General features: G+C 37.5%; 1 long non-coding RNA gene across 1 annotated transcript; it reads right to left on the reverse strand.

Annotated features, from left to right (window-relative positions):
* Positions 1 to 9,041: 9,041 nt before the first annotated feature.
* LOC110363342 (uncharacterized) lies at positions 9,042 to 55,250 on the reverse strand. Its single transcript, XR_010471472.1, has 4 exons — positions 55,118 to 55,250; positions 23,050 to 23,118; positions 18,236 to 18,410; positions 9,042 to 13,581 (listed from the first exon to the last, which is right to left on the reverse strand). It is a non-coding gene; the product is annotated as an uncharacterized LOC110363342 (long non-coding RNA).
* Between the last annotated feature and the right edge of the window lie 16,839 nt (positions 55,251 to 72,089).

The following is a 72,089-nucleotide window of genomic DNA, read 5'->3' on the forward strand; positions in this document are numbered from 1 at the left end:
GATAATTTCTGTCTTCATTTGTACTAGTTCAGACCTAAAAGGGAATTATTCACAGAGACAGAGGTTGGCTGTTTTCCCATGGCTGTTTTTTCTCTCACTCTAAGAAAACTTTTATTTTCAGGTCTTCTGTCAGAGTCTAAAGAATAATCAATCAGTGGCCTATGGGGTGTGGATTTTGTAGTCTTAGTTGGTTCCTATATGAAAGGAGTCATGTCACAAAGAAATCCTACCTTTGATATTATTGGCCAAACACAATAACGCCAAATTTTAAGTTGTTAAATGGATATAGAGACATAAGCTCCAATTCATCTCACTGGTTGCCTCATAGAAGGATTAAAGGTGTATTGGGGGAGAAACATGATGAGATTTGCATAGCTGCTGGTCTTCTTCAGTCTTTTCTGGGGCTAGATAATGAATATCAGCTGTAAAGCTGAGATATTTGAGTACTAATTTGACTTTTAAAAAATGCCCCTCTGATTTAATGGAAATTCAGTGGTAGCATTGACCTTAGAATTGACTAAAGACTGAGGCAAGTCAAGCCTTATGAGTAGAGATATTACTTATTAGAAAGGTACTGTGGCTGGAAAATCATGCAAAATTTCAAATGCACAAGGCTTTCTTAGGTCATTTAGTTACTTTCGCAAATATCTTTGTGGTAACAGAACATAATTACACTATTAATTCTGTTTTTCTTCAGATGCCAAGATATTAAAGGAATCACAGTACCAAATTATTTTTTTATTACAAAAGAGAAAACATTCTTGGATATCAAAAGCATTTTCTGCTTGCTTTCCAGAGGTTTGCATAACCCATCAAGATACTTCACAGAAGATCCAAACTTGAATTTTTGTGTCACTACGCATCACCAAGTATGTTAATATTTTTGAAAAGTTTCCTAAAAAATCAGCTGGCAATACAGCTATTTCAAACAAACAAACAAAAATATTGCAGACCTATCCTTATAATAATAATCAGATTATCTAAGAGATATACTGTGAAAAAAAATTGTTGAGGCATGTGTTACAAGCCATAACTGAGCCTCATCATATTCTACTTTCTAGTTTAAAAAATGACAGCAAGTACAATGAGACATCTAAAAAAGCCATGTTTGCCCTAAGTAAAATGCAGTAACTCTTAAGGCCATAAGAACAGTTAGGTATGATCAGAGCTGGGATAAAACTGTGGAAAAAATTGGAAAATTATCCTAAAATGTTTTTTTAAAGTATTTCTTTCAACTTTTTCTTTTTACAGGTGGTGAAAAGATGAAAATTTGCTCCTTGCGTTGGAGTTTAAATTGTGTCACCAGTGATTTCTGGAAAAGACTGATTGGTCAGGCAAAATTTATTATCTGAAAAGATGTATTTAGAGCTACTGAGGTAGTATGGAACTCGTGCTCTCCCTGATTTTCGTCAAACCTGTATAAGGTTTTCAAAGGCAGATGTTTAGTTTTTTAAAAAGGGACTGGTATTGTACCAGAAACATAATACGTGACGTCCTAGAAATGTTTAACTCTTCTTCAATTCAACAGGGGTAATGCCATAGAGTTCAAAGGAGGCTGACTCAGAACTTTTGCAGGATGATGTGTCTAATTGTGTTTGAAGCTGTCCCAACCTCCTAGCAATCAGCCCTGGAGTAAGGAGGGTTTTAATAAAAATATGGTTTTAATAAAAATACAATTTTAATAGCCTCTGCAGTTAGTGGATGTGGGATTTTTTTGCCATACAGCTTTGTCCCACATCAGAAAGATGAAAAGTATCATGCAAAGGTCTAATAGGAGAATCATCTCACAGATGTCAACAGGAACCACTTTACAAGTCTCCATTTGCTCTGATTTTTCAGTAATGAAATGAAGGACAACACTGAAAAAAAATACAAATTATCTTTTGTCTATACAACCAGTGCCAAATGCAAGCATTTTTTTAAGCTGAAGGTATTTATATTTACAGCTCACTTATCTCACCAAAACGTCTTCTAACCTACTTGTAAGAGTACTTGAAGTCTGCTTTTTTTCCCCAAAACTGTATTGAGAAAGTTGTAACTTGACTAAAATCCTAAGTTTTGAGCTGGGCCTCCTTTCATATGATGTTCCGCAATACCTAATCCACTACAATTCCGTGCATAGCTTCTCATCCTTTTTCCACTCAGCACTGTGCTTTCCTCCTTTTTTTCCTGAGCTGTGGAATGTGAGTTATGGGATCCACCCATGATGTAATTTTAGACGTATAAACTGCAGTTTTGAGAAAATCACATGTAGACCAGGGCAAATGGGAAAACAAAATAATAATAATTCTGCAATGGATTAATTGACATAGTAGATATCTCTGTCAAATGAGATGGACTGCATCAAATAAATGCCCCCTTTTCTCCACTGACTGTAGAAGGAATCCCAAAAGCCAGCTCAGATATATGTGTCTATACTGTAGATGTCTGAAATGAGCAACATTATCCTTGGTGTTTCCTGTGTTCCTTTATGGAAGGGACCAAATCATCAGTGTGGTGAAAACAGAGCATCTGGAGACACATGCTTATTGGTCTAGAAACACCTGAGGAAGTAAACAAAGAGAAGAAACATGAAGAAAGAAAAAAAAAATCATCAGAGAAACTGTGAATACATAAGTAACTTTTGCGTATTTCTGAATGACCTGAAACATGAAGTAAAAGCACGTGTGTTTGCATGTTTCTGCCTACAGCAATGGCCCTGGAAAGAGTAGAATAAGTATGGTGAAATCCCTAAATCACTGTGATTGACACCAGTTGTTTCAGTGGATTTGGCAATATTGCTTGGAAATGTATTAAGTGGCACATACTTAGTTTTCCATACTGGTATATTGCCTTAACTAACAAAAGATGTTTAATTGGAAAACAAATATCTCTCTTACTGAAATGGTTTGCCAGGCTTTTTGTGAAAGCACAGGGCAGAAGCTATATGTTTTTAGAACTGTGTACAAGTGGATCAGAGGTAAAAGTATATCCTTTCTGCTGATTCAAAGACTCAAATCTTTCTGGTATTTGAACAGTTTGGCAAGAAAGGGATAGCAACAGAGATCATTGAATCTCTTGGATATTAGGTAAGGGCAACCAGTGACAGGGGAGGTTTCGTGATATGTCTTGCTTGGTGCAATGGCATTTGGGTATTCAATCATTCTTTGCTATCCCTCTCCATTTCACACTGAGACAGCTCTTGAATGGTGACCAAACAAAAGACTGACTGCCAAGAAAACAGGCAGGTTTTCATTTCACAGAGTCACAAAGAAAAGTCCCAGGAAGGCTAGGAGAGAGAAGATAATTTATAGTTAATTGCAGGGAAATTTTTGCAGAGAAGTGACAACAATGTGAACTGAAACATACCTTTATGAATGTGAAACGATATTAACATTATGGTTATTATACAAAATTAATGGAAACAACTTTAAAAAAAAATTGCAAAGTAAAAGTATTTTAATAACAAACCTGTAATTAATACAAAATTAATTGAAAATTATGTGTAAGATGAAACTTTTCCAGGGCAAACCTGCATAACATTTCCCCATAAGAATAACAGGTTGAAGTTTTCCACTGGATTTACGTGTTTTATCCATAGACTTAGGGGACTGTTCATGGGCAGCCATCCTCACTATCTAAATATTTCTACTCAAATGGTTTTGATTTCATATAAGACTAGGAAGAAGCACTATTGTAATGAGTAAATTTATTGCAAGTGGTTACACTGCATGTGGCCCATGGTGCTGCCAGTCTGTTTTTAATGGCACTTTACCTGAATGTTTTGATTTAAGGAATTAAAATCAGTGGAACAAACTCAGTATTTGTCCTTGAAAGGGAAATCATCTTCACTTTACTTAAATGGTTTTGGATTTAAATATCTCCTTGAAAAATTTGCCTGAAAATTACATGAGAAAGAAGCGTGTCACTCGGAATGAGCACGCTGATCTAAATCCCTTCTTCAGGGGAGGCTTGATCTGAGCTGAGTTGTTTCATTCATCCATGAAATACTGGGCTTTATGCTGTCCATAGACTTTAGGCTTCTGGTGATCTTAGCAGCCGGTGGTTGCTGGACCTGGTACTGCTCTTAGCACTGTACAATGCACAGTGTCTAGCATCATTTCTGAATAAGATTTGTGTGATTATGTTGCAGGTTTGTTGGCATGTGTCTACTCATCCCAATACATTTTGAATCTGTTGGCTAATCTGAAGATGTCTTGGGGAAAAAAGACTCTTGAAGATTTAACATTCCAAAGTATTTTGTGCAGCTGGTGGCAGGGGAGGGGAGAAAATCCTCTTAAGAGTAAGATTTCATCATCAGTTCTACTCTAGAATTGACAAAGAAGAGGGTTCTTAAGAATGTCCTGCTAACTTCAAACTCTTCAGGCAGAATTACACAGTATCACAGTATCACAGTATGTTTGGGATTGGAAGGGACCTCAAAAGATCATCTAGTCCAATCCCCCTGCTGGAGCAGGAACGCCTAGGTGAGGTCGCACAGGAACATGTCCAGGCGGGTTTTGAATGTCTCCAGAGAAGGAGACTCCACAACCTCCCTGGGCAGCCTGTTCCAGCGCTCTGTCACCCTTACTGAGAAAAAGTTTTTTCTCAAATTTAAGTGGAACCTCTTGTGTTCCAGCTTGATCCCATTACCCCTTGTCCTATCATTGTTTGCCACCGAGAAGAGCCTGGCTTCATCCTCATGGCACTCACCCTTTATATATTTATAAACATTAATGAGGTCCCCCCTTAGTCTCCTCTTCTCCAAACTAAAGAGACCCATCTTCCTCAGCCTTTCTTCATAAGGGAGGTGCTCCACTCCCTTAATCATCTTCGTTGCCCTACGCTGGACCCTCTCCAGCAGTTCCCTGTCCTTATTGAACTGAGGGGCCCAGAACTGGACACAATATTCCAGATGTGGTCTCACCAGGGTGGAGTAGAGGGGAAGGAGGACCTCTCTCAATCTACTAGCCACCCGCCTTCTAATACACCCCAGGATGCCATTGGCCTTCCTGGCCACAAGGGCACAGTGCTGGCTCATGGTCATCCTGTTGTCCACCAGGACCCCCAGGTCCCTTTCCCCTACACTGCTCTCTAATATGTAATTTCCCAACCTATACTGGAACCTGGGGTTGTTCCTGCCCAGATGCAGGACTCTACACTTTCCCTTGTTAAATTTCATTAGGTTATTCCCTGCCCAACTCTCCAGCCTGTCCAGGTCCCGCTGGATGGCAGCACAGCCTTCTGGCGTGTCAGCCACACCTCCCAGCTTAGTGTCATCAGCAAACTTGCTGATAGTACACTCTATTCCCTCGTCAATTCAGGATCTGTTTGGCAAAAAAGCTGCCAAACATGAGACAACTCCATGGAAATTGGGCTTGATTAGCTCCACTGCTCACAGGATTCCTTGTTGTGCTGACAATGTGGATTCGTGCTCGCTCTCTGAGTAGCAACATATCAAAGAGCAAACCTGGTGGCCCTTGTACAAAACCATGAAACTATTAGGAAATGATAGGGTTTGGTGACCTGAACTCCTGAGAAATGGCAATTGCCAGCATTCATTGGTACCAGACTTCTCTGTAGCTTCCCATCCTTTGCTGAGGATATTAAAAGTAAGTTCTTCTTCAACACTTTGAATTCAAGATAACAAAGATATCATCAGCCAAAAAAAAAATAAAAATTCAGTTTCAATTTCAGGTTTTCCATTCCAGGACATAGGTTGCAGACATTTTATGAGGAGATATGCTTGCTTATACCTTTCACATAAAAAAAGTTTAATTTACATAGAAATAATCGTATTGCCCTCTGACTTCTCAAACCTTTTTGTTTTTGTTTTTGTTTTAATAATAGCTGAACTTGGAGCTGAATTTGCAAATTGTGTCCTTCTCAAGCCTGACTGGAATTTAAAACATGTTTACTAACCATCAGTCTTTATAGATACTGTCTAGTGATGTCTTACCTGTTAATAGCACCTAGCTCAAATTTTAACAATCCAAAGAGTGAAAATTGGTTTCCTCATCATGTACTTCCAGTGGAAATTTCTATGAGCATGTTCATCTTTGACATCTCCTATGCAAATCCTCTACTGAATTGTTACTGCCACAAATACATCTGCTTTATAAAGGCTACCCTAGACTCCCTTATGTCATCCTCTGTTTTTATTGTTCATCTCTCAGTCCATTAAGCATTTACATAATTCTATCTCAGGTAAAATAAAATTTAAAAAGTCAATTGGTCTGGTAAATGTATCACTACCTTTAACATTCACTATGTCTCTTGTGACATCTCTACTGAGTTTCCAATATATTTTTAATAACCTGCAACTGGATCAGCTAGCAACATTCTCCCTGTATTTGCTGTTACAGCTGCATTTAATTTGAGGATTTGGAGACAGCCAGAAATCTCAGTAAACCTTGTACAGACATGCAAATGCATCATCACCCTATGCCATCGATCTTTCAAGCAGAGCTGAATAAATACAGGAGTAATCTTCAACAGCCAACTTCTTCTTCCAATGGAAAAAAAAGATTTTATCAGGAAAACTGATCAAGACAGACCTTTTTTCCCCCTCCAGTGTATATTAGTAATTTTTGTGTTACATTTATGCATTCTTAATATTTGCCCCAAATTACTCTCTATAAGACTATACTGATCTAAGGTGTACAATCAAGGGTGGATATCAGTCTCTATAATACATAGGGGAGACTCACATGGCAAATATTCCCATTCACCCACTTTCTGAACCTGTGGGCCAGCTGACTAGTTGCTTGTTTATTGCTGGGACTACTTCCACTGCAAATCTAAAGTCATACTCCCAACTTTTATGAGCCTTTCCTGTACTTCCAATTATTTGAAGGGAACAGACTTACTTTAAGGAAATGATGTGAATCAGGCCATCGCTTGTGCTCTCTAAAGAGCCTGCTGAGAATACCCAACCCTATACCCTTTCCAGATATAAAGTGTACTGAAAATGCAATGTGGATTTCCATTATAGGAAGTCATTACAGAGTCTCAGTGACTTCTCTTTTCCATAATTATATTCCATCCCTTCAAGTAAGTGGACATTTTCTGTTACAAACCTGCAACAAATGGCTAAAAATAAATATATTCTGGACATGACATTCTCAGCTTTCTCAGCAAACCCCAGTGGTCACCACTGATCCTCGCCATTGTGTTCTAGAGATAATTACGGAAGTTACAGCAATGCTTAAATAAGCAAACAAACAAAAAACAAACAAACAATCAAAAAGAACACCTGAGTTATAAGACATTGAGGAAACTTGTCTCAAAGAACACTGGGGTTTGTATTGAAGTTCTCTGTTCCAAAAAGCTATGGTGATCATAGTAAGTATATTGTAGGCCTTTACATTTCTCTGAAAGTAGCAACTTTTGAAGTAATATAAGAGACTGTGAACCTCTACTAGGAATGAATGAATACAGACATTTCTGGAAGAACTTAAACTTCTGAATATGCCAGGAATTCCAATGTGTCTAATTGAGTTCTCTGTAATGCTGATTGTTAGATTATCACACTACCTTATCTGGGATTCATCTTCCTTAAATATGGCTATCTATTAATAAAAGCACAATGTCAAGCATAAGCTTGTTTCGTAAGACTCCTTTCAGTAGCCAGTGAGGCTTGATGACAGGAGGTAATTCACTCTATATTCAGCACCTATTTTAACCCAGGTTGACTTATCACCTAGAAATGTCTCCCGACTGCTTATAGAGCGATGGATTAACTTAGATGAAACAGCTAACTTTTAGGTAGCTAAATGAGGTAACATCAACCATGCCAAAAGTCTGCATTCTTCTATCTTCTTCCCAAAGGAAGGAATATATAGCATGCCACATGCATTTTGGATGTATATAGTTTTTTGTGAGTGTATTTTGGCTGGGGATTATATTTGCTCAGCTTTGTTTTCATATTTTAATAACAGTAAAGAAGAGAAATTCAAGGTATATCCTTATACCACTGCCACAATAGTATTATTTCTGCTTTTTCGGGCAGCTTAATTTTTAAGTTAATATATGAATATGGACTGAAGATTTTTGAATACTGGAGTTAACTGTAAACAGTCATTCCACCAAATGTGGCTAAAGCACTAATAGACGCTGGATGCCTGATAGAAACAAAGAGTACATTTAAGTTCACTATATTTTTATACTAGTATATTCCATGTACAGGTTGTGCATTTCACTTGCTAATTAATAGGAAGCAGAGAAGTCTTAAAGATGGGAAATGTAAATACTGTCTAGATTTATTTTGCCTGTGAAAAGTGACTCATTATTTGTTAGAACAACGTATCAACTCCAAAGCAAGTCATTCATGTTGCTGTACATTGCCCTAACAAACTTTTTACTAACTTATAAATTTTGCCACAATCGACAGTTGATTTCTGTTTTGGCCATGGTTTTAGATACTTGCTGCCTGCTGCTGCTGCTTATTTCTCAAATAAGTCTGGTATAAGCTTTTAAGTACAAATCTTCGACACAATATAAAATCAGGAGAGATGTTCTCCTCCAGGCTCAGGGGATGAGTATTACGAGCTTTATGTGTTCTGTGTAACCTCAGCCCACACCAAGGCAGATCCTGCTTAGCTGAGTAAAACCCATGTTCTAGCTCTCTTACTGCAGCTCTGCTGCACGGTTGCAAGTGTCTGGCAGCTGTACATTATGTTAACAGCCTTTACCGGATCAGTTCCCATCACCCACACATAACCAGCAGTGAGGATTTCAATAGCCTTGCTGGTCACACAGCTGCCTGTAGTCACAGGCTGGAGAAGGTCACCCAGGAAATATTAAACTAAGATTTGTATACTGTCTTTGGTAGGTTAAGGTTGGTTAGTTTTCTTTTGTGCAGCAGTGTCCAAATAGTTAGTGGAGCTTGACAAAGAATTAAAAAATAAAAAGGAGATGGTGAGGAATTTTTTAATCCTTGTCAGGGAAGACAGTGCCATTCTAATTTCTCGTGGCACTGGTGGGTGTGCACGGAAGCATAACAAGACAGTGAAACAGGTCAAAAGGCATGGCCCCATCTTCCAGCAAGTGGTCTCTTCACTATGTGCAATGGCCATAGTCCTGTCACCTGTCCTTTGTACTTTACTGATGATCCAGGTTAATTAGAATAGGCAAGGAGCCTGACAGGGAAGAAGGTAAAGCTGTCCAGAAATAACTTTCTTTTAGAAAGAACAAAGAAAGCTATCAAATAATGAAGCCCATCTTTTTAGTCAGAGGTTTCCAGAAGGTCTTTCAGAAAAGGTCTAAGCAATACATCCCATTCTTCTCCAGGAATTATGAAGTGTTTGGCTATTTTCAAGTGTTATTAAGCTGTCAGCAGCTGGAAGAAAAAAAAACAGAATCAAAAGCAATATACAAATAACAGTTGTGTGATTTGCATTTGATTTGCAGAAAACAGCTGTGCATTTGGGAGTTTTTCCATGAGAGACAGAGGGGACTTCTTTGTCAGGGGCCAATATTTCCATTGAATGTATCACAGGAGAGACCATGACGTTACCATTTGAATATGTGATTATTTTTGTAGAGCTTAAAGTGTAATTTCATTGCTACATATGTATAGTTTAATTTTAGCTGGGCGATAAGCAGCTATTTCCTCCCATGAATCTGATAAAAATTAAAGTTTATATAAAGTTTATAAAGATAAAGTTTTTAATTTCAATTTGACTTCAATTTTTCTTTTCATTTGACTATTAAGAAAACTGAAAGAGATCTGACTTCTGCAAAGTATTCAGCTCAGCTGCAACTATCATTGAAAAGTTGGTTTTGTTGGAGAAGTTACTGATCTAATTGCCTGGGGACAACTTCATGCTGTGAAGTTTTTAATTGTAACTACCTATTAAGTACAAAACACAGAAAAATAACATAGTTATTAATATTCTTCATGTTATTCAGATATAATGCCTCCAGGTATCGCCTAACTACCTGTTATTTGAACACGAAGAGTGCTCCCTATTCAAATACAAAAGTTATTATCACTGTGTTCTTGGAGGTGAGGAGACCAAAAAAAGTTCTGATAAACAAACACAGTTATTCCTTTGTATGATTTTTTTTTTTTTTTTTTTTGAGATTTGTGTTTAAAAGCTACAAAAGTGATTAAGTGCCCAGGGAACAAACAATTGCTTCCATTTTTCATCTAAGACGAGATCTCTGTCTTTCACAATCGAACAGGACAACAACAGCATTTAAAAGCATATGACATAAAAAGATAATAGATTCCAATAGTCAGTAAAATTTATCACATATTATTATTTTATTACAGTTGTAGCAGAACTTTTTCTGTTTTTAAGACCTTAAACTACATGTGTCATATACTATCCAAGAGAAAAATGAGCTGCCTTCTTTAGGCAATCTAGGCAATTTAGGCAATCTCTTCATACTGCCATACAATCTGGACATTTTCCCCATGAAGCATACAACTTCCTCCATCAGGTCCTTGTGGTCCAGTAATTACTCAGGAAAAAGAATGTCCAAGCTACTTCCCAAAAGCAAAAATTAGATATCCTTGGTCCTACATGTTGGCATAGAACATACAGGCAATTATCGTTAGTGAGAAATCTGGAGAAACGACATTGCTCTTGTTGTCCCAGAATCTGTCTTGATTCTGGAACTAAAGGGTCGATCAGTTGATATAGCTAAATATATCTCATATGTGCTTGCCATATTTCTTAAGGTGTTCTTTTGGTCATATCTGCAAGAACATGTCAGAAGAGAGTTCAGTCTGACACTGCTTGAGAGTTTTTTTTATTTTAATTTTAAATGCACAGGAAAGAAATTGACTCAGATACCTTTTTCATTACCTCAGGAGTACACCTTGCTTAATTTCATGTTTACAAAAGTTTTGCAAACACTACATCTTTTGTGGTTTTTCAATTATCTCCTGCCTTCACTTTGCATATAATGATAAACTTAACTCAAAAAGACATGAATGCAGGTACCATAGGAGCCATAATTAATGACTGCCATTACATTGGCAGCAGCTAACAATTTTACATGTTAGTTTTTCAGTGCATTTCAGGAGTTAGAGACTGTCGGTGCTCATCTTACTAGGATTTATGGAAAACAAGGTATCTTGCTAAACATCAGAGTGCAAGGGAACTTTTAGATATAGATAGAAACTGCAATTCACTTTGGCATCATATCAGTTGGTGAACATTTCTTTAAATGTTGTTGTGATGCTGTGATATAAGTGGCTATTCCAGTTACTGGATATCCCTCTGAAATGTTCTGAGCCCTAACTTTGTCCATACACCTGGAAATGTCTCTCTTCCTTGCCCACTTAAGCACTACATAAATAAATTTGTTTTCTTAATTTACATCTGGAGTGACAATAATTGCTGTGATTGACAGGAACACAAAATCGAAGATGTAAGGTGATTTACCAAACAGTCCACAACCTGTTTTTATAAGGGAGTGGCTTTTAAAGATGATGTGTGGAGGGGTTTTGATAGATAAAGGTTTGTTGCTGAATTAGTCAGGCTCAAAGGAACCTCAAGGCTGCTTCGAGAAGCTGAGAACAGAATCTGCTGTGAGAAAGTGGGGTGTTCCACAATCACCGGGATCCTGGCGTGGCGTGAATCATCAGACGTATCATCAGTGAGACTCCAGCGCATGGACAGCCCATGATACTCATTTAGCGAATCCATGCTTGGAGCGTGGATGTGTGATTAGAATATAGTTGCATATATAAGGAGGCTGGTTTCTGTAATAAATGGCTTTAGAGTGATTCACATTGAATTGACTTGTTTTGCTGAGTCCTTATTTCGCTCTGACAATGATGTAATTATATAAACCTTTACTACTCTTCGTATGGGGCCACTGAGCTCAGACAAGATTGTTTTGCACTGAGTTCTGGCACACATCTCCAGAACTGTCTTTAAGTCAATGTTATTATTTGGTGATTTCAGACAATGCTTTAAGGCTTTAAGGCTACAGGGAACTCTGTATGGAGGTTTCTGCGATCTGTACAGTGTTGTTGGGCAGTCATGGGCTGACGCACACTAATGACTCTGCCTGAAACTGCTAAATCAAAATGGGGTCCCTGAAGAAGAGACAGATGGGTGATGCTACCTCTCCTTACATCCCAGCCACTGCTTCAGTCATCCACATGAATCTCAAAACTTTACCTCATTATGTTTGAAGTGTTCAGAGACTGATTAAAAGCAAAGGAGTGCTTGGTTTCCCAAATGCAGCTTCCCAGTACAACCCATGAAGAGCCTCAAGACTGTATGAATTGATGTCTGAGAACTAAATATTCATGTTGTTGAATTTAAATTAAAATTCCTGTTGATCTTAATGAGATCATAAATGAGCCCTTGGGGCTTTAAAAAAAAAAAAAAGGCAAAAAAAAAAGCGAGCTTAATCTCTCCTCTACTTTGGGAGGCAAGGTTTTTATAGGATTCTCCAAAGCACTGATCTAATGGCAACTTATCCCATAGTAGAGCTTATGTCTGTCAGTGCAGCTGTACAGAGACTGCTTTGAGTCAGATGCCAAAAATTAGCTGGAAATGAAGTGTCAGTCAGTTAACTGTGTCACTTGTTCAGCCCGCAAGCCAAAAAAAATTTCTGATGCTGTTCACAGAAGGGGAATATTTTGCACGCAGTTCACATTTTGTTCTCTTCCTTGTCACAGCAGCTGAATCTGAATGACATCTTGCTTAACTGCTCTGCACAATTTCTGAACATATGAAGTTCTTTAGCTTTTGTCCCTATGCATCGCTTCAGCGAAGTTTAGAAAACAAATATTTGGGTGGGGTATGTACTGATGTAGTGAAATTTCAAGTAAAGAAGGCATGTTTTCAACCACAATCAATTCCTAACCATCCGGCTTCATTCAGCTGTCATCTGTGGTATGCTTTGATATGTTTAACAAGCTGTCTCTGTAACAACCACAATACCTTACCATTTTTGCCTTTATCAACATATTGAACCGATCTCATTTTTTTATTTTAGTGTTTTGTTTTTTTTTTTTCCGTAGGAGCAAGAACAGGCTCACTTTCTCCATGTAACACAAACAGCTGTGGGCTTTCAGAGCTTCAGAACCCTGTGTTTGTTTGTTATAAAAGAAAATGTGTATGTAGAAATTGTGAAAGGGGGCTGAAAGATATGTTTAATTCAAAGCAGATGCTACATAAAATATCATATTTTCTCAAGCAGAAAAACAAGTAAAATCTTTAATCCAATCAACAAAACACAATCCAAAACTGTTTAGTTGCCTCATTTAATAGCTCTGATAATCTTTTTAAGTTCATAGAACAGAATAACATAACAAACACAGCATTTTAGGGACATAACTCTAATCCAGAATTCAATGCTTAGCTGCATCAGACATTTTTCAAAATCTGCGGTTGTTGCTACCTGCCATTTCCAAAGCAATAAATAATTTTTTTAAGTAGTATGAATTTCTAGGTGCCCACACAGAAGGCAATTCATGAGGTTACTCTGAACCCCCAGCAAAACCTCTGCACCACTGGTATGTGCAATCCTTGAGGACAGATGTGACATCAACTATCTTTTGGATTTGACTTATTAGCCACTCTAAAAATACTGACTTGAGTATTTGTCCTCTTCTGTTTGTAGTGGTCCCTGAAATTAAAACAAAACAAAACCAAATTTAAAAAAAACAAAACAAAACAAAAACACAAACATAATCATGTGTTGCCATTCCCTTTGTGCCCTGGATTAATTAACAAGGAAAAAAGGGACACGGGAATGGTCAACAGTTTTTCCCTTATCAATTGAAATAAAAATAATCAGAGGCAGAAATTAAATAGGAAGGAACCACATGATAATGAAATATATTACAGACAAAAATATACACAGTGTAAAACCCCATTGTGTAAGAAAATAAAGAAAAATAAAACATATATAAAAACTAATAATAGGGAAGTAAGAATGAGAACAAAGATAAAAGATTTGAACTAATGTAAAACCTTTTCCACTCATCCAGTTATCCACAGAATAGCATTGTAGTCAACAAGACATCTGAGATCCATTTGCTAATAGCCAGGAAGGAAGGAAGGATATCAGTGGTAATCCTAGTTGTTTGGTAATAAAGCAAGGCTTCAGGATTCATAGCTGATCTTTTAGTTTAAAAAACTTCATAATCCTATTTAGTTTTATTTAGAATCAGATGTATAACATGTAGCAGTAGATGAAAGTGTAAGATATGTAAGACATTTTTAGCAGAAGCCTGTGAATACATAGTCTCATTTATGTGAGTTGCAGCTGACCAAACCATTGACACTGAACCTGGTAGAATTGAGGTTAGGAGTTCAAAACCACTCAGGAATTTCACTGTATGATAATTGTGGACATAAAGAAACCTTTGTGTCTAACTCCTGCTTGCTTAAGTGGAATCTGGATGTGTTAATTTAAACACACCCCTTGAGAATATTCTCCAACATATCAGATTTCCAATTGTTGCAGTTCTCTCCTAGTACTAAATTAACACCTTCCTTCACAGAACAGAAGGGCTGTCAAAGCTGTTTGACTTAAGAATGTGGAGCTTTTTTTCTCATGTGATTAAAAAAATCCAAAACTCAAAAATTATGTGTTTTTTTTTGTTTGTTTGTTTTGTTTCATTTAATTGGTTTGGCTTTGCATTGGTCTGGTCTGGTTTGGTTTGGTTGGTTTGTTTGTTTGTTTGTTTGTTTTTTAACTAAGTGCTGAGAGTTTTAGTTAGCAGCTGTTCATTCTTGCTTTTTAAGTATGACCATATGACACATTTCCTCAAGTCTGGAATGAGATACACTCTCTTGCCTTGGTAATTCCTTTGTGTTCACAGTGGTTTGCACCTGCTGTTCCAAGAACGCTTATCCTAGAAAACCTTAGTCTTCTGTTAGCCCATACGACCATTTAAATTTCATTTTTGGTTAAGTGAATACAGAGCAAACACTGTTTGGCATGGTGTGTTTATTGAGTCAAGCTTTTTTCATCTCTCCTGATTCAGTTTTTCTGGCATGAGAAAAGGCCCGAGGGCATTTCAGATTTAGAAAATAAATAAATAAATAAATAAATCCTTTAACAGTTTCTATACAATAGCAATTGCAAATGAGCCTCTCAGGGCTCACTAAACTGGGACACATTAAAATGGTTTCCAAACAAATGAAATAATCTGAGGCTTGGCCTGCTGGATAGCTATTAATTTTTGAACTTGAATAAAAACTTGAATAAAATAACTTGAATTAAAAAATGAAAATGATCAGGAAAATCTAATTTAGTTTTCCTCAGTCTAATCTCCTTACCAATCTTCTGCATTTTCCAAATGTAAATAGACACTTCACTCTACTTTGTTTTTGATTTTTTGTTTTTTTTTTTCTCTTTCTCTATAACGTACTGCCATGTAGTAACATGTATGCCTATTGAAACATAATTTCTGTGAACAGATTTTAGACAACTGATTCAGAAAATGATGTTTAAGGTGAACAGACTATTAGTATGTAGACATGCAGAGGACTTGGTCCTCAAATGACAAAATTAGCTATGTGCTGGTGCTTGGAAAGTATGCATTCTTGCTGTGTGGGAAGTAGGAAACGCAAAGGTGGAAGGTCCTGGCTCTCAGAAAAAATCATGATGTAACATGAATTACATTATTTGATTTATTTGTCTTTTATTTTGTGTGTGTTCAGTTGTGTTCATGTTATGGTAGATGTAATTCCTGCTATGGAACTTTTACATTATAAAATACTATTAATATCCACATAACATTTTAATGATACATTTCTTTTTTACACTGGGATTAGATAGTCCATGTCATTTTTTTACACTAGAATCAGATAGTCCATGGTCTAGAATATTCAGTTAAAACAACATCTCTTCTGCTGTGGCATTATTCTTTAGCAACAGCACATTGAAGAAATTGTTCACATAGTTTTATCTGAAGTTTATTAATTATGGTCACACATTAATTAATTTAGGGGAATGAGAAGTTGGTTTGAACTAAAAATGGAATCTTTGTATTAAAAAAAAAGTTAAGCTAAATTTTTTTTTGGCAGTGTCAATACTTTTCTTTAAAAAATCAAAAGGTTTTTGAAAGCAACCCATTCTTAAAAAGCCTCTGTTTCAACAGCTTGCCATTTTCCAAAGGAAAGTGTTTCATCCCAGCGTTCTCCAACAGCTCTAAACATTTCTCTAGTGTTAGGCCAGCACACATGGGAAATGTTCATTTCCACTGGCTACATGAAAAATTGGTTTCAGGACACAGATGTTTGCAGTACAATAAAACTACTAATTTGTATTTGAGTATTAACTTCTTTTCAAATCTTCCATTATGGAAATGTATGCTTTCTCCGATTTTCCATCTCCCCTTTTTATAACAACACCAGTTTTCTTTTTGTGCCAGAGTTGTAGGGTCGTTAAGAACCCAAGTTAAACAAATCCTGAGCTTTTCAGAAGTTTTATCAAAAAGCCAACTTTTCTCTATAACCAAAAATGCAGAATTCAGGATTCCATCCATTCAGTAAACTATATTCTGTTTTGTGAGTACCTGTTAAGGAATAAATTGGAAGAAAGAGAAGATGTATCCCAGCAGAAGTCAATTCTGTATCCTGTGTAGTTTGTAATGCTCCTGATCATTTCACATTTCATTCCAGTAATAGCCCACATTGTCAATTACTTAAATAATAATTCCAGCTTCAGTAGCAGTTTCACATTTGTCAAGGAAGATGCTGCAATTTTTTCTTTTTTTTCTGCGTTATGCATGGTGCATGCCCTTAAGACCATGGTTTAACGTTTCCTTCAATTATTTTTGAATGTTTTTGAACTGAGTTTTTTATGTCGTTCCAGGTTGGCATTTGATGCTTAATGATTTGTACTTAGGGTAAAACTTTTGATACACATACACCACTACAAATTTTGCCACAGATTCAGTGAAGCTGAGGTGTCAGTTTCTGGCCAGGCAGACTGCAGTGTGGGAGGAAAAGTTTCTTCATTCTGCACATGGAAGATGTTGTTGGAATATGTAGTTCTACTGGGCTGAGCAGGGCTCTGTATGGAAGTGACCTTTCTTTCTACTTTCCTTTGGCAAAGAGATCCAAAAAAGCGCTCAATAGATTGAAAATGCTTTCCTCCATTTCACTGTTTCTGTAGATGAGAGAACGGCAATTTAACACATGTTGAGGGATTGGCATAAAAATCTTCAAATGGAGAAAATTTCATATTTTCACAACATTAGCATGTGTCTTTCCTAACCTCTAACAGTTAATTTTCCCTGCATGAAGTCTCTTGAAGATATGCAACTGATTTTCATGGAGCTTTTTTCATTCTTCTTCAGGAACTAGTCACATAGAAACATAATATCATTGAGAAGTTTTATTTCTGATATAGGGTGAAATATCTGAGCTTCCAAGTGAGTTCAGAAATCAGGCTTTTTATTTGAGGTCTTTTATACTGAGGTGACACCTTCAACAGCTGTCATTTCTGGGGAAGTTCAATGACTGGGCTAGGATGCCCTGTTTTATTCAGTTGACTTCTGTGGGATAATTTCAGACCTGTTCCTGCAGTGAACAACAGCAACTCTGATCTTTAGGATAATTTTAAATACACGGAAGTACCCTTTGACTTTTCCACAGAACTAGCAGTTTTTAGAAGATGTCTCTCTGCACCATACTCGTAGGACTTTCTCCACCTGTAAGGTGGTTCAAGGCCTCATACAGACACTACATCAACACTCTCACAAAAGTAAATCCTTTATGAGACCTGCAAATTTTTAGAGTTACTGCAGCATTTATCTCTTTTCCTACTAGATCAAATTTCTTCAGGTTTGAGGGATAAACTTCTGTTCCAAGCAAAAACATCATCACTGCCAGTCAAGGTCAGTTAAGTCCTTTTATTAGGGTTAATATGATTTGTCAGGCATTTTACTGCCTGCTTCATAATTAACAAACACTGCAGATAATTCCAAGAGTAGAAAGAAATTTCACTTTATTTGGAATATAATTGATGTTTTTTTCAGCTTTTCATGCAAAAATAATGCAGATGGAGGTTGTATGCTGAGGAGCTGGATTAATTCTCCATTACTTTTAGAGCAAGTTGATGCCAATTTTTAAAAGCATCTCACACTTTCGTTATATCCTAAATAAGCAAGGAGGAGGTCACTGCTGTGCAAGATATTCACATATTAGAATGAGTGAATGATCTGCAAAACTGTTCCCACCATGTTTTAATTACCATACAAGGATTGTTACAAAGTTAATCAGTTTAGCAAAGGTTGATTGCTGGATATAGATCTCTTTCCTACCAGGCAGAACACGATGGGCAAGATCAATGCCTCCCTGTAGAGTGTGTTTTCAAATGAATCACCAACATTGCTTTGGCAGCCTCTGGAAAGAGATAGGAACTTTCAAAGATGATCCTTGACATCTGAGACACTTGTCTTTAGAGGCAGCAATTTGTCTTTTGGAGATGACCATGGACTACAGTCAGGGAAAAAAAAAAAAGAGAGAGAGAGAGAGATAGATATCTAACTCTCATGAAGATCTGATCTGCAAGGTTATTACACACAATCTTACTTTCTTTGCATATGATCCCTCCAAATGATCCCAGAAATATTTCACAGTGACATCAGATGCACTATCACAAGCTACCTCAACCAGTGTACACATTAAGACTTTAACAGACATTTACAAAGTTGTAGCTCTGCTGCATTCAACACAGTGCATCCCTTTTACCATTGACGGAATCTCATCCTCTACACACACATTTTTTTTCCCATTAAAAGCTGTGAGTTTTACAATTAACTACAGAAGAAATCTATTTATTCTTGAAATGAAGACCAGAACATATTCTATCTTGTGTATTTCCATGGGAAAATGATGCTCCAGTTGTAAAGAATAATTCCTGAAAGTTGTGGCCATAATTACTTCAGAATGGTATTTAGAATATACAAAATAATTCTCACATTTAAGCTATAGCAAGAAATCATTAGAACAAATCATTAGAACAAATCAGAAAATTGTTTCCTTCTTAGGTCTTCTACACACTTTCCAATACTGTTGAAGGAAACAATTTCCCCTTACTTTTCAAGGACACAAAGAAATTCCAGATGTCAATAAGCTAATTGTGAATAAAGTCCAAATATAAACCAGTGGGAAAGCTGCAATCACAAAACAATCAGACATGATTCCATTACGATCCTGAAGTTAATGCTTCACTGATTTATCACATCCTGATGAAGGATATTTCCACAGATGTTTTGAGCAAGGACGTAAAATACCCCAGGGGGCTCAGCAGGCACATGGCCAGGCTGAACAGTTGGTGGGCCCTGCAGCAGAACCGTGTGGATGCCTCCAACCAGTAGATGGTTCCTTAGAAGCTTTGTCCCCCTCCTTACTACTCTGGCCACTTCATCTACTCATTTGTGAATCTTCTTTCCTCTCTTATGCCCTACAGTCTTACCATTATTAACAGAATCTTTTTTACCATTTGGAAAAACTTTTGGAGGTTCTGAATTCTTAGGATTTTGGTGAGGATTTTTTCTTTATATGTCTTATCAAATAAGTTCTCACACCATTGCAAAAGATTGGTAAGTCTCTGAGCTCTACTTTTACAAGTGGTAAATTCTGTTGACTGCATTTACAGATTAATTATAATCCCCAAGTCTAATTACATTTGATGTAATCATCATAGATCTAAATAATAGCTAAATGGTTCCATCCAGCTTTTCTAAAGATTGACTTTGATGCATATCCATAATTTTCCAGCTCACACTACTTATGAATCATCTATTACTGTAAAGGAAAAAAAGAAGCAAACACAGAAAAGAATTATTTTATAAACTCTTTTCATAGCTGAATTTCTAGCAAGAAAATTTATTCCCAAAAGTCTTTCACAAGGGCATCTGTAAAAGAAGTAGGAGCCATTTTTATCTCCCTCTCTCTCCTATGTCATCTACCAGATCTTACCATCACCTCTCATATCCTACATAGATCTTTACCTGTTACAAGATTTACTAAACCCAAAATTTCTCTGGAAAATTTTCTGAAGCTTCAATTTTGTTTTAAACTGGCTGTGAACATAAATATACTATTTTACTCCTGTCCTCAGATTTAACTTGAAATGCTTAAACTTCACAATCTTTCATGCTCTGTCACCTATAAAGTAGGACTTTAGTTTCAAAGGAATTCCAGTCATCTTGGTGGAACCCCTCCATTCAATCTCTGATTCTGTTTGATGCATTTTTCTGCTTTAAAATGTTTGATTTTTCCAAGATCATTAGGGTGTGAGAACCAGACAACTGTTCAGAGACATAAAGCCATTATATGTGCTTTCACGCTACACAGTTTACAATAAAAGACAAGAATTTATACATTAAAATACTGCTTATCTCAAAACAAACATACACGAAAGTGACAAGAAAACCACTGACACACCAAAAGAAGTTGTGGCAAATGCAGGTGGGAAAAAAAAAAAAAAAACAAAGACCAAAAAACCAAACCAAACCAAAAAAAAAAAAAAAACACCACACAAAACCAAACCAAACCAAACCAAACCAAACCAAACCAAACCAAACCAAACCAAACCAAAAAAGCAACCCTCAAAATGTTCAAATACCATATTGGGGATTGGTTTTGTTTTTTAAAATCAGTAAAAGAACATTAAAACAAGATACATGAATATGTAAATAAGTTCTAACTACACAGTGTGTTTCATCTGTAGTTTGCCTTCTAATGCAGTGAGGCCTAGATTCACAAAAGCGTTGGACACCTGGGCTCTGCTTTTAGTGAAACAGATACAAAATGCTAACTCCACAGATAACACCCTCCCTATGCTAATTACTTAACTAGCAAAAGGTCTGTAACTACCCAGTGGAGCTCCCATATCCTTCAGTAATATAAATAAACAAATAAGAAATGATGTTGTGTCAATATTTAAATGCAGGTTAGTAACTATACTTTCCAACATATGCAGAAAAGGGAGAGTTAGGTTAGTTTTTATTTTTATTTTCTGATTTTTTAAAATGTATTGACTGTACTGTCTCCATACAGCACCTTCATAAAACTTGTTCTGTTACTGTAAAATATTTGAAAATACAACCCCCAACACACCCCTCCCCCAAAAAAACCCGACACTTACAGCCAGCCACATATGCATTCATTTTCCAGTTTGTTATCCATGGACATTTTTTGTTATTACATAGAAATCTCTAATAGAAAACATATTGCCAAAGCTTTTCTCATGCTAATAAACATAATTCAAGCTGCCATTACATCACTTCCCAACAACATAAACATTTCTTATTTCAAGGACCAGGGTCTGGCACTCTACTTGCACTAAATAGTACCTAGTGTGCAAAGAAGCTCATTCATTTAAAACAGTAAAGCATAAATCAGGATTAGTAGAGTCTGAATCAGTAACTGCATGACACTGACTTAAGGATGATGATGTTGTTTAAAAGGTAAACTCTTCTGCCACACAGTTTTGTGTAACAGATTTACTTCTGGACAACTTCTGAACAACAGTTTTCGTGATACTTGGAAACCATTCCTGAGTCTTTGCAGAACAGGTATATTGGGAAATGACCACCTGACAAGAGAGAAAGTTTTGTGGCCTTGAAACGAACAGAAAACTGAGCTCATTGAGGGCTTGCCTGTACATTAATATCCAAACACAGAGAACAAAATGTGGATCTTGATCATTCATTTACAGTAGCTTTCACCCAACAGCATGGGAACAGCTACCACAGGTTTGACAGAAGGCCAGCCCACACCAAGCCACTGGAGCATGCTCATACCCTGGCAGTCCAGTACTATAATAGGAACCGGGTGAATATTTATTTTCCCCTAGTAGCTTATTCACTGAAATCAGCAATTTGGTCACCACTGAAGCTCTTCACAAATTCGTATCTAATTTTGTAGTAAGATCTGAATGAGGTTAAGAAAGGTTTTAATGTTTGTTTCCAAGTGGTGTATTGAGACCACATGCAGTTATGTTTGATTTTTCAGTGTTTTCAGAAGAAAAAAAAAAATAAAAAGCCAAATGAGCATATTCATTTCAGCCAAAGAGAATGTTTTGTTAAGCTGGAACAAAAGTGTTGAGAGTCTCTGTTTTATAAAGTAATTGGAAACTTTTTCATTCTGGATCAGCAGAAATTACATGTTGAGTGTATTTGGGTTTATATACCTAATCGAAAATTCAGTTGTTTGCACAGCTGTATACTAGGAGGTCTAGAAGAGCTCCTGGAAAATTCAAATAACTTTCTCTACACCTTCATCCTTCATCCTTTCTTAGATCTCAGCCAAACCTCCTCCACTACCCCAAGATATCACCCTTTGCTCAGAATCTGGTCCTTGCTATTATTATAATTTACCACATGTGAGCTATACCTAAACATTGTAAATCCTTTATGCCCAATATGTGACATCCAGACTATTAAAGTAAAAATCTCTCAGAGGCTCTTCTCATCTCTCAGGCATTGTCTGAAATAACCTTTGCTATGGCAAAGTTGTTGCACATGCTGATTTCATCTCAGAGTTCTTCCTCCTCAACTATCAAATACCTTGAGCAAAGCATCAAATATCCAGCATTTGGCTGTACTTTGAAAACTGTTCAGAGCAACAAAACCCATCGCTTACACTTCTTTCCATAACTGCTAGTGGTGGCAGGAGCAAATACTTTTGTGGCTGTTCCCAGTGACCCGTTCCATTAGAGGCTACCTCTACAGCAGTATCTGACCACTGTAAAGACACTCAGTTTTCCTTATGGCAATCTTTATTGTGGTTTTATAAATAAAACAAAACAAAATTAACCCCCAAACAACCCTGCAACCAGTTACATTTTCTGTGAAGTGTTGTCCTCTCATTTTGACCACTTTTTAATTTTTTAAATGTTGCTTGAATCTACCTGTTGTCTCTCACCTCTGGTTTAGGTTTCTTGTACTTGGACTTTTCTGTTTAAGAGTCTCATATATTGCAGTTTTGGGGTATTATGACAGCAGTAAGAGTGATTTTCCTCATTATCATCCAGAGCCCCACTGTTCTAGGTGTCAGTCCTCTACAAAAATAGTCACCAGCTCCTATTCTATATTGCTCTTCCCATACTGTCTCCCTTACTCACCTTTCAACATCTTCATTCCAGCACTGCAAAATTTTAGCAGCAATATCACCCTTATGCACGCACCTTTTTCTGGGGAGGTAGAAAATGAGAGTCAATACACATATATTGTGTAAACACCTGTCTTTTTCAAACATAAAACAGTGTTTGTGTTGTCTGAACTGACTGAACCCTGAGTGCAACGTCTACTTCTAAAGAATGTTTCCCAGAGATATTAGTCTGTCTTAAGAAGGTTGTTTCGTTTTTGTTTTGTTTTGTTTTTTCACAGAAACAGAATAAATTTTCAGTAAACAAGCAGCATAGCTGGAAACCAGACCCTCCTCACCCCCTGCCCTCCAAAAAAGATGTTTTGAGACCTGCCAGCTGTCTCTAGGCAAACATGAGCTTGCCAGTGTACAATTCATTATACTCAAGAGTACTTGCTTTATTCGCTTGAGATTTGACATCCTAACAAACTGTTTTCTCACTTCTACCCTTAAACCATGATAGTTTCAGCAACATTAATTCTCTGGCATACCTGGTGTCGACAAATCAGTTAGATGTGATAAGAATGTTTTGAAGTTCCTTTGAAACTATATAAACCACTCATCAATATTCTTCTGGATGAAGATAAAGAAGAAGTATTTGAAAGGGCCAAGAAAATATAATGCAGACCAGAGCCAAACAATATTTAATGATAAACAAGGAAGAATGAGTTCATATCTGCAATGATCTGATAATTATAATTACCACCCCATGATTAATTTAGACAATAAATCAATTTGCACATCACTATCATATATTTTGGAGATAAACTTGTACTGAGTTGATCCAAATCATGCTTTTCATCTGGGATCAAATAATCAGAACAGCTAAAGCTAAACAAAAGCCTGTGTTGCTACAAGGCAGAGCAAAACATTTGGCCACACTCCAGGGGGCAGAACCAACCAGACCCACTGCAGTGCTTAGCCTAATGCTGAGCATGGTTTCTCCAAACACCTACATGCCCTATGAAGACAGTAAATGACATAAGCCTCCTGGATGATCTGCAATTAATTTGCTTCTGTGAGGTGCTTCCCTACTCTGACCTGACATGTGCAGCTAAAATTATGTGCCCCCAGAGTTTAGTGAGATGTAGATCACTTCCATCTACAGTGTAGGCAATGAGTAGGAAAATCTGGAGATGTGTCTAATGGCTTCCCACAAGCAGTACCTGACCAATCAAGGCATGGTGGCAGTGCTACCAATATTGCCCCTTTTGCAGAAAAGATTCACTCAAGAATTTCCACCAGGAGGAGCCTGGTTCCAGAACCCCACGCTGCCATCACTGCCAGCCAGGGGTGCAGCCCCCACCCTGTGGTCTGCACAGCATGGGGGCACAAACACTCCCCCAGGCCACCAGCACAAACCTCCTGGATGGTCACAGCCCTGCATTACAGTGCCCTCCAGACGCAGGGCCAGAGCATCCAGGAATCTTCCTCTGTCTCCAGTTTTTTTCTCAGGTGCTTGTGTGTTCCAGTCTGTTCTCATTCTTCCTGTTTTTAAGTTCTCCCAGAATCTGTTGGGTTTTTTGGTGGTTTGAGTTTTTTATTATTAAATCCATAGAATTTGGCTTTCACATGTGCTAGTCAGCAAAAGCTGTTTGGAACCAGTGCTTACAGCACCCAAGAGAGCTACACTTTCTCTAATATTTAATATTGTATCTCCCAGCTGAAAGACAGGTATTCCACTAAATAATTTAAATTGAGATAATTTTTTCAGTGTTATTAATGCAAAAAAAAAAAATCAAGAAATTCTTAGTGGGGCAGAAGGCATAGGAAAATTCAGAATTTAATAATGGAAGCCACATTTCCTAAGGATTGTTCTGCCATCAGTGTCTGAAGGATGTTAAATATCAATATAAAGAATACAGAGGCTTTATGTCCATGTTAAAGGAAATTAATATTGAAGTTCTTCTGTACATAGAAATGCCCCTTCTGAGATACTCGTGGTTAGTATGATTTATGAAGCTGCATACCAGAATAATGGCAAAGCTAAACAACCAGGATCAGGTCTGACTGGAAATCAATTTTCAAGTTGTTATTTCTATGTTATAGAGAGATTGATAGACAGAAGCTAAACAGCTGAGTTATCCCTACAGAGAATCCTGTGATAATAAAAATAAGTGGAACAAACAATATTATCCTTATCATGGCAGTCAAAAATTTATTACCAACCTGAACTCCGTATGTGACTAAATCCAGCCCTAGAAATAATAGTAATGTGTACACTGCTCAAATTATATTTTGATAAGGGTTCAGACTACAAATTGCACAATTCAAATACAGGGATGTAGAACAAAGTCTGTAAACAGATTTATTCTGAATTTATTTAACACGACCAAGAAAATAAAATTCATTAACTGTTTACTATAAATCTTCCAACCTTCAGGCCCTAAGGCAGTCATCAGTATGAACTCCTGACATTTAAAGCGTGCATTGACATTGGAGTTATACATATACATTAAATCAGAGAGGATTGCAAAGCTTGGAATTTTTTAGCTATGCTTACATTGTCGTGCAAGTCTGTCATGTTTTGCTTGTAGATTATAAATTTGAGATATACTCAAGCAAGTAAACCGAAAATCTAAATAATAATTCAGGCAATTAAATGGTGTGAACTCACAATTTTTTGTAAGTAAAAAAACACTTAGATTTTTTCTTCCTGGATATCTCTAAAATCAATGTTTTAACGAATAACTACATAGCATAAGAAAAGAAAATAGTAGAAAATATAACATGGTAATATTGTAATCTATCACCTTCATTATTGACAGTGATTTACACTTGAAACTGTTAGATGCAAATATCTAAGGGCAAGAGAAAAAATCCAAATGGATAACAGCCTTTTATTTATTTTACTTCATTTTGTCTATTATATTATATTATATGTTCATTATATATTCATTATATATTCAGTGAGAAGTATGGCTGCCAGCTGACTCTAGAAATATTTCTACAAAGCTTTTTCACTCAGTGAAAATATGTTAGTGTAATAAAGTTAGTGTAATAAAGAAGAAAAATCTCCTTGACCTTTGATCCCAGGAGCTACTGAGATCTTTGCAGTAGAGTAGATATTATTCAGGAGAAGATGCACTTATTTACTTCAACTGACTTTGGATCACACAAGGTCCTGGAACATTTTCTGCCTCTTTCCTCATTGGTCTGGTTAAGAGAATCTCAGGAAGGAAAAGCATTTTGAAATAAAATTTTGCTGGGTTTTATAAAAGTCCTAGTATATGTGGGTTTTTTCCCTGTTATTCCTTCACAGCACTGTTGAGAGAGTATTTTCATGGAAGAAAATGTACTCTACCACGGACAGTCAATAAAATCGTAGTTATTCTCTACTTCAAAAATGCATAATCTTAAAGCACACTTTCTGTGGCTACCAAAGTAGGAGCATGTGTTTGCAAACCTGGTTGGACAGCTGAGTCAGGGCCTTTGGGAGCCCTGCAACATAGTGCAACATGCATGCCTGCAGAAAGCCCATCCTGGCTTATCTGCCTAGTTTCAAGTATCTTCTTTTCTTTTTTTTTTTTTTTTTCCTCCTTTCTATGACAAGATGTTGTTTTGTTGTGGTGCTTGGAAAAGATCGAGTAAGCAAAGACTGATGAAGAAGAGATCAACGTGAAAATGGGAAAAAAAAATAAGTTACACATAAAATGTAAAAGCCAAACTGTTCAACCCACAGAAACTGAATGAAGAACCCCTACTTTTGGGACTACCTGAGCTTCATGGCAATGGTCTGTACAGCGAGTTTCCATCTAGACATTGAAAACTGAATAGCTGCAAATGCTAAAAGGACGATGCAACCGCAGTTATGTGCCTGAGTTTAGGAGTCATTACCCAAATTAAAAATTCAGCTAAGTCTCACATGATTAATCATTTTTTGGAGCCTTGGTGGATAAAATCCCATTTTCTACCATTTTTCATATGGTATGATATATCATATGATGTAAAACAGGTTTTAACAACATGTAACACAACCTTAAAACTCACAAATGTGTCAGAATTTCTGACTTAAACACGTTTTTATTTTTAATTATTTTCATACTGCAGCTTCCTTCAGGGCTACCAGAATGAAGTTTTACGTATGGGCTGTTAGCCCCATTCACCTTTATTTGGCACTTTTTATTGTGTGCATTTTTTTTTTTTTTTAATATGAGCTAGGAAAAGACAAGTTGATATTTCAAATCTGAAGGTTTTGAACGCTTTATTATTTTAAGGTGGTTCTTTTTAATTCTTAAAATCTTGATTAGAATTTCATGTCATAAAGTAATGTGGAGTTCAACCTCAATGGATACCTGATAATTAAAAAAAATAAATAAACAACCAAGTGAAAACACCACACCCCAAAAAAACCCGACTGCATTTAACTTACAACAATAGATGTCCAGGTGAAACTGTGAATTTACATTTTTGTTAAAAATATAATATCACGCAATTCAGATTGTAGTGGTTCCTTTGTGAGAGCATTTGTGAATGGGTAGCTAAGCTTCCATATGCACTTTTACAAGTACCTTAAATATATTACATTTTAGGATTCTGACTATTGACATGAACCTTACTAAAAATATTCAAAAATATATGAAAATATGAGAGGCAATGGCATTGTTTTGAAATATGCTAAATGTGAAATTAATGGTTTTGAAAGGTCATTTGGCTGATATGAAATTCACTGACACAATTAGAGGCTCTATACTTTCTGCTTATTCCTTTGGTGCTAGTGGCAGTATATGGATGAGTGTATATCAGCAATCCATATTCCCTAAGGCAACAACTGAACAGAAAGTGTTCAAATATTAATCTACATTTCTCTAGCTTTGTTAGATACACATATGTACTATGTAATGTAAGCAGATGTAATATTTCCAGTGCACTATGAATCCAAACATATAATCCATTTAATTGTATCCCAACTGTGAACCATAATGAATACTAGGATCCTCCTGTAAAATACCAGTAACCAAGCAAATGTAGCATTATTCTGCTAGCAGTGAGCAAATGTCCTGCCATTTAGAAAAAGCCCTCAAAATTTCATGCAACTAACCAGAAGTCTTATCTCTAGATGAGTTCAGGGAAAATAAATTTTAGAAGTTTCTGAAAACAAGACAAAATTTTTTCCTAATTCTGGAGAATGTGGAGAGAAAAACAAAACAAAACAAGTACAAAAAACAAACAACCAAAACAAAAAACCCCAGGTATTTCAGAAGACAGATAATCTAGGTATTTATCTGCTACTGACTACAAAGAAAAAGGAAAAATACCTAGCAAACATGTGAAAGCATGCCAGAAAATCATAAGAATTCCTCTAATAACTCACTTCATCAAGTATGAAGGAATAAATAGAAACAATTAATGTTGACAGAGGTACAACTATTGATAATAGCTGATATGTATATATGTATATGGAATTTATAATATTTTTTCTCAAAATACTTAAATCATTGAGGGTAGATGAAAGCTACTTGTTTTGGAAGTCATATTCTATTGAAAATTGAAATACATATTATAGAGAAAAAGTGGGCTTAGTTTCTATGGATAGGCTTTGAAAGACAGAAAGTAAAACCAGAAGAGGTAGATATTTATACATTTTGATATATGAACATGCGTAACAACATTATCCTTTGATGAAAAACAGGCTGGAGAGTTGGGAGGGGAATAACTTAATGAAATTTAACAAGGGAAAGTGTAGAGTCCTGCATCCGGGCAGGAACAACCCCAGGTTCCAGTATAGGTTGGGAAATTACGTATTAGAGAGCAGGGTAGGGGAAAGGGACCTGGGGGTCCTGGTGGACAACAGGATGACCATGAGCCAGCACTGTGCCCTTGTGGCCAGGAAGGCCAATGGCATCCTGGGGTGTATTAGAAGGGGGGTGGTTAGTAGATTGAGAGAGGTCCTCCTTCCCCTCTACTCTGCCCTGGTGAGACCACATCTGGAATATTGTGTCCAGTTCTGGGCCCCTCAGTTCCAGAAGGACAGGGAACTGCTGGAGAGGGTCCAGCGTAGGGCAACGAAGATGATTAAGGGAGTGGAGCACCTCCCTTATGAAGAAAGGCTGAGGGAGATGGGTCTCTTTAGTTTGGAGAAGAGGAGACTAAGGGGGGACCTCATTAATGTTTATAAATATATAAAGGGTGAGTGGCATGAGGATGGAGCCAGGCTCTTCTCGGTGGCAAACAATGATAGGACAAGGGGTAATGGGATCAAGCTAGAACACAAGAGGTTCCACTTAAATTTGAGAAAAAACTTCTTCTCAGTAAGGGTGACAGAACACTGGAACAGGCTGCCCAGGGACGTTGTGGAGTCTCCTCTGGAGACATTCAAAACCCGCCTGGACATGTTCCTGTGCAATCTCACTTAGGTGTTCCTGCTCCAGCAGGGGGATTGGACTAGAAGATCTTTTGAGGTCCCTTCCAATCCCAAACATACTGTCATACTGTGATGCTGTGATGTTGCCTTACAAATAAGCAGCAAATGCTGTACACCTTCAACTTCTAAGGTAGCTCAAATGAAACATGCCTGTGACATCTTTCAAAAGTTAAGTTATCAAGTCAACGACAGATTTGAAAACACTGTAAAACCAGATGTTTCAGCACTGTTTTCCATGTCATCTAACCACTGTACTCCTATTAGCCCTACGACATGTGCTCTTGCTGACAGTTAACTCATGTTGTTATTGCTGTTCCTGGACAATCTATTAACCTCATCTACTGAAAACATTAAAATAAATAATTTCCCAGGCATTTCCTGATGAGTCAACTCCTGAAGTTACTAAAAAGACCAGTAAGCTACTTTCCATTCAGTTATCTTCTCAGTAACGCAGTGTACTTATAGATGGTTATTATTAGAAATGTGTTGACAAACATGGTGGATCTTGATTTTTATCAAGTTAAAATTGAATAAAATGTCCTCAAATATCCCTTATCCTACCTGAGAGAGAAACACACAAGGCAATTATGAGCAACTATAATTCTCTGATAGCAAAAATTTATCTATGAAGAGTTGATGTTAGAGAAATTACCAGCCAGTGACTTGTGCATTTTATTCGTGCAACAGTATATAACACCATTGTCCATTGTTCTATACACCAGAATTTGTGGGGCTTTGGTCTGGTTTTGGTTTTCCTAAACATTGTGGCAAATCTGGCTTAAAAGGATAAAAATTTTGCCATACATATGCAGATCCAGAAACTTTCTGAAGTAAGGGAAGGAAATTGCCTACACATGGAACGAAGGCTGAGTGGCTTCCTGGAGATGGTTTTCCACATGAAGATGCAGCATCTCTTAGCTGTGATCGAAGCACCTAGACGACTCCTAAACTGACTTATAAAACTCTCTAAGCTTTGATGCAGTATGTTTTCCATACTCTGTGTTTTAAAGCGTTTATTTCAGTGCCTAGCTCTGAAGTGTGTAAACTAAATATTTCTCCATGTGTTGGGAAATATAAAGTGAAAGAGCATTAAGAATAAATGGATAAGTAAATTATTGGAAGATTGTGAATGTGGAAAAAGAGACAATATGTATATAATTGTTTCAATGTACCATGTAATTCGATTAAACTGAGTATCTGTAATTGCTTGTTAGTGCAAAGCAGAAACATTGGCTATAATGCTGTCTGTTTTCCACAATGAGAACCACATTTCACTAAGAGTGAATTTTCTAAAATGAGGTTTAAAAAAAAAATGAGGTTTAAAAAAAAAACAACAAAAAACAAACAACAAAAAAACAAAACCAAAACAAAACACAAAACAAAAAACAAAACACTTACCTTAAAAAAAATCACCTAGAGAAGTTAAAATGACTTCTCACTAAGAACCAGAAGATATCTATTTCTACTTGTAGAAAATGTGTAAAACGTTTCCTTGTACTTAAAAAACCCTATGTTCCTCAGTCATAAACAGAACATTGTGAGAGTGAACAAGACCCTACAGGACACTGAGTCTAGATCCACATAGCTGGAAGCACTCACAGATTATCCTCATAGATCAATGAGCACAGAAAATCAGTCAAACAAAACCCACCATTCTTCTTGCTAATATCTTGGGCTTGAAGGACTGAAAATTCCCTTAATTATGAAGCAGATAACTTGATATTAGTCTTAAAGTAGATAGAGACTAGGTAAAAGAGAAAACAGAACTGAGACACCATGGAATGAGCTGAAAAAGAAAATGGAAGACAAGTACATTAAACCAGATAGACACAAAGGCTGGGTTTTGGCAAGTTTTTCTTGCATAGGTTGAGTCCAGAGGTGGTTTCATGTGCATCCTTATAGCCACAAGGCACCATTTCCAAAATGGAGTGTTACAAGATGAGACAAACAAGACTACCAGAAGCTGCAAAGGTAGAGACAATGCTCGTGTCTTTGCACACAAAGTTCAGGAACAGTTGAATCTGACCTAAAAACACTGTAATACAGAGAACTTCTGATCCTCTCATTGTTAAAGGTTTACTAATACACAGACGCTAGAACTAATAAAAAAGTGTCTCGATAATTTATTTTTTAACAACAAACATGGCCAGGGTACACAAAGTACCCATAAGTGTAACCTTAAGACCTGTCCCAATGTGCAAGTTTCATTTCAGAGCGCAGATGTGGGATGGGCTGATGTAATAAGACTTCAGCCTGAGGCCTTGACTTGAAAGGAAATATATGATATGGAAAGTCTACTCTGCCAGACTCTACAAAGGGAATGTTCTTAGTTCAGGACTGAAGGATTATCCAATTCTAATAGCTAAAATAAAGTAATTAGAATTTTCTTGCCAACATATTTTCCCTATCATCAGTTTTATCTTACATGAGAAAGAATGCAAATCTTCGGAGAAAATGTAGGAGTCTGAGAATATTTGGACCGTTTGTTTACATTACTCTGTTGGAAGCTATTGGGATATATTTTGCCATTTTTTTATTGCTTCAAGATGGGGTATTATCATATAGTTTGTAAGCAGCAAGCTTTATGCACTTATTGAAAAGGCCTGCGTGTCTGACACTTCATAGTATATCAGGTCTGTAGACAAATTTTCAAGAAATAGTTAAATATAAGGAGACACAAATAGGAATAAAAAAATGACATGTGTTTATCAGAGATGAAATACAGAACACTACATTGATGTCCTTCTTTTGATGAAACAACTTGTCATCTAAACAAAGGCAGTAATATATATCTCATTTATCTGCATTACTGGCATTAGATATTAGTTAATATGGGAAGTCATTAGTTGAAATGCAGATTGGTAGGATCAGTATGAAAAATGGGCTAATGAAGGAAATACGAAAATAGTAGTGCTGAATCCAGCTGGAGGAGTTTACCAGGAAAGCTCTCCCAGGACAGGACTGAAGATTCATCTTGAAACTTTTGCGTTAATGACGTTGCCTCAAAGACAGTAGCAACCAGATCCTGATTTGCAGATAAAGCAGAATCAGAAAGTGTCACCAGTCTAGAGGAGGCATGGGATATCACAAGCTGGAAGAACCTGAGTGTAAGAGTGAGAGAAATGGAATGAAATACCATTGTACACAGGGAAGGTTAATGCAAGAAAGAACAAAGACTTTATCCTGTAAAATGGATGAGCATTGGTTGCAAGTGATTACAGAGAAAAAAGACCTGGCAGTAGGGGCTGGCCATAGAATGAAGACTCTTCAATTCCTGCTATAGTGTAGCCGCAGATGGGAAATCAACATGAGCACAGATTCATTACCCCAGGAACGCATCTCCAAACAGACCTGTTTTCTTATTTTACTGAGAACACATAGCTGTATCACTTCTAATAAGTCAACCAGATACTTCTATCAACATGTCCCTGAATCTGTACAAATGAACAGACTAATTGTTAATACAGAGTTGTCTGTTTCTAGATAAGGAAAATGAATATAACAGTTGTTCAAAATCAAGCTGGTTTTCTGAACTTTGCCTATGGAATATTATCATTCTTCATTGTTGGTTATCTTGTTGCCAAATAAAGATTATATTGTTTAAAATTTTGCTAATTCTTTGATAAGTATGTTGTTATGCTATTTTAAAAGTGTGCTACTGGTTGTGCCTAAGCAAAGTAAATACATAAAAGGTTAGCTGTATGTTCCATGACTGTGATGAAATAAGGAAACTCAAAAAGCACTAGTTTACATAGCCTGTCTGAACAAAGGGTAAGGAGGATATGATTCTATTCTGCAGATTTATGGTGAAAGATGGGAATGGGACATCAGAGGAAAGAAGACCTTGCAAATAGGCCAAGTAGAGCATGTAGGCAGGCATTAACCACAGATGCATTTCCACTACAAATTAGAAGGAAGGGTGTAATTTTTCATAAGTGTAGTTCTGAAACAACTTTCCAGTCACTGTAGTAGAGGAAGGAAACCTAGTTAGTTTTAAAGATGAATCTTGCTACATTTCAGAAAGGAATTACTGGAAATGTTTGTCTGCAAGTAGATAAGATGGAATTTGATATTCCAGGTCTCTGCTAGTTCTGTGTTGCATTTCCAGTTAAAAGTAATTTAAATCCAATCCTTTTGTCTGCTTAGACTTATTGGTGACAGGATTTGCTAAAAAATGATAGGGATCAGAGATCATGTTGAACAGGACTTTGATGAACAGCATGGTTTGAGCGGGTGTGTGTATATGTGTACAGGATCGTATTTAGGTATATCCACAAGTTACCCCATAGGCACCATAGCAGCTTAAATAAAATATTACTAATAGGTACTAATATGAACTTGGCAAATCAGATGATACTAAGAACATGTCTCATTCTTCCACTATGGTATTTCTAGGTAAAACAACTATCGTTATGAAATATACACTGTATTTCTACTATTCACATAGATATCAGGTTTAATGTCTTAAATTCAGTGCAGATGTCAAATCCAGTAGCATGTTTGTCTTGTTACTAAACTACAGGAAACCAGTGGGAACATAAACATGTAATTATAGATGAAAGCTCTCTTAGGTCATCTTGTCCTATTCTGGGCAATGTATTACTCTTCCCTATAATATATGCCTGAATCTTTTAGATGGAGTGATAGTCTACATAATTTAAATGATGGGTCTTCCACCACTTCCCTTAAAATACTGTTCTTCTATCCTCTGTATTTTTATGCCAGTGTGAAGTTTAAATTGTACATTTGAAAGCAAATGTGTATGATACACTTAACTGACCTGCAAGTACTAGAATGTTGGCATTACTTCTTCTATTCATAAATAATATTTCTGTGTGCACAGCCTAAGTAATACTAAACAATAAACAAATGAAAACAGTCATATATTTAGGAATAAATGCTCTGAAGAACCTTGGTTTGTCAAAGGCAAACAGACAGTTCTAGAAAGCCACCCCACAGCTGCTGCACACTTTTCTGCACACCCTAGGACTCAATACATGTCTCAGCAGTCTATAACAAATTCACAATCTGCGATACAAAGGCCTACAACAGGAGATAGAATAGTCAAGGGTATCCTCAGTGGCCTAGGCCCTTGTAGCAAAGTACTTTAAATAAAATTTACTGGTCTCAAGGATCAGGTGTATTCTCATACAACAAGAGGTCAATCTCCACCCCTCTCTTTCAGATCTTCTATTAATATTTCCACATAACTATTCACATCTTCTTTGTTCTATCCTCCCTTAGATCACTCCAGTCCTCATTTTGTTGCCATTTTTGCTCACCAGGATTAGTTGTTGGGGTCTTTTTTATTACTTCCATATAACCCTGTTGAACCTCAGGTCGAGATATACATCTGGTTCCCAGAGATTTTTATAGACCTGTTTCATATTCTTCTTACACCTATACCCTCAGTCTACCAGACCTGTTTCTTATTGGTGAGGATATGTTTTCTGATCTTCTGTTTCACAGCTTATCTTCTGTCTGGACATTATCTTGATATGTCCAAAGGACATAACAACATACCTTGTTTCACTCCATTGTATCTCTCTGCACTGGTTGTTTTCCTCTTTGGGGGATTACCCATCATTTGATGTGGTCTGCTTCAGCCTCTAAGGCAGCCAAAATACAGCATCACTCTTTTACCTTTTTGTTGTTGTTGTGCTCACCCTACAGATTATCTGCCACATAGACCTGTTTCTTTCCAGTTTTGCAATGTATGCTCTACCTCAGAGTTTTTTCCTACATCATCTCCCCAAAGTCCTGTACAGAGATCTTTGTTGCTTTCAGTTTCATTTTCAGTGCTCTGAGATTCCTACATTCATCTTAATTTCCTGCAACAAATCTTATATTCCACATACTGTTGATATGGTTGCCATTTCTGTCTTCTTAACTCTCATCAGAAACAAGGCAAAACAAAACATAGGTCCATGTATTTGTCTGTACAGATTCCCACTTGCTATCTTCCAGTTTCCTTTACTTTCACAGCTCTCTGCCTCAGGCAGTGGTTATCTGTTAAAGCTGGTTTGTTGGCAAGCATGATTTATTTTTCTAATCACATTTAAAGTACAGTTGCACAAAAAGCATTGTCAAAAAGAGAAGGAGCTGAAGGGGTTTTCCAGGATTAGGGGATTTGAGGAAGTTGTTCATCATGAGAACAACATTTTGCTAGACCTTGCTTCTAGCACAAACCTGCAGGAAATTAGCCTGTAGCAGAAGCAAGAACCTGTTGACCTTTACTTTGAAGGACAGGCATCCAAAAGACTGACCAAGCCAAGTCTGGTCTATGCAGGATTAGGGTTTCCATTGTTGAGCGAGGGTTCAATTGCTTTTGGAGTTTGCACATTATGTTCATTGGTTTCTGAAAGTCTAACAAAGCTGACAGAACAAAGTGTCTTTGCTGGTCTCTAGGAAGATCAGCTCTTTGTTACATGTATCAGTCTCCAGAAAGGATAGCTCATGATGGCCCAGGAAGCCTGTAAGAGGCCCTAAATTTTATTTGCCTGCAGATAAGATATACCTTCTCCCATATATCTTCACCCTCACACCAGCCATATGACTCCCTACTTCTCTCTGTTCAACACAGAAGAATTTAAAGTGTCTAGCTTAGGCTTCAGTGTAGAATTTATTTATATGAAAATATGTTGGTATTTTTTTTTCAGGCAAATGAGAAATACAGAGAAATTTATTCATAACAACAATGGCATTTCCTGGAAATGAAGGTTATAGTATCTAGTCAACATGATACATATCTGCCATTCACTGAGTTAAGGCACAGAGCATATGATCTTCCTATACAATGCCTACAAATTCTCTCCCTTTACACTCCCCTACCTCAGTCACCACCTAAGGTTGTTCCCTGACAGCATAATGAGGAACTCTGTCTCTTCCACATAGTATCACAGAATAGAAGCATGGAATCAGACCTTTAAGATCATCGACTCCAACCATGAAACTAACACTGTCAAATCCACCTGTAAACCATGTCCCATCTTTCAAATCATAGCACGATGATCTGTGTGTCTATAATGTACTGTCCTTCTCTTTCTTCCTCCTTTATGAACTCTAAAATTAAGAAGTACAAAAGTAACAAATTGAGCTAATACTCTTTGAGATGGAAAGGGAGATTGTTTATGTTGCAGACATGTCGATTTATGCATTCTGCTGAACCAGAAAGATATTGCTACTAGTTTTTTGCAGATCTTCTCTACAACCATGGCATCTACAGCCTAAGTGTCTGTTTCTCATTTATGCAGAGGTACATTTTTATCACTCTGGTAATTTTGGTCTACTTGTAAAGCTCTTTGTTTTACTTGTTTTTAGTGCAAAGGATTTCATTTTTTTCAAAGCACCAAATCTAGTATCTTTCAGGTGTATTAAAAATCAGTCCAGTTCAGTATGGACTGGCTCATTCACATTGCAATTGCTTGTTAAATAAATACATATTAAGTCTGCAGAATGTGAAATTACGCAGTTGTACAGTATCAGCAGAGTATACTTTAAAAAAAAAATCACTGTTGCAAAGGAACATAACACCGCATTTGTAAAATATGTGTGATTTTCACGGTGAATAATGGCTACAGATGTTACTTGTGTAAGAATTTCACTTCTGTCGTACTATGTAATTACACTCTTGTCAGAAAAGGAAACAGGGTGAGGACTTTTTACCGTGACTCCACCCCACCTCCATATGATTGCTCAACTTTTTTTTTTTTTTTTTCTTTTCTTTTTTACATTTATTGATGTGTGCTTTTTTAGGATAGCAAACATGAATTGGATCTGAATCTGCAAGGAATTTAACCTCTCAACAGATACATTAAGTACAAATCAAGGCTATCTTTTTGGATTCTTTAACTGGTCCTTGAATACTCCTCTTTAATTGCAGTTTGCTAGATTCAGGAATAGATTTTCTCCGTAAATTTAATAACATGGATACCTCAATCTGGAGTGACCCTTTGACAAAATGACCCAAATAACTCACACTGTAATTTGACATACTAACAGAACTCCTAAAACTCCTGAAAAAATACCCAATTGCCACCACTCTATAGCCTCAAAAAAAATAGGACAAGAGACCTAGCAAGGTGGCTTTTGTTAAATAATATTCCCTGGACAATTAACCGGGACACTTGGGTACATTTATAACAACCAGTGTACTTAAAAAAAATAAATCCAAAAAGTGAGAGAAAGGTAATCTGTTAGGAAAGAAACTTCATCTGTACTTAATTACTACAAGAAAGAAAGTGGAAAAAGGTAACCATTTCAGTGCCTCAAAGAAAGAGCCAGCTATGCACATTTTTTAGTCATCTTTATTTTTCATTTCACAGCCACACAGATTCATCAACATCTCACATCTGGTGGATTTCTTAGATTTTTTTCCTCCATGTTTTCACCCATTGAGGTAGCACATTTCCTTCAAGACTTCAGCCTACAGAGACAGGTATATGGACATCGTGGCTTCAAAAATTCAAGGAAATCACTGCTAAAGTGTGGTTGGTTACACCAACTCAAGGACAGCTGGACATACTTAAAAATAGCATGGCTTACCAAAGTTTTTAATACATGTTCAAACCCAAGAACTAGAAGCCATGAAAAGATATTATCTGGAGAACTACTCAGAAGAAAAACAAAAGAGGTTCTTCTTTACATGATGTATAGTTTAAGTATGTGACTTTTTGTCATAGGACATTTAAAATGCTCAATGTTTACATGTGTTCAAAAAGTAAACTAGTAGAAGAAAAACACATCACCTCTAACACAAACTTTTCTAGTTTGAGGAGTCCTGAATAAGACTGCTGTAAGAACAAGCTAAAATCCACAGATACAGGAATTAACTTGAAAAATTGTAACTAGCAAGAGGATTAAACAGCATGTTCATAAAAAAACAACATCTGAACAGACAGGCATACCAATAATTAGTCAGTCAAATTAGTCAAATTCTTCACAATAACAATATTAATTAAATCAGTCCAGGAGAAGAAGTGTCTCAGTACAAGCCAAATCTGTTAGAATGCTCATGATCTACTACAGAAGTGTTGCCAAACAGCAGAAAATTGATGGAAAAAGGAGTTAGTTCCTGATACTCAGAGGAGCTTCACTTCTTTCACTAAAACACACAATAAGAATTGTGTAAAATATAAATAGTATCTTTATCTGTGTGCAGTAAACAGCCATCTTGCCAAATAAGAAGGACCACAATCTTGAATTGTTTACATTGTCTTTATCTAGCAAAATCTAGGTGGAACTGGACATTTTCACTAGCATAAAAATTCCATTTGATTCCACTAACAATTTCCATTAAAATATTCCAAAAAAATTAAAACTTTACCTAAAAGGTGTACTGAGTAAGAAGTAAATGAGAAGATTACCAGCGAGTGGATATTTGACCGTTTAGGACTTCAAGTGTGTCAATGTTTAAATTGTTCATATATGGATCCAGTATGGTTTCTAATCCACTAATAAAAATAATAGATGCACATATTTTTAGAGACTGTCTTACCACACTCCCCTTCTTTCGTCATGGTCACAGTGCCTGCCCCAGCAGTGAGGTAGGATGGCTACACTGGGTGTAATGGGACTTGCTAGCCATTGTCTCCCTGCCTGCTGAGAGCAAGTATTCCTCTCTCTTTTCCTGACACAGACAGCCTTAGTAACCACCTCAAAACTGATTTGACATTTAAGGAGAGGGACTAGCCATCTCCTGGAAAGGAATGGCAATTGTGAACTGGCCATTCTGTGAGGCAGCTAAGCACACATTGGCCAGCAGATACCACATAGAATTAGCCATCATTTACAGTCTGCAGCTAGCTAAGCTCTTGGAGATGTTCCAAACACAACGTGAACAGTAAATTATATCCCAGCACATTTTTGGTAAGAACTGAGTGCACTGGCAGACTGATTTAGAGAGTCTTGTATGACAATCACTATTATTGTAATTTCTAGCATTTCAAAAAATGCTGCTTGGGTACAGTTCTTAAGCCCCACCAGTGCCTTAGCTTTCATAGGAAAGTCAGCAGTTCAATAAAAACTCTTCTTCATAGTTAACGACACTATTTAACACACAGACAATGTTTCATTTTTATAGAGAACATAATCCAAACTGTTTTGATATAAAAGTATTTATTATTATACTACACAAGTCCACAAGTGCACCTTAGTTTCTACTCCTTGAGCTGCAAATTAAAAATTATTTGCTTATAATTTTATTATCAAAATGATGTACTATTAATATATGTTTTAGGTGCTCATTGTGGGCTGAAGTTTAAACACTGTTGTAAAAATATAATAATAACCACATTTCCCAGGAAGTCAAGGGACTTCATTTTTCCCAAGGCAGATCCAAGCTGCAAAGTTCATTAGGCTGGAGCTCAGTAGGGATGTGTGTGTGTGTGTGCGCGCGTGTTGGCCCTGGCAATTCTATCTTGACCTGTTTCAAATTCTGACAGAAGGGTCTCAAGCAGATACATTGGCTTCAGTGTTAATATAGAGTCAAATCCAAACTACTGCAGACTTTGTGGGAGAGATTCAAGCCTAGTATTCCATCACAGGTCTCTCTGCAATCATTCACCCTGAAACTATAAGCTGTCTCAAGAAATTAAAATATCGTTTTCATACCCTCAGTCATTTTGGTCTATGTATTACTAAACTAGGCATGTCCAGCCAGTCCACACTATGATTAGTGGAGATTCTTAAACATCATATATCTCAGACAAAATCAGACAGAAATGTGCTTGTCCTCTTCTCTTCATCCATTCTCTCAGACTTGCTGTGAGTCAGTGAGGCAAAGTGTCCTGCCCCCTGCCCCTCATATCTTTTGGGCCTCAATCCAAAAGAAAAATATCTATCTTGGAACTTAGACCAACAAAAGAGAACCAAACAAACAGTTTGATTCCTTACTGACTGTGCAGGATGTGCTAGATACTGTAGAGAAAAGTACTGAAGCCACAGTTAGATGTGCAAATTATTTCCCTGTTACAAGAGGGATACCTGCTGGGTGCATGCAATGTGAAAACCATGGGTCAGAACTTAAAGCAGGGGTGTCAAACTCATTTTCACTGGGTGCCACATCAGCCTAACTACTCCTACATTTATACAGTCCTAAAATTAAATTTTGCTCTTTGAAGGCAACCGCGAGGCTGATGTGGCACCCGATGAAAATGAGTTAGATGCCCCTGACTTACAGAGTGTTTCAGGAGTGAGTACAGCTGCTCATATCTTTAGTGTAGTGAATTCCTAAAATGAGATTAGCTTCATATAGGTTACTTGGACTGCTATGTGCTACTTCAGTAATAGTACTGAGTGGGCTTAAAGGTGGGATACAGTCAAGTAATCAAGGGATGGGAGGTATGGATGGAATATGGTGTTCATCTTGTTTTATTGCATGAGACAAGATTGGAGATGTGGAAAGGGCTGGTGTTCACATTGTTTAGCTTTAAGTGCCTGGATTAGGATTCAGTCTCCTTAGGTTCTGTATGGTCAATTACAAGTCAGAGATGCACAGTTTCATTGACACTTCCCATGGAAAACCTCCTTCACATGCACAGTACAGGGAGTTTCTGAAGTCTAGCTTCCTATGTTAAGTATTGTAATTACTGAGATGAGTTTGGCCTATGTTTCATACCAGAAGAAAAATGTCATCTCCCAAGTGGATACAGCAGCCCAGACATCCTGGGGTGCAGTCCTGGGTTCAAGGGAGTGTGGAATAGGAGAGGAGGAGCCTCTGTCACAACCCTGAATCTGTACCTGAGATGATGGCTCCTGCAATACTATGTCTACTCTGAAGACCATGGTTCAAGAAGAATGTTGCCAGATAAAATTTTAGAGAAGTGTCATAAGGATTATTAAATTACTGAATAATGTTCCTTCCAGGGAAAGAATAAATTACTGAATACCATGCCTTCTAGTCAAGGACTCTAAGAACTATTTAGCTTGCCATAGAAAATTAAGAGTTGACTTGATCATAGCCTATAAATAAGCACCTCCCTGGCAGCAAAAATTCAGCAATGAGCATACGCTAAGATCCCATAGCTGGAAGCTGATGCGTGACGAATTCAAACAAGAAATAAAGCATAAGTTTTTAACAGTGAAAGAATTTTTCACTGGAACAAATTAGCTCAGCTTGCCATGAATTATCTCTCTGTCAGTTTCAAATTAAAGATTGAATTGTGGGTCGGGGGCAGAGAGAGAGACATTTTAGTTTAAGCACAGTTTAATTTAGGGAAGCATTATGGTGTCTGTTATAAAGAAGACCAGACAAGATCATGTCAAAATACTCCCTTGTAGCTTTGGGATCTATGGTTTTATGAAGTATATCTATTGTAAATTACTAGTACGCTTATTAGATTTTTTTTTTTTTTACATGATTCCATGCAAGGTAACATGATAAATTCTTAGTACAATTAGAGAATTTTAGCATCAGTTCTGCTATACACAGATAGTTACTGTGGCCAAAGTAGTGTTTTCTAGTTAGTCAATTTTAATAAGTACAAACAGCTTAAGGAGAGAGGCATTATTCATTTGTAATAGATTTTATTAACTCCTTCATCTCACTTTCGATTGTAAAAAAATTAACCCAGAATATTATTATAATTTAATGATCTAAGAAAAACATTGGGGACCAATAATTATTTGGGAATTCTAAAGAATCTTACTTGTTTCTGCAATTCTGGCAGTGTCACTTAAGAGGGCAAGGGATGAAGGGGAAAGAACTTGTATGATTTAACAATTATTCAGGGGTGAGGAACAAAAGGCTTCTGAATGTACAACATCTATATCACACACAGAAATACTAGGAAAAGTACAAATTCGTCAGCAGAGTGCAACAGAAAAACCTGGCTATATTGTCATGAACAAAGCATGATGTATGTGATTGTGCAGCTTTCAAGGTCAAACTGAATTCTTAAGCTCAGTTCTGCCTGCTCTTGTCCAAGTAGCCAAATTTTAGATATCACTGCAAGTCAGTCAGATAAAGGGCTGCCAGCTTTGTGTGAGAGTGCAAGTAGAATGAGAAGAGTCTTCAGAAGAGTCTTAAGCAACCTGTACGGGATGGAATTTACAGTGATCTCTAGCAGTTCTGAGCAATATAATAAAAAGATGGTTAGAGGCAGATTTTTGAGAGAGAATCAGTCCTAAAACCTCCCAGCAGCCCTGGAAGTAGTGGGAAATTGTTCCAGTAACACCCAGAGGCTCATACTTCTTATACAGACTGTTAGCTTTTCTCTTTCAAAATGTCTGTGTAAACTGATGTTTCAGTCTCTAGCAGATGATATTCCAGTCATCAGAATACACATGCAAGAAGGCAAAAGGACAAGTCTACCATCATCCTCTGCCTATAGTGTTTCAAATATATTTTTCTTACCAGTTTAACTATTTCTCTGCCTTAATTATCACACTCTATCAACTAGTCCATCAGAACTTTTTTATCCACTTTTGAAGCTACATGATTACATAGCTACATGATTACAATAAAGACTTTATAACAAAGGAAAGGAAAAGAGAGCAAGACAAAGCCAGAACAAGAGAGCAGTGTAATGGTTGAGACACTGAACTTAGAGGAAGTTTTCCAATTGCAGTTCTTCAAATAACGTTCCTGTGTTTGTATTCAATATTTTTTAATAAAAAGTTCTAGGGCTTTGACCTACATACAGTGTCACAAAAACCACCTTATCTGGCCACTGCCTGTGTGCTCTCTTCTTATCCAACAATTCTCAACTTATTTTTATTCCCCACAGAACAATTTTAACAGAGATAGAGAATACCTTTCAATTTCAGAACTGTCTGTAACACTGAGTTTGGAATAATCTCCAGGGAGGTGGAAGCTGTGTATTTGAATTTCCTCGGAAATAGGAAGGAACTTAAACTGAATAAAAGGAAAACAATATTGCTAACATTATATAAAAGAAAGGCAATCCTGTCTTGGCTACTGTTTTAGAAGGAAGCAAATATTGTGTTTTCATTTTGGAAGAAGCCCTAAATGGCTGGCAAAAGTCATATGCCTTTTGGAAGACCTGGCAGATCCAGCCCTGAAGGCAGCTCCTGTGAACAATTACTTGTCTCAGGACTGTTGTGCTACAGTCAGTTTAACCTGAGCCAACTTACTACTCCTTTAACTGGAATGGTAGTCAGGTTACACAGAATAGCAAAACTAGATTTGTTAGAACAGTATAAAAAAGTCATGGATCTGTTGGAGTGGGTCTGCAGGGGGGTCACAAAAATTATCAGAGGGATGGAACACCTCTCCTGTGAGGACAGGCTGAGAGAGTCGAGTTTGTTCAGCCCAGACAATGAAAGCTCCAGGGAGACATTATTGCTGCATTTCAGTATTTAAAGGGATCTTATAAGAAAGATGTAGCTATAGGACAAGGGGTAATGGATTTAAACTGAAAGAGAGGAGATTCAGACTCGATATAAGGAAGAAATTTTTTTATGATGAGGGTGGTGAAAAAACAGAACAAGTTGCCCAGAGAGGTGGTAGATGCCCCATCCATGGAAACACTCAAGGTCAGGTTGGACGGTCCTCTGAGCAACCTGATCTAGTTGAAGATGTCCCTGCTCATTGCAAAGGGGTTGGACTAGGTGACCTTTGAAGGTCCCTTCCAACCCAAACTGTTCTATGATTCTATGATGACAAGCAGGTGCCTTTGGCCTGAAAATAGGGAAATCTTGGGTGTAACTAAAAAGTTATTAAAATTTGAGGTGGGCATACTAAACATTTTGCTGCTGCAAAATCAGGCAAAATCTGATTTTTAAAAGGAAGAAAAAATTCCATGGGCTCTCCCTCATGGGAGCTACCCACTGGCAGCTCATTTTAAGAAGTTGCACTCTTTCGACATTAGAGCTGTCAGAGATTTCTGGATTACATACTCTAGACTTCCACCTGTTTTTCACACCTCACTAAACTACTGGTTATTAATGACGTAGAAAATTGTCAGAAGATATTCACAGAAAGCATCAGGCCTGGAATAGAGTAGGTGTCTGTATAGGTATGTGCATGCAATCTCAGAGTTGTTTAAGCACGGCCCAGAGCAAGACCACACACAGGCAACCACTTGTCCTGCTATTGCTTGCTGTGTTGGTGAAGCCGATTGCTGTGGTCACATGTTCCTTCATACCACTGCCATTCTGCTCTGGTAAGAATGCATTAGATTTATCTCCTGGAATGGTCTTTGTGTCTTGCTGACCACAGCTGAATTTGCCTGCCTCTGTCTGAAATTCATCAGTCCCCTCTGCGGTGTTGGTTCCTTGTCACTGAGCTCAAAACCACCAGTGATTCCCCAGATCCTGCTCAGCCACTATGGTAGCAACTTCCTTCCCTTTTGCCCCAGCCTGGGGTGCAGGTACAATTGACATCCAGATCAGCTTCACCATGACTCTTCACTGCCTTTATAAGTTTTATTTTGTCTGAATTGTCTTGCAAAATAGCTATACTGTGGGCAGGTTCTTTCCCCAAATATTTGAAAGCCTGTGAATGCTTACTGCTAGCCCTGCAGTCCTGATAATCAAGTGTGAGGAGCAATCATCACAGTTTCTCAGTACCTTTTCTTGCCTAATTTTATTGTGTCCCTCTCAAACCACAACCTCATATTCCACTACGTAAACGCCTCATATACAAGACCCATGGCAGGTGTCCTCCATAGCACTACTACTAAACATTTTGGTCATACACAAATTGTGTTTTGAAGCAAAGAGCGCTATTTCATTTAAGTGTGCATGGTTGTACTATAAGAAAAAGCTAACTGCTTTGAAAAAAGGAAAGGTAGCAGAGAAAATCCCTGGTACACTTATTCTCCCTCTTTCCTGTATTAAAGTAGGAAAATTATACTTTCTTTTTTTTTTGTTTTCCCCTCAAAAATCTATTACAAGAAATTTTCTATTCTGGAGCATGAGGTATTTCAGAGCTAGAAATACTAGATCTGTTCCAGTGGAGATCTAGATTCTTGGTTTTGCAGCAACACATACCAATGTTTCTCTTAGGCAAATTGCTGGTGGTTAAATCTTGAATGTACTAAAGAAAAAAAAAAAAAAAGAAAGAAAGAGAAGAGAAAAGAAAATAAAAGAAAAGGCAGACAGAATGTAGAAGGAGAAGGATGTTGGAAAATAACACATTTTAAACCCTACAGTATGTTCTGAAATATCTCTAAAACAGAGCCTAATGTAAATACATGATAGGCCATGTTGTAAAAAGGTTTTATTGTATTCATAACAAGGTGCTGCTAAGCACATTCTTGGCACTATATAAATAATAAATAGTGATAGCAAAACTCATTCATGACTTCACCATATGTTAGCGATTCAGCCAGTACAACCTAATGCCAATAAAATCTTTATATCTCCACATGCCATCATGTATTCTTTTGACATATTGTGTCAACATTTTCAAACAATTACTAAAACATTGATCAGACCACTATACACTGGATGTTTTAAAATCTCTGACATCTGGAAAATTAAGTTTCTAAGAAAATAAATTTTTTGAAGGTTCCAGAAAGTCATAGGGAACTTGCTTACTGAAAAGTCAGGCTGGAAAAGGATAAGCAGTATGCATAGAGTGTCAGTAGAAAGTAAAATTATTTCACTTGGTTTAATGTGAAAAACATAGAGAAAGAACTTAAGTTTCTTTAAAAAATGGGAACTCTGTGATCACATTAAAAAAAATTTGCAAACAGTAGGTAAAGGAAAAACCCACATGATTTTGATTTTGTGAATTATACAATGACTCAGTCAAATAATGTTCATTAGACTTGCAACAGCTCCTTTTCTTCTCTTGCTTTCCCCCATACTTTCTATGTTCTTGCCTTCCAGGAAACAGTTGAGGTATTTTAGTCCATTCAAACCCATGGGCTCTTTAGAAAATGAAAGCTGTTGGCCTTTTGTATCCTGCTTTTTCTGAGCGCTTATATTATTTTTTCAGGTTTTAGGTTTCAGGCTTTTCTGTCTCATGGTCTGAGTTAGAATGATGAAATGGTTTCTTTTCTTCAGGGTTTGCCAGATGAAAACATTACTGCACATGATGGCACCCTCTCTAATCTAAACATATCTTAAAATACAGTTGTGAGCTGGACGTATTGCTAACGAAGCTTCAGCGCTGCTAGGTAGCCTTTTTAACAGCAAAATGCATAGCCGTACTCTACACTAAATATGTTTCTGTGAAAATAGATCAGCTGCTTGATCAATCTCCTTCTGAAGGAAGAAAAAATGAGAAATTAAATGTGACACAAAGGTTGAAGTGCAACAATACAACGGTTCAGATAAAATCCTCAAAAACTTGACTTAAAGGTATAAAGTTTATTAAACTAGATGACACGTCTGTAACTAGGTCTCTGACATAAGCCAATTTTGCTGCTTAGAAGAAGTGAAAAATTCTCATGAAACACATCTTTCCTTCAGGCTGCCATGATGTAGTCATCTGTTTTTCACATGTGCCTACAGATTTTTAGGACTTTCAAAACAACTTTACCACCATGCTGGACTTTTAATAATTGGGAAAAATTATTCCTTTTTTTTTTTTTTATAGCAAAGAATTAAGAATTCTTAATTAAGAATTAAGAATTAAGGACCTAAGGATGAACAGCCTCATTGTGTACAGAAAGCTACCTCCTTTCTTTGGGCACCCAACACTGAATTTTATGACATATCTTACAGTAATTTCAGGACATGAGGGCTGTTTTTATATTGATAAATTAAATGGAGCTGGGAAAGTAAAACACAGTCTTCCGACCTGTTAATGTTAGAACAGGCCCCAACATGTTTTTGAGCTGAGCCAGTTAGTATTCTTCCAAATTCATAGGCAAGGTATGCGGATTAGCATCAGAAGGGACCTGTTACGGAGGTTAGATGCAGCTACCCAGTTTCAGAATTGAAGAGTTTAGTTGTAGGGATGTGACCAGGTTGATCACTTGGCTGCAAGACCAGAGAACATTTACAGGTACTATTCAAATTACTAGCATGGATGTAACAACAAAGACAAGCTTTCAATAGGTGTAAGGGCTAGAAATGTAATCGTCTGAGCATTGTAAACTTAATACTAAGCTGCCACAGAAATCAAAGGTAAGTAGATATCTAATTCAATGAGTCCACCAATCATGTGCTTAGCTTTAAGTATATTCTTAAATGTCATGACTTCAGATTTAACACGTACATAGACACCAGGTTCAGTTAGGACCTTACATTTTAAGTAGTAGATCAGAGGTGCATAAATTATTTAACTGTACTTTCTTTTACGATACTAGGTGACAAACACCAAAATATCAAGTACTCCATTTACTTAGTCCGTTCTCAGTAAATGATTAGTGAGTTAATTACCAAAAAGGTACAGGTACCAAACAATCATCTGTCAACAGGATATAGAGATATTTAAAAAAATATACCATACTTAGATTATTTCTTGTTAATTTTCCTACCAGCCAAAAGAGATTTATTTTTAAAGATGTTTGTCATGTCCTGACCTACTACCAAGGTGTGCAACTCAAGAAAGAAAAACAATTTTGAATAAAAGGAATATTTATATGATTCTAGGGCTGATGGAGATTAGGAGAGGAGTGAAGGACTTACAGAAGATAAACAGAGCTAATGATTTTTTGTGACAGTGATGAGCCATCTTACCTGCAGAAAGAGCTATAACATATACTGCAAAAGATGATGTTTTATCTCTATATAGTCTTACTGGGTTTTTGTTGCATGCTTATTTTTCCAGCAGTGTGACTTACAGAAAGTGAACAAGTTTAGGCAGCATAAAAATTCCTTAAATATCTCCAACTAAGTTGGTAACATTTATTTTATGTACAGGGATTTGGGAAGAAGAGGTTAGTTATTATCTTACTACGTTGCAGGCATTTGTTGTCTATCAGGACAATAAGCAACAGAAGTTTTCTCCTAGGCAATTAAGTTGTTTCATACTGGCTAGCAGTTAATTATTCATTTGTATGCTAATTTATATAATTAATGTCAACCAAAAATTAAAGATGACCATTTATTCCACTGGAAAAATCCTTGACCTGAGGAGAAGAAGACATTTACTAAGATGCCTTTAGAAATTAACTGTGGGCCAAGAGCCTTATTAGATGCATCAGATACAAATTAGCAGATGATTTCTAAAGTGTGGGTAATACAGCTTTACTGTAGAAGATTTTACACGGAAATGTCAGCTTATTATTTGCATTTCCTTTTTTACTGATGATATGATAAAAGAGACAACTCTGATAGGCAAGTTCATGAAGCAGATATTGCTTTTCCAATCCACAAGATGAAACTTTACATGTTAGAAATTTACTTGAAAATGTTAAGTTTTCATTTAGTTAAGGTAAAATTTAAGAAGTGGGCACTGCTGCTGATTAGAAAGCAGGTTCCACCTTGAGAAAACTACTGATGTATCTGAAGAAATTCCCACCAAGACACTAAATAAGAAGTTCTTGTCTAAATTAGAAGTTGTCACACATCAAAATCTCATATGGAAGAAAGTCATTAACCACAGTCCCTCAGACAACAAAGCAGGAAGACCTGAGAGATGCTGGGAGTAGTAAACAGGCAGAAGAAGACTAAATATTGAAAAGATATATGAACCAAAGGTCTGAATTATTTAGATCAGATTATTTTTTTTTTCTATTTTTGACACATTGCATCTGAATTTCACCCTGTTTAAATGCTTTCAGCATACATTGTTTAACTAAAACATTTTGAGCTGGAAAATTAGAACATTTTGTTTGCAAAAGGTCAAAATATTCTGGCAAATTTGAATATATACTGTCAACATCAACCTTTTCTGCATGTTTATATTTTGATTAATTTGTATTTTCTCAGGTAAAAAATAATAATCAAAATATTTAAAGCACATCTGAGGACTTCGACTATGAGCAATTCTTGCTCAGCTAGTGATATGCCTGTAGTGAACAACTGAGAAAAACATCTAAACCTGATACGGTCAAATATCTTGACCACGTAGGAAAAGCATTTGTGTGGGTGGTACAGGACACCAGTCCTGCAGTCTTTCCCACAGAAGGCACTTTTTAGGAAGGTGACAGGGACTCCCCAGACATCCCGTGGCTCAGTTGTAGGATGGCACCCTGCTGTCCACAGAGGTAACTTGCTTCTTTCCCCCACTGAGGGTTTGCATTGTCTTTATCCCAGTATTCCTGGGTTCCACCTGTGCCAGGTAAGCCCAGGAAAGGCACTTGTCTCAAGGACCTGAGGTTGCCAGGCCTGACCCCAGAGACAACAGGGTGCACCTGCACACCTCTCCCAAGGGGGTATGCAGCCCCCAGACCCCTCACCTGTGTGGGCTTGGGTGAGTTGCCAGCCCATTGCTGGACTGCTCCACCTTCTTATCACCAGATGGACATAAGGGATATATTACACAGAGTCTTTTGTTGATTTATGTTACCTTTCTTCTCTTAAAATTTCTAGTAAAAGAATAGAATAGAATAGAATAGTGTCAAAAATGTAATAGCATCTTTTTTTATGGTATATTTCTTGCTTACAAATTTTTTTCCAAACCTTCACTCTCTTTTTAGAAGGCTGCAATCTATAGCCAAAGTCTTTCAACTCACCTTCCTTTATTGAAACACCTTTTTTTTATGTTGGAAAAGCTCTTACTTGGCTTTTACTCTTAATAGAGGCCTAGTTAGGATCAAGTACTACTGTTAGGGAAGGCTGATTTGTATTCTGAAGAAAAGGCAAGTTAAACTTTGTCTATTTTCCATTCCCTTTTCTGTCAGCCTATAATTGTCTCCTCCTCAGATATGCTTCTATTTACTCCACCTCCAAATAGTGTACTCAGTCTCCTTGCCCTGCATTTTTGTCTGCATTCCCTGTATTACTGAACAGAATATATACATGTCCCTGTTTCGTAGATCTTTCTTTACAGCTCTTAAGAAGCTAGAGTCCTCGGTGATCATCCTTAGGAGCTGGCATATCACTAAGACAAAATGTCCTTTGCTGTTTGAGTAGCATATGGTGTAACCAAGTATTCCTGAGCAGCATGTCATTGTTAGATTATAAAAGTGGCTTTTCCCAGGAATGCAGTATGCCTTTGAAAACAGCCAGCTCTACAGACCCAGACATAGATTAGGTGCATGTTTTACATCCACTGTGGAAAAAAATTGACACTGAACTGTCTCTCTCTCTCTCTATATATATATATATGTGTGTGTGTGTGTGTGAATATAAAGTGCATGTAATTATTTATGTATTTATACGCATACTATACACAAAATTACATAAGCCTCAAAAAGATGAAACTTGACAAAAACACTAGGGGTCCTTCTTAGCAGTGAAGCATTCAGAGCATTGAAAAGAGCAGAGCCAATTTCTGAGACAAATTTAGCTTTTACTGGAAATGCCTTTTCTTGAGAAGGGAGAAGGAATGGAAAATAGAAGGAAAAAAAAATAATTTATGGCTTGCTTTTTAAAACCTTTCTGGACCAACTTCACTTTTGTATTTTTTGTCACCTTTCAGCTCTGAAATGGAGGCTGGGCTAAGCAGCGTTAGGGCTCATCTATCCTCTCTTGAACTTCCCTGCTGAATTTGCAGGCATCAGCACAAAAGAACCCAAATCCAGCTTGAACCTGGACCTCAGAGGGGGATGGGGACCTGCCAAGACCAAAGTCAGAGCTCAAGCCTCAATAGTCCTGTAAGAATGTGGTTGAGAAAGGGAAAGGAGATTCATTCCTAACAAATGCAGTTTGAAATATATACTTCGAGACTTAAATGAATAGGTTTTTAGTTACAGTGTGGTGCAGAGAAGAGTAGATGTGGAACAACTGCTTATACAGACATAAAACAGTCTCTCGTTCTCTCACACTCTCTGGGTCCCTTAGGATGTGGTTGGGCAGATGGATATACACATGTGCAGAGGAATCCTCAATAAAAAAGCCTAGGAAGACAGACAGAAGTTCTGTAAAAGAAATGTAATTAAATCCTCTAGTAGTGAAACCAAGAGCTTCTAATTGCACATTTACTGGCCACGTTATTTACACCAATTACAGGTTTGCTGCTTTAAAAATATTTTTTTTCAAAGATATCTTCCCAAGTGTATTCTTACAGGCATTAGTAGTCCCATCATTTTATATAAAACTAGCTGGGAGAAGATTTTTAAAGGCTTTTAATTCATTTTAAATGTGGTAAATCTTATTAAGTTTGCAGGAGATTGTTTTCAAATGTAGCATTTGGCAGTAGATAGTGTTGTGACTACTTTTTCCAGTACCCTTACCATTACACTGTGTATGTTGTATCTTGTGTTTCCCAAAAACGTTTGTGAATAACAAGAAGCTCCGAAATACAATACTGGATGAAGTTTGTGTGGTCTCTACAGCATATTTGTACCTATGCAGTGAATTGATACAGTGTTTGCAACTATGAAACATGTACAAGGCTATGAAAAGTTACAAAGACAGCATTTTCAAGAATTCTTGAGGTCAGTTACATGCTTGCTATTTTCCCACTGGATTTCAATGGGAATTGCAGATGTGGTTCTCTTCAGTATTTTAAGAAATGTCATCTAAGACCTGTTATGAACTACATTGCAGTTACATTGTATCTAATTAGACTTCCAAATGAGCACAAGTTCTGTACAGTACCATATACTTTGCTTAAGGTTTCTGAAATCTTAGTAAATCCCAACTAAAAGACCTAGACTGCCAATATAAGGATTACCTCAAGTCTCCCAACATAACCAGCTCCTTCCATTTCTGTGATTCTGATAGAGTCATAGATTAAGAGTGAAGCAAAGACACCTGAACCTGACTCACTATGTGGTAGTGTCAAAAACTTGCATTTACCACACATTTCTGTTTCTACCTAGAAAAGTTGGTCATGAGGAAAATGAAAATTGAAACTGATAAAATTGTCCTTTTTTCTGGCAATAGTAGACATCTGGCTGTCCAGGATATAGCACACCTGTAGAGAATCTATGTCTATAGGACATATCAAACCACTCATATATGTGTAGATACATCCTATTACACATATACAGCTTGTGTAACAAAACTGCACCCTATGCATCTGATTAGCTGATGCATGCAGGTCCTGTGTATCCTTGGTACATGAAATGCAGAATCAGTAAGTGTGCAGGCTAACTGCATATATCTAGGCTGTATGAGAATGACTGAGCACATGCAGTTCAGTCTGCAACTACAGCAGATGTGTCGCATATCTGTTGCACTGAACCCTGAGGATACATCTATGTTAGTAATTAAATATGCTATTCTTTGGCAGTGAGATAACTGATACGGAGTGGTCCACATCTATATTATTAAACTGTCTTATCCTCCCAAAGAGATCAGTGGTATCCAAACTAATCAGTAGGAATAGTTCACAACCAATTCATAGCCGGGTCCTGAACTGTGTGCCTGGGACTTGTTGAGAGACCATTAATTCCACTTGGTCAAACCCATAACAAGGATCATTCTAATAATTTAACAGTATAGATGAATGACTTCCCATGTCCACATCTGTGTCTTGGGCCTTTTAAATTTATGGTGTAGCACAAATGTACTAGATGGTACACATGCACACACTTCTGTCCTGGAAATCTCTAGAAATAATCTGACAGTTACTAAAGACAAAATAACACAGCAATAGGAAAACACAAGAATCTAGAAAATCACAAGGCAGGGCAGCAGCAAAGCTAAGAGTTGCCAGTTGCAGAAGTAAGGTCCCAGTCTCTTTTTTAAAATGGTACACCACACAGCCCTTCGCTTCTCCCTTTTTCCTTGAGTGAATGCAAAGATCATCAAGATTAATTTCCATCTCATGTTATTCAGAGGTACAGCAATTAAGAAGGAGGCCAGCTAACCCTGTTTAATATTGTACCAGAAGATAAAAGTGGTTTCATAAATATCTTTCTAATAAAAAAAGTTACAGAAAACCAGTGAGAAAAAAATATTCCTTGGTGTCCTTCCACTCAGCCTCAAAAAACTTCCAATAGGCTATAACAAAGGGAACAACACACAGTTAAAAGCTTTATTTGGTAATAAGACTGAGCCTCTAAACTCATCCTTCCAAAACCAGTGCTTGGAACTACAAGTAGATGAGTGTTTTAGAACTGAACTGTGGATAATTTTCAACTTCAACCGAAAAACACTGAAAATGTCCTACAATTAGATTTTGACAATTCAGATGTACACATGTAAACTGTTACCAACTACAAGAAACACTGTGAAGTACAAAGGTGTTAATAAAACTGAGGTTCCCTTTGGTTTGCCAGAACAATTTACAGAGAGACTTAAAATCAGCAACATCTATGCTGAAGATCCACTTGTTTATTAATAAGTATTTATGTATATAATTTGTTGATTATCCAGTTGTCTGCCTATTCATCTATCTGTTGATTTTTTGAGTTAGTGGGCCATCACTGAATACACTTAAATACAGCAGTTGTCTAGCCAATGACTATGCATGATGTGGCCAAAATATGGAGGTGTCTAACTGGAGATTAGCTACAGCATGAGCTGTCTCTCTTCTTTATTGGTCTGCCCTAGACAGTATTGTGACTAGTAGGAAAAGTCTGAGATGAACATCTTTTGAGCAGTTTAAAGGACAAAAGCCTGATTCTCACAGAACAACATCTACAGTTATATTTCTTGCTACAAGAAGTTATTTTCAAGCAGCTTGCAAGCCACACAGCTCACAGTGGGACAGACCTACTGGTGTCAGCAGCTGCTGCTACAGGACATTGACCACCACTAGCTGATACCCAGGCTGGGACTTTGTGTGGTACAAGAAGCCTGTGGATCCAAGGCAGCCGCTGACTTGTGTTGCTTGTAGTCTGACAGAAACAGCCACAATCTGCCTCACTCAAGCAAGAAGAAGCACAGGCACAGCTGCTCTGACATCAGAGATTGTACCCTGGCTTCTACCTGGAGAACAGTGTCAGGACGTGGCATAACGTCCAGTTGTCCTAGTATCTGTACCAGGAGACTCAGCCTTAAGCAACATGTGATACTGGAGTCCACCCATTGCCTTAACAGAGCCTTTTCAGTTTTCCTCTGTGCAGCACAGAGCAGGATCTAGCAGGATGGGACATAACTTCATCTGGGAGTTTTTGGGGCTTCAGTCATCATCATGAGATACTATTTATCAAATGAGTCAACATCCGGAGTTATCACTTAGAGCCTGAGGAAACTTTAGCATTAAAAAGATTTATGCCAGAGAACATATGATTTGGTTTACAATACACTGTTTTATCTGATAAATATAAATGCAGAGCAGTTGCCAAGGAAAGAGTAACAAGGAGCAAAAACACTGCAACAACACTCTTTTCATTTAGTTCACCTTTAAGTTTGCTAAATATCTGGAAAGAATTCCCACATACATTTATCCCAAGCATGTAAAAATCTTCTTTGTCATCACTAGAGAGAATTTTGCAGGATTTGCCTGAGGTTTCTTAGAAGACTACTGCCTCCATGAAACATTAAGGTTCCAAGTACTTCTAAACAGTTTGAAATTCCAGACGATTAGCTGGATAATGAAGCAGTCTTCAGTGTCATTCTTGCATGTTTTAACACAGTAAAAAAGAGCGAAACACAGTGAGATTTCTGAACCAAGCCCTTTGTGTGATATCAAGGAACAAAACCAACAGAAGATTTAGGAACAAAAAGGTTAAAAATCCTTTTAGCTCAAGAGTACTTTGTAGACAGATTAAATTTAAAATACACAGAGTAGTTTGCAACTTTATCTAATGAAAGAATATACCTGTTCTCCATGCATTGTTGGGCAAACACAGCTGGAAGGAGAAGCAGTTCTCCTTTAGAAGAGAAAAGACAACCTGGTTTGGCAGGGGATTTCCCAACCAAGAACAGCTGAAATGAGTCTGCCTGAATAAGCCATGACTGTAGCAATTAGTGACTAATACAGATCATGTCAACAGCTGGCAGTGATAATTCTGCTCAAAGGTTTTGTTTGTAATCCCTGCATCTGATATTGTCTAGTGTTCTCTCAACAACAGTAAGAAGAGGGTTTGTGAACAACCACACTGAAAAGTAAAGTTACACTGCAATGGATTCCTTTCCTTGCTTTGTAACTCTGATCCATTTTCTACAGTTTTATTTCACTTGATCTTACAAGCTATGCCCCTCTAAGAGAACATCCTATATAACGAGAGGAATTTTCCTCACTTACTGCCAGTGGCCTGTCTCTAGCTTACAAGGATATGTGAAAGTTAGACTCTTGAATGTTTCCTGGCAACAAAAATTTCAGGTATTGGCATAGATGTAATCTATGATTCTTAAAAATCTTCTGTGTAATGGTAAATGGTTTTCCACATTTGCACATCTGAGACTAAAATTTATGGTTGTTGGTCTCCTAGGAAAGCATTATTTTATACGGTCAGAACTGAGTAACGTGTGAATCATATCCACTGATTGATGTTTAGTTTAAGTTAATTTAATAGAATTGCTGATTACCAAAATCTTATGTTAGAATTAGAGATAATCCCAAGCTCTCTACCATGAAACAGGTCCGGTACTGGTTTATCTCACTGCAAAGAGACAGTGAAGTTCAGATTTACTCTGGGTCTCAGTTGTCGTAATTATTACTTTTCCAAATCTGGATATCCATTTGAGCTTCTCCATCTGGAGCGTTATAACTTGCCATCAGATCTGTTTACAGGGAACATTTCTGTTGTCTTTTCTAAGGGATCAGAATCTATAACCTCTCATTAGCCTGGACTGCTATGATGAGGTTAAAATTCTTTTCGCTAAATAACTGAATCACTTGTTTTAAAACACAGGTAATAGTAATATCAGCGAGTATGAGAAAGTATCAAACAAGTGATTGAAATATCAGAGTGTTGTGTGGGAGTGTAAGCAGAGATCTGAGATATGTGAATGTAACCACCTGAAAAATGAACAGCAAAGAGACAAAGGAATAGGATTAGACTAAAATATTTCGTACCTCCATAGAGGACAACCATTATGGTGAGTATTGCATTTTTTGAACCACTTCAATAGAAAAATGCATTTGGGCCAGAACAGAACACAGAGCCAACTAGGAATTTTGCTGAATAGAAAAGACTATGAAATCATACACAATCAACACCAGTGCAGAATATTTAACATTTGTCTAAGCAGTTTACCAAATTAACAAGTAAATGTTTCTTTATTAAGGTTTGCTTGTTTTTTCATATCACACATATTTGAATTGTAAATGATAATCAAAAAAGGAAATAAAAATAAAAATAAAAAAAATAATTAAGCAACCTGATTCCGTATTTGGAACTGTATTTGCTTCTAAATAATATTAATAAATCCTCCTCCTGGTTTTTTGCTTCCTCCTGTTGATTGTTATTAAAATTTTTCTCTGGGGGTTAGCTGATCCCTTCATACCTCCAATAGATTGTAAATTAGCACACAGTATCCTAGAGTACATTCTCCCTGGCACTGCTGGGGACCATGGCAATATGTACAGCCTTTTTGAAAAAGATATTCCCTTTAATCACATCATCCACACTTCTACTATCCCTCTGGCCATTCCTCTACTTTCTAAATTATGTTATTAGTAGAGAGCAAATAAAGAATAGGGGCCTAGCTCAGCATCTGTACAAAGACATACACCTGTACAAACATGCCTACCCTTCTATCCTTCATTCCATTTAATATAAGCCCTTTAAATCCATAATCTATTCAGGACTAGAGGAACATTCTGTGATCTGTTTATCAGTTGGCACTGCTTTGATCCTGGTACCATACAAAAACACTAAGTAAGCAGTAATTTCTGGAGGAATTAGGTATGCTTGCCTAGAAGAGCCTCAGTATTGCTAGGCTGCAGGAGTAATAAGGGTACAGTAAATTTTGTGTTCTGCAGTCATTTGGAAGAGTCAACATGTATTTTTGGAGCAGCGGAATGTATTCATAGTCCAATTACAGATACAAATATTTTGTATAACTTTTGAAAATTCCCCATTTACTTCTCTCTGCATTCTATCTGTCAAACTAAAGATTTAGGACACTGTAAGGTCATTCATTTAAATCTGAAACACAGCTGTACATTTAATTGTGTCTGCATCATGCTCTCTATTCACCAAAGAAAGAGCTTCCCTCAATTTCATTTTATGATCATGTCTGGCTGGGATGGAGTTAACCTTCTTCATGGCAGCCTGTATGGTGCTGTGTTTTGTATTTTTGACTAAAACTGTTGATACCAGAGCAGTGCTTTGCCTGTTGCTGTGCGGTTCTTTCACAGCATCATGGCTTTCTCTTTTTCCAACTCTGTTCCCCAATGAGTAGGTTTGGGGTGTACAAGGATTTGAGAGGTGATGCAACCAGGACAGCTGGCCCTAATTGACCAAAGGGATAACCCATGCCATATAACACCATGCTCAGTAATTTCTCAGTAATAAAACAGAGCAGGGGGAGTTTGGGATGGTAGCCATTGCTTGACAACTGTCTGGGTATCAGTTTCCTTGTGGGAGGTGATGAATGATTGCCTTTGCATCACTTGTTTTGTTTTTTCTTTCTTCTTCCTCTTTGCTTACTAAACTATCTTTATCTCAACCCACATATTTTCTTAATTATGCTCTTTCTATTCTTTCCCCTGTCCTGCTGGGGGAGGGGAGAGGGAGGGAGGAGAGTGGGAGGGAGGGAGTGGTTGAGTGGAGCTTAAGTGCCTACTAGAATTAATCCACAACAGATTCTTAAAATGTTCATGCCACCTGACTTGAGTTACCAATAGATGTGGTTCAGATAGTGAGGCTAACCTAAGCTTTTCTTCTCAGCTCCCTCTAAGATCAATTGAGAGGTACAGGTGAGGACTCAGCTCACTTATTTCAGACAGCCTTCTCCTAAGGGCTAACTTGCTGTCTTTGTTAGTCCATTTCCTCTCATTGACTGAAGAAGGAACCTAGAAATTACCTCTGGTGCTGATGTTACTGAAGCCAGAGGACCAGTGTGGAGTTGGCATGGGCAAACCATCTAGTATTCACTTCACTGCTTGGCCAGGTTTTGGATCCCCAGCCTTTGATTGCCCAGACAGAATTATGCACGCACTAATACATACAGGTGTTGATATACATGTACTGTGTTTCTCAGACAAGAGTCCAAGGACAGAACCCCAGGGAGAATTGTCTCACCTTTCCTGTAAGGTTTGTGTACCAAAGCAGCTTTCAGTCTCTAGAACAAAAGAGAAAATCTTTTAAAAAATAAAACATTTCAGTCTGCCGAGTGAAACAGATTAAAATCAAATGTTTGTAAATAAAGCCCTCCTCTAACTCGGCATATTTTCACAGCATGAGTCCTTGTCTCCAGCTTTGGTCTCCAGTCCAGCAACTTTCTGTAGTTTGCTCCATTGCAACAACTTTCAGAGAAGCTCTGTTGGGTCTTTGGGTGGGCTCCCTGCTGCAAGCTGGCATGCAGCTGCCCTCGGGAGCCCTGTGGGCCCTGGCAGTACTGCAAGCTCACTGCTTGCTGCAGCAGCCTCTGACAGCTCGGACTTCGAATGCCCTCTCTTAGCTCTGTGTCTGCTCTTAGAAAAGAAGCAATAGTCCCATTTGTCCAGTGAACTGTGGCTGAAGCTCTGTCAGAAGCATGTAGTCTTCTATGTTAGTCCAAGACCATGTCATTTTAGAAAAGTATAATATCCTGTTCACAGTAAAATGTGAGCAGACACATGAAACAGCCCTTCCATAAGAACCAGACCTGCCAAGCATTTTTTCTGAGCATGAGTACTAAATCTGATGTGCACAGGAGGCATTTAACTTCCGATGCATGTGCAGACCACATGAGAAGAGGATGTTCAAGGGGTTTAGCCAACACATCCTGGAACCTGTGCAGTTGCACGGTGCTGGGCTGGCTACATACGTCAATCCACGCAGGAGCAGTGCTTCCAACCAAAGCACGCAGCAGTCTGAAATCTTGGATGTATGACTGAGAGCATGCCTAGTGTCTCCGGATGAACAGCAGCTTAGTATAATCATCTGCCCTGCAAAGGCTACCAGTCAGCCTAAGTATGTATTACATTTCCTCAAGGTCCACTTTAAAAGACACTCAAAATGAAAAATAAATATACCCAGGAAAATCTGGACACTTGGCAGGCATGCCCAAGTTGGGTTCTGTGGTGTCACAGCTCCTTTGGGAGCAGTACCCATGGTAGCTTGTTGAAACGTTAAGAAGACCTGTCTACATGGGGTTCAAACACAGGAGGGACCTCAGTGTAAACAGTCATTTGATAAAAGTTGTGAAAGGAACAACAGAAAGAGATGTGTTGCCAAGCACAATTCTGAGTTGCAAAGGGAAGTTATAGAAACATGAGGTAAAATATTATTTTTGGATATTGGAGAGTGAATAGTATGGAAGATTTTTGAATTCACTTTTATTTGTTTTGCAGCTTGTTTGATTAGGACAGATAGGATTTGGATTTTGTTTTGTATTTTAAATTCTTACCACATTTTTTGGCTTTTAGACATGGAACATCATGGAAGTAAAATCAGGTTGAAACAATTACTTTGATATTCTAAGAACCATTCTTTTCTTACATCCCTTTCTTTCCTTCGCAACACACCAATGTTAAAAACTCAGCACTGATTGTGGAATATAAAGCAGTATCCTCAGACTGTACAAGAATATCTCTTGGATATTTTGGATTGTAAGTGCATACACAGGAAGAAAACTAGGGACATGCCGAACTTCAGAAGAAAAATGACTGCTGAGTAGGAAAAAGATTTAAAAAATATTTGTCCTCTGCATTGCTGCTGTGCCTCTGGTGCTCACCAATAACCTTCCAGAGTGGCAATCTCAAAACCACCTCTATGAGGGGCCCAAACAATGCTAAACCTGGAACTCACGTTCCAAAATGAAACATAGTGCATGTACAAAAGGATCTCCTTCCCTGCAAAGTAAAAATCAGGTTGTAAGTATGAGTACCTTATATTCAGTGAAAATGTCATGCTTTTTTGGCCCACATTTCTGACCCAGTTCCCCAAGAAACTGATGTTATAAGCAGCTCTCTGCTTTGTTCTTGTACATGCCATTGTTGAGACTTTCAAATTTTTTTTCTTACCAGAGATAATGCTGGTAAAATATGTGAATCCAGAGTAAAACTTCTGTCCTCAGAATTACTATATCTGGTACTGTGGAAGAAAATAATTCATTTTTTCTCTTGGAACATAGATTTTTACCATATGCAGAGCATGTCTTTTTCATTGTTCCTGCTTTGATTTCTGTGCTTCAGACAGTTCCCATACTGGAGAGCTCCTGGAAATAATTTTGGAGTCAGAAATTCTTTCTGTGTAAAAAATTTGAGACTTCCTGCAGCTGTGGGAAATGAGCCAGCAGACAGGAGATTTGGATATTCTTGCCAACTCCTGCACAGTGCATGGCAGCAGAAAGGCCCATAATATCATCAAAGTTTGATTGTGGAGGTTTTCCACTTGAGAAACAAGGCAGCAGTGAGTGTTAAATACTAGAACAGAAATAAAAATAAAAATATCATCTGCTTATTCAGGACAGCTATGTACATAGCTTTTTCACAATTATTTCCATGAAGAAGAAACAACATCAGGCATAGCACCTGGCCCATTTACTCCTCTGTCTGGCACATCTTTTCCCCCTACCCACCCCATAGCCTGGACCTGGACCACACATAAGGGCTTCATCAGACTAGAGAGTGTCCAGAAAAGGGCTACGAAGTTGGTGGTGTGTTTGGAGAGGTAGCCATATGGGGAGCAGCTAAAGTCACTTGGCTTGTTCAGCCTGGAAAAGGGGAAACAGACCTCATTGCAGTCTACAGCTTCCTCACAAGGGGAGGAGGAAGGGCAGGCACTGAACTCTTCTCTTTAGTGACCAATGACAGAATGCAAGGGAATGGTAGGAAGATGTGCCAGGGGAGGTTTAGGTTGGACATTAGGAAGAGGGTGGTGGAGCACTAGGACAAGCTCCCCAAGGAGGTATTCACAGCTCCAAGCCTGACAGTATTCAAGAAGAGACTGGACAAGGTCCTCAGACACATGGTGTGAACTGTGGGGTTGTCATATGCAGGGACAGGAGTTAGACTCTATCCTTGTGGGTCTCTTCCAACTCAGGACATTCTATTCTATTCTATTCTATTCTATTCTATTCTATTCTATTCTATTCTATTCTATTCTATTCTATTCTATTCTATGATGGTACCACATGAGTATCCTGAGTCCTTGCTCCAGATGTAAGGGAGAGCTGCTCCCAGAACGGCTCCTGCCAGAACAACCTCAGGGGAACACACTCTGCTCTAGAGATGGGAAAATACATCAACTGCATTATAATGGGATATCACTTTTATTAGCAAGATAGGAAAAAAAACCTACTCATTTTATGAGTGAAATTCTAGTCCTAGGGAAAGTCCAGAAGACATTGACATTAGCTTCAGTGATGACGGGATTTCATTCCCTGTCTTTATTGTCAAATTTAAAAGCTTTTCAGGTAAATACACTAAAAGCATTGCAAAGAAAATATGAACCACTTGGATCAAATAACCTTTCATGAAGGTTTCAAACTGTTTACTTGCTAGTTTCTGAAACACTATTTTAACGGTTGGGAAACCCACATTTCTCTACTACAACTCCCATTAGCAAAACAACCTTGAACTGGTAAATTGGCACCATGCTATTCCGGTTCATCTGGAAATCTTAGCTGAGGCTGCTATTAGTTCAGGAGCCTGTTCACTGTCTGTTGCTTTACACATTCTAGGTTTCCCTAAGACATTTGTTTTAAATAAATATCCCAACTGGACAAAGCCAAGGCCAAGGGTAGTAGTATCCAAGCTGGACACATGTGGCAAGAAAGTCTATGAGGAGAAGAGTACTTACGGTTAACAGGTAAAAAAATATACATGTAAAAGGAAAACAAATCATTAGCTATTGGACTAGAGCAGTCATAAAAGTTTCAACAATCATTGCATTGTCATCATGAACTTTTCACTAAGGACTTCAAACACAGGGCTATGGTAAAGTAAGTGAGGACCAAACTCTTGTAGCTGGCTGGATAGAACAGGCAGCTGGACCTTTTCTTTCCTTTTACGGGACCTACTCCAGCCACACTGTACCACAGCTCTTCCCTACTTCTGCTGTGCCACGTATCATGCTGTCTACCAAATGCTGTGAGAACAACAAACAGAAGAAAACATAAATATTTGTTTTTTGCCTCCTAACAAATTTACAGTGTTTAGCTAAGGTTAAAATGCTTAGCCATATGCTTGTCATATGTTTGTTGCTGTGGCTTTGCTTTGTGCTAAATGATGGTTTTATCCATCTTGCATTTCAGAATTTGATTTAAGGGAGGGAAGGAGACAGTGATCAAATGTAGCTCATAAGGGACAAATTTATCCTTTCCTTAAGGGAGGAGAAAATGAAGTGAAATTTAAAAAAATAATAATTCTTGCCTTATGGTACAAAAGCCACGCTAATCACAGGGTAGGCTTGCCGGGCCTCAGGAGTACCAGTGAATGTTAGCGCTTAACATTTAGCCCTCACCTAAACACTTTCCTAGTACATGCTATTCAGTGCAACACTTTCTGAAGAAGGTAGGGGCTGACCGCACAATTCAGCATCCAAAGACACAGTACCAGAGTGTTTTGGACCAAAACTGTCTGGTGTATGCTACATCTGCTTAACATCATCTATGGAGCTTAGGTATAATCTATACAATTTGTAAGGTTTTAGTGTGCTGCTAACACACAGGCTTCTTCATTAGAGATGTACTAGGGTGTCCAAGGGATCCATATGGGGCTTGCAAATATGTTTCAGGATGTGCAGAAGATCTGTGCCATGCTGTGGGCATTAAGTGTTCATGTACAAGCAGCTGTATGTATGTTGATGAAGTCTAGAAAGTTATTTGGCTGAGCACTGCTGAGTATCTACCATAGAGTCAGGTTAATTACTCCATATGGACTCCACTGACCTTATTGACTGGAGTGCCACTGAGTGCTCAGACGTTAGTTTATGAATAGAAAGCTGGAGCTGAATCCCACCCTCACAGAGCATAGTCCAGAACTATTTACTTAGATCTTTCCGTATTTTAACTCTGCTGTTTTGTCATAGAGATATGGATCCTGTCTTCTACTTAGAAAACAGAGGCAAGACTTCAGTTTTGCAGTCCTGTGCTTTTGGTCACTTTGAGCATTTGTCCACAAATGGATTTCAGCCTCTATGCCCACATGCCACAGCCTGGATTCCTCTGACGAGAACACGTGCCAGGGCTGTGCTGCAAGGTCAGCACTTCCCTGCTGAGGGAACGCTGAGTGCCATGACCAAACCCCTGCTACATTCCCTCTTGCTGTCTGAGGTGTATCCTGACATCTTGTTGTATATAATTAACTTTCTCAGTTACAGTGTTAGCCAGCTGCAGGATTTTTACTCAATGACACATTTAGCTCCCTGCCAAAAGGGCTTTGTTTTTCCTTCTTTGTTTTGTTTTGCTTTAATTTGTTTTGTTTCTCTGTAGCAAAGGCAGCCAAACACGTTAGCCTTTCTTTAGGGATTCCTGTGTTCTGTACAATTGTAACATATGCAAATCTTTCTCAGAAGGAACTCTCAAGACCAAGCAACCTCAATTACACACATTTTTACTTCATGGCTGTGTGAGACTGACTTCCCAGCTTTTGGTGTTCTTGGCCTGTGGCCATGGTCCACACTCTTCCAAAACCACTCTCTCCAGCTGTGGGCCATACAGCTAGTTTAGATGGTCTCACACTCCCCTGCCACAGGAAATTTCTGCAGTGTTGTTAGAAAATCTCCCTAGCATAGACATTGATAATGCAAACAGTTGGGAATAAAATTCTTAGTTTTACAGAGAAGCATCAAGACAGACTATTCTATTGGCAGAGCTGTGCAGCAGTCTCTTTATTTAGATTTCAGGCTTCAGTTGCCTTAGGTGAACTAACTGCTTCTAAACCCCCTAAAGTGACATGTAGGCATGAACAAAGCAGTCTAAGGTACTTTGCTTTATTCTAGTTCTTTGAGAAGTGTTGATAAACACAGAGGTGAGCAGGCAGACACTCAATGACCTGAAGCCTGTGGTGAAACCAGATCCATGCCCATCATCCCCTCCATGGGATCTTTCACATGGAACACAAACCACACATACAATTTGTCTGAAGGCTCAGACTTCAGATCTATGAAATGCAGTTACCTGAAATGGAATAGATTTAAGGGCAATAGATGAGCAGGTACTGCACTTACTGGACAAATACCATTTTCCAAAGAACACTTTTAAAACAAATGGAGTATTTCACTAGAGAAGATATATATTCACACTCACGTTCTTTACCAGCTTCCTACAAGATAAACCTGCACAACATGAGTAACATAAAAAATTACTGGTTGTGCTTTAGCCATTGCCAGTGTCTTGCATAAATATTGCAATCCAAGGCACCAGGGAGCTCAGAAAAAAAATTATAGTGCACATGAAACCATGTTGGCAGTGTTGAGAGGACTGAACTTTTATCACAAATATAATTTTTCATAACATGCAACAACTAGCATTTAAAACAAACAAACAAAAAACAACAAACAAACAAACAAAAAAAAAACAACCAACCAACCAAAAAAAAACCCAACCAACACATATCTTTGAACATTTCTTGCATAGGAATTAAAAACAGCAAAAGGAACCACACAGCAAAATGTGGTACATCTTCGAATGTGGAAAATCATGTTGTGAATCAGGTGGTTAGGTTTAGATGCAGACTTCCTTAGTTCTCTCACATGGCTGAATATCATAAAGTGACTTTCATGACCAGTCAAGACATCTTTTTCTGCAGCTGAAATCACAAAAACTTTTTAGCTCTGAGCATTCCACACACATCAGGACAGAACATTTTTTACAGAGTTAGCATTGGGAGTTTTCAAACTGTTTTTAAGGACTGATGCAGAGATTATGAAACTACAGATACATTTGCACTTCACAAGATTAAACTTGATTTATTCCTTAAAGTCAGACATTTTTTCCCCTACAAAACAGAAGCTGACATCACACACCAAGGAACCTATAGGGGTGATATGCTCCAATGAATGTGCCCTGGAAAATTTAAGACAGCACATAATTTAATGTGTTGCTGGGTACCGTAACACTATATCTGTTTAAGCAGACTTGGCTGGGAAAATATTTTAGGTTTGCCTCTCAATTAATCTTTTACTCTGATGTTCAGCTATGTAACAATGATGCTGTACTACTCCAGACACATGCTTCTTCCCTGTAATCACTTTTAACTTCAATGTTTAAAAAAACAGTTTCTCTTCTCTATTCCAATCCGCACTTTAGAATCTTTTCAGTACGATTTTACATAAATTGTGATTCCAGAATCTTTACTGCTAACCCTCCAGCCAGAAAGAGCTCAGACAGTCTTTTAGATTTTGTGATGACTTTTTCAAGGTTCTTAGCTGCTCAAAAGAGAGAACTTTTTACTTGTAATCTGAGTCAAATTTCATGTAGAACTCATGAAAGACAATAAACACATCCACAGTTTAAAGAGACTCTCAGATAGACTATTCAAATAATTCTAAAGCCCTGCTGCCTTAGAATTCTTAAGCTTTCTGAAAGGACACTTCTGGTCTTTTATCTTTACTGTCCATGCAGAATATTTGTCAGGCCTTAAATAACAGTATTTTTTTTGAGGTGAATATAAAATAGGCTGAAACCTGCCATACACTTCTTTTACTTATAATGATATTTGTTGTGTTAGGAGGTTACAGAGTGCTTGTAGTATTCACATAGTTACCTCTGTGATGTTAGTAGCAGTCCAGAGCAAAAGACAGAAGATGGCAAAATGCTCCTCTTCAGATTATTAGTAGTGTTCGTACAAACCTGGTCATCCAGATTATAGCCTAGTACAGCTAATGCAGTTTACCTAAGTATTTCCAGAATTGCTAGTAAGTCTTTATTAAGACCTTCCCAGGCTTGTCTCTTGTCCAGACTTCCAGTTCAAACTTTCAAACCCAAGCTACTTTTAAAAGACTCTCAGTGGAATGTAATTTCCTTTTCATTACTTAGAAGGCCTCATTCATACAGCTTCACTGCTACAGAATTGATAATTCTCCATCTTAATGAAGTGCAGAAGTAGTTCTTACTGAGAAGATAATATTCTGCTGATAGATTTATAGTAACTGAAGAAAACCATACATTGTCCACTGAAAAGCCACCCACACAATTCCAGATGCTTAATCCTTTATTGAGAACAACAACAAAAGAAAGCCAGGCAACTTGATGTTGTTCTTGAGCAGCTCATCTACTTCTTAACCTTCCTAATGTGAAATCCACCATGGTAGAATGGGATTAACACAGTGCTATATGCTACTTAGTCCGGTTTAAGTCCCACTTGTGTTTGGGAACCTAGGTGACTCTTGGTTCTTTCACGGGTCTTGTGCAGCACATCAGAAGTAAGCGATGATTAGGGATTACAGGCAACAATCTCTGTCCTAATTCAGGCAAAAATTCCTGGAGTAGATACTGTTTTTTTCCCTCTCCTGAAATTCATGGTTCCTTTCAGACTTCAGCCAAGGACTTTCTTCTTTCTCTCCTTCCTCACTTCTACCTGGCTTAAAAATTGGCCAGGTTGTTTGTAAATTTTGGTGTAAAAGGGAAAGACTGTGTCATTGCAGTAACTAAGACAGGAGAGGGAAAAAAAAAATGCAAAATCTTGTTTCTGTACAGCTCAAGCTCGATAGAGGAACTTTTCAGAGGAGAATGACTTTATTTTTTAGTAAATTTCATGTCAGCTAGAATTTTGAACTTTATTGCAGTGATGACTAAGTCACTCTTTAGAGTTTATTTAAGCTGTTTTTTTGTTTTGAAGGATGGACTTAGAAACTAGCATGACATTTTTTGGCGTCATGTTACAGCCAAATTCAAAGACTGATGAGTGTTCCTTCTGTTCCTTAGCAAGTTCATCTGTGTGACCAATCGGTTCACCTTCACCACCATCCTGCTTTCACCTTTCTCTGCCTTTGCTTTATCAAATGTATTTTTTTCCTTTCTTACCCATCACTGTTATGGCTTGCATTTTATATACTGTCAAAGATACAGTAAATAAACTCTAGACAATAAAATTACTAGTCACTGGTGGATAAAAACTGGAATAATAATAATAAAATAATAATTTTGAAGCAAGAGATTTGTAAAATATCATGCGACTTATGCATTTCTCCTGTTTCCTGAGCCTGCTTGTTTCCAGTTCAGGACCTTTCAAGACAATAGTGTTTCTTGCCATCTGTTTACAGAATGGGCCCTAATGATCACTGGAACCTCCAAGGAATACTGCATTGCAATCAACAAACAAAATGACAATGCACAAAAAGATAATAACCTGTCTACCAGACCAAAGGATCTAGTTCTTCTGTCACTGTTGCATAAATGTAATCAGATTTGACCAAAATTTTTCATCTGGATTTTCATTGCCAAGGAAGCTTTGGTAGACCATTTTGACCCAGACAAAACAATTACAGAGTTGTCTGAACTATAAATATTCCTGTTTCTTTCTTCAACCTTGGCTTTCATTCATTTTTCTTCTACTTAAGCAATACTATTTCATTCTGAAAGGTTCAAGGGGAATGAATCAAAAAATTAGTAAATAAATATAAGATAGATACATAACAGGACACTATGGTTTATCTAACCCTCACTAGTCATGAGAAAAGAGTTCTGGGGTCTTACAAAGGTTATACTGCTTGGGTAGATTTCCAAAGATTACGAAGATCGAGACTATAGCCTTGACATGGAATAATGGATAGTGTTGAGCAATCTCCTTGCAGTATGATGTGTTCATATGTTTATGAAGCAATTTGGGAGGTTAATGAGTACAAGTGCATGCTGCAGATTCTCCACATAATTTTAACCCCCTCAAGAGAAGAAGATGCAAAAAAGCTCTTAGCATATCCTGATAAATGGTAGCAGAGAATTTTAAAGGAGGCAATACTGCTTCAGGACCCCCCAGACACCCAGATGTGTCATTCTTGTCTACACAGTGCTGGACTGGTTACGTTACAAGACATATCTGTTGAGAGTAGCCATTCCTGCCCTTTCCAGAAAGATTTTTAAAGCACTCCTGCAGTGCTTTCTCCAGTTGTCAGATCCTCAGGGCATCTTGTTACAAAAACTCTCAATCTAGATAGCAATCCAGATCTCACTGTTCTTGGAAACAAGCCTGATTTCATGATAAGCTCTCCAAGAGCTGACCTCCATTTTAATGCAGAAGAGAATACCTCAGGTTGAACATTGTGGAATCAGCAAGGTAATCTTTATTTTGATAAGCAAATGAGACCTAGGCTAAAGAGTGTGGTAAATCAGGCCAAGGAACTCTGGCAAACAGAACCATTTTCCTGTCTGCATAGTAGACAGTGCAGCTGAAACTGGGTTTGTGATCTCAAAAGTCACAAAAAAATCTATTGTTTGTACCACATCTGTTGCTGGTGTGTTTTTACCCAATTAACCCATGAAGAATGCTGTACAAACTATACTAACCTCAATTCTTATATATCTCAGATGTAGTCTAGTCTGGAAAAAGACTGGATGAAATTTATAACAACAAGCAATAGCTAATCTCTGAAAGAAAAAATCGCTCTGATAAATGCAAGATGGAGAGTAACAACTCGAGGATGTGATGTGGAGCTAACAGTTGGTAACCATCTGAAACTGCCAGCACTGTTATACAGCTGCAAAAACCCAAACAAACAATGACTGCATAGTCAGTCCAGCCTGCAAAATAAATGAAGTTGTTTTGCTTTCCGCTGCACTGTGTAGACATTGCTTAACAGAGTGCTACGTAATGGATAGGGCTCTGTATTTCAAAAAACATGTGAACTAACTGGAGATAGTTGAAAACCGATCAACTGCTTGGAAAACGGGAGTTAAAAGGAAAGGTTAAACAAACTGAGATTGGCAGAAAACAGGGGAAAACGTAATGGTCCTACGTGGCTTGTACAAAGAGTTGTTAAAAGAAAGTCTTTTTCCTGAGGTTGACAGTGGTAAATGTCTACCAGAAGTCATACAAACACAGTTAGTCCTTCCTTGGATGTGACACACTTATTTTTTTACCCAAACACAGTGAACATTTAATTCTAATAGAAGTGAACATTTAATTCTTTTCCATTCCCTCAATTATTATTAATGTACCTATAGAATAATGAGCAAATCTGTATGTTTCATTCCAATTGTAAATTCTTCTGTCCATTTGTTTCTTTTATAGTGTCCTAACTTCAATCCATATTGCTTTCATTTAAATAACTGAAAATTACACTAATTGTTTATTAAATTTTTATGTACTAATATGGACACATCTATGTGTACATGTCATGTAAAATGCATGCACGTGTGAAATACCTGAAAATTCATCTACTGACCTCAAAAGGAAAAACATGTGTCATTGCACACCTGTGACTTTTGCAAGCATGTTTAGTTGATTCCACTTCCCATTTAAACTATTTCTATTTAAAAAAAAAAAAAAAAAAAAAAATAGTGCCCTCGATCTGCATATTTGACTTTGGGCATGTAATAAACGATTTAAAACATTTCCTAATTACTATTATCCACTTATTTGTAAATACTATGAAAAAGTAAGTATTTGATTACTTTTTTTCCTGACAGGTTTCTCTGTTGCTTGATTCTTCCGTTCCTACAACCCAAATCCCTCCCCTACCTGAAGACATCTTTGGTTACAGGCTTATGATCTGAGGCCATGCTATTTATCTGCCAGTGCTCATATTAAGCACTTTTCTTGCCATATCAAAAGGAATATATAAATGTTGTTGTAACACCTTGTTAAACCATAAGTATCATTGATAGGTAGGGGCTGACTCACAGAAATTAGGCATGGCCAAAGTGTCCTAGGCCACATGTTATGTGATCATGCACTTAATATGTATCAATTTAACAATGTAAATATACACACCTTCAACATTAACCATGTTTTGGACTAGGAAGAAGCCATTACAAAGGCTTTTTGCACTTTTGAGAACACAGTGAGATTGCTGACCTGCAACTGCGCTCAGCTGCTGTGGAGTCCTTATTTCATCTACAAACCTTTCAAAAGGTGTGCAGGGATGAAAAGCGGTCTCTCCAAATGTGCAAACAGAGCTTCAGGAATTAAGGCTTTATTTCTGAATGTGCACCAGTAAGAGCAGAGATGAGTGATATGAAAATGAGAAAACAATTTTTTATGACTTTCTAAATAAAATGCGGATGTTTCTCCATGACAGAACTTCTTGAAAGAAAAGGATGAAGCATACACCAGTCCAGCCTGAGTCATTATCATAACTTGTCTGAAAAAGCCAAAGGTCATTTCCAGTGGGATGTCAGAAAAGACATCGCATCAGGCAAAAGCTGGCAAGTGGGAAAGAGGCAGCAGTTACTACAGAGTTATTAAAGGCGGGAGTAAGGACTGACAAATAACAGTGCCTGTGGAGCAGTTGCAGCCTGACCATCTAAATACTCCATGCTAAATTTCAGTGCTTCTTTCTCCTGTCTAAATTCAGAGACTTCTTCAATTCCCCATGCACACACACAGAAAACCCCCAGGAATATCACAAGTTAAAGAAAAGGCACTGGCAATTTTCAGTAATGTCTATGTTTGCTAGTGATTAAAGGGAGAACAAGGCAATCCCCTTCAATAGTTTTTTCCTTTTTATTGATGTCCAGTGACATGTAAATTTTGTTTGTTTAATTTTACAGTACCCTTTAAAATCGTCACACTGTCAGAAAGACAGAAGCCAAAGATTTGAACCACAAGCATTAGGACTTGAATTTTGGTGCTTTACTTTCAAATAGCCTCACTTCTCTGAGTAAATGTAGCTTAATATATCTGGAGGAGAGTAGCAGTAAAAAATACACTCCTTTCATCAAGTTGCACAACAGTTTACCTACCAGTAAAAATGAAAATAATGTACTGCACATACTGGCATTGTTGATGGGATTTAGGACACTAAAAGCAATGACATAATTGTAGTCCTGGCCTTAGTAAATATTTGTTGTATATGAAAACAAACAAACAAAAAATACCCAAAACCCCAAACCAAGACAAAACAAACAAAAAAAACCCACACACACACACAAAAAAACAAACTCAAAGAAAGAAACAACAACAAAACTACAAACCAACCAAACAAGCAACGAATGATGTCAACATATATCCAGAAAGAGCAATCACTTTAAAACGTTTTATAGGTAAATTTTCCTCATTATTTGTTTTACAAGGTTTGGGGCCAGGGTTTCTGAAGCTCTTTTTCGGTCTGCTTTTAAAGTGAGAATATGGTTCATCCTTCCTGCAGGGCTCCCCTACTTTTCAAGACCTCATCACCTTACACTTGTACATAACGGAGTTGTTCAACTGTGGCAGTAGGTGGTCTAATGAAATATTAATACATTATAACTTCAAGGACTCCTTTGACTTCTTGTGTCATTTATCCTTCTCAAAATCCTAGTGTTTACTTTGGACTGTTTTGCTGGAATGGCTCCTTGTTGTCTGATTGATTTGATGAAAAGAAGGACAAGCTGCCTCTGCCCCTTGGTCCCGTTCAATAACATAAGTGTTTCTCTGAGGCTAGCAGCCTGTGCTCTCTCTAGGCACTGGTCCAGGTTTCCTCCGAGAAGCAGCTCTTTGATGACACGTAACCCACTTGGAAGAGTCTTGTTGACATCACCAGAACTGTCTTTCTTTCCACAATGGTAGTAGGAGATGTAACTCAAAGAAACATGAAACACAAGAGAGGACAGGT

This window comes from Columba livia, chromosome 3 (assembly GCF_036013475.1).
Source record: "Columba livia isolate bColLiv1 breed racing homer chromosome 3, bColLiv1.pat.W.v2, whole genome shotgun sequence".
NCBI classification, from domain to species: domain Eukaryota; kingdom Metazoa; phylum Chordata; class Aves; order Columbiformes; family Columbidae; genus Columba; species Columba livia.